Here is a 59,664-nt window from a genome sequence, read left to right as displayed (position 1 = left end):
GTCCCATCCGTTGTGCACCTCTGCAACATTACACTCACATGCAACATAACACTCAGAGGCAATGCCCCCAGTAATGTGCTGCAACACCTCTGCTGCAACATCTCTGCACTTGGCCAGCACCTCCCTTTCCCCCGTGGGACTGGAGGACAGGATTCCCCCAGCAGGGACGGTAGGATGGTCAGTTCCCCCAGCCCAGGCAGGGCTTTTCCTAGTAAGATGCTCCCAGGTGAATAAGATCTCCACTCTTCTCCATCACTGTGGTCACTAACACTGACCTGGGGTGCTGCACTTTTCACCCCAGTGGTCCCCAGCCTGCACAGAGAGTAAGACACTGCGAGGGCCCACTGCACAGGGACATGATATTCCCACTGGAGTTGTACAGCTGGGGAAAATCGAGGCACCAAGCAAGGCACTGACTTGCCCCAGATCAGCTGCAGCATAGCGAACCCAGGAGTCTGAAGAGCAGGCCAAGCATTGCACCCACTGCCTCCCTGATCAAAGGGGAGAAGCTCCCTCCCAGGGAAACATAAACCCTGACACAGCTGCAGCAAAGCTTTGGCTCCTGCTTCCTTCGTCTGAGCTCTTCCCACTCCCCAAACCACCACCGGCATGGGGATGGTGGCAGCACACGGCAGAGCAGTGCGCCTGCTCCAGGGCCTTCTGACCATGGCAGACCAGGAGCATGGGAGCCTCTGGGAGGCCAGTCCCAAGGGGCTGACGTCAGCCCTGGTCCTTGAAGCTCTGGGGCTGTTTCAGCAGCACATGGTGTCCCTGTGAGGCACAGCCAGCCTGCTTTCCTCATCCATGGCTGGCTCCCTGAGAGCAATCTGTGGGGCTGGGAAAGGTCACCCTGGCTGAACCAACCACCCTCGGATGGGACGCACTGGGCACAGGACAGCTTACAGCAGGCAGGCAGGGAAACGGAGCAGTAGCTTTCAGTCAGTCCCTTGTGTCTGTTCATTCTCCTAAATTCTTCTTGAGCGAGGGCCAAGGGTAGGGACTTGGCAGGGTTTTTGAAGGGAACAACAAGGGAAGGAAATGAAGACAGACAGCCACCAGGAACAAAACAAAGGTTAGGAGCAGAAGGGAAGTGGAAGGGCACAGACGTGACCATGGACCTTCCTGTCTGTACCCTCACCCTGGCTGCTTGCCGCAAGCTAACTCAGCTTGGGAACACAGCTGGAAAGCATGGGACACTGCTTACCATCCTGCTCTGGAGCCCCACATGGAGCCAGATCAATGCTCTTTCTCAGGAGAGTACCCATCTGCTCCTCAGGATGTTGTGCCTTAGGCCATCCCTTGCCCACTCTCTTGTTGGCCCACCTAGCCTGCATTCCTGGCCCACATTCCCGGCCCTTGTGGCAGCAGGGTGGCAATTGCTTGCACTGTCAGGGAATGACAGGCAAGAATATTTTGGACTCAGCTGCCTGCCCAAGGGCTTCAGCAAAGACCTGTAGTGAAATAGAATTCCATCCTGCCAGCCCACATTTCTGTGGTGGGCAGATGTTGATCCTCCTTCGCCCCCCTTCTTTCCCCAGCGCTGCCACCGCGACAAATGGGGTCTTGGCTGCTAAGCAGTATCACTTACAGGGAGCATGTGTCTAGCAGGGGAGGAGGGGGCATTTAAATGAACAGCTGGGTTTTTTTTGTTGTTGCCCCTTGCTCTGGAGCTGTTCTGGCCATTTGGGCTGGTGGCAGGTTCACGTTGAGGTAGCTGAGCAGTCCAGGCTCCTCTGGGACAAACGTCTGAGCGGTGGAAGCAGGAAGGATCTCAAGGAGGGTAAGAGTCACCAGGGCAAGAGGTGGGCAGCAGTTCCCTCCAGCGCTTCACCCTCGAGCCTGCCTCAAGCAGCGCCCCACTCTCAGGAGGGTGCAGACCCCCCAGGATCCCGCTCGGCTCAGAAGTTCCAAAACGTGAGGAGCTGCCGGGCACCCCCCGCTCCGCCAGGTTAGCTCAGGGGTCTGACGGTGCGCCCGCAGGCCCGGGGGGCAGCATGCCCGCCCCGCCGCTGGCCGCCCCGCTGCTGCGTGCCCTGCTCGCCCGCCTGCTGCCACTGGCCCGCCGGCGCCTGCTGCCGCCTCTCCGCCGCCTGGGGCGCCGGCTGCGCTCCCGGGAGAGCCGCCAGGCCCTGCTCACCTGCCTGCTCTGCCTCCTCAACCTGCGCAGGAAGGCGGACGACTGAAACCTGCCGGGCACGAGCAGGGACGGGACGGGAAGGAACGGCATCCCCCGGGCAGGGCAGGACAGGGCGCGGCGCCTCCCCCCGCCTCCCCGGCCCGCCGCGGGAGGAGGGACCGGGCAGGGGAGGGGACGCGCCCCGGTGGGGGCGGAGGGTCCGCCCCAGGCAGCCGAGGCGGGACGGCCGCCCGAGCCTCGCCGCTCCGGCCATGGGAGCTGGGCCGCCCCCCGCGCCGCTGCCCCCCACCACGGGGCTGCCCCGCTGCTAAGAGCCGCCGCAGCCGCCCGCCCCGGCGAAGGAGCCGGCGCCGCCCGGGCGATCTCCATCACCCGCTCTCCCGGGCGGAGGGGGCCCCGCACTGCCGCTTAGCCCCACAGTGCCCGGGCCGGGGCTCCCACTGCCCGCAGGCGGCAGCGGGGAGGGCGAGGATGTCGGGCAGCACGGCGAGGAAGGTGCAACCCTTCACCATCAGCACCAGGCTCTCGCTGCCCAAGTGTGCCGCCGACTTTCCTGGGGCCGCCTGCCCCGGCATCGCCCTCGCCTCCGCCCTGGACAGCCACCGCGGCCTCCGCCGCAGCATCAACGAGCGCATCTCTCTCTACCTGGCCCACGCCCGGGCCGGCCCCGCCGCTCCCGCGGAGCAGCCCCGCAGCCCCGGCCCTGGCGAGGACGGGGGCACCGACGAGGACCGGCTGAACCGCAACTCCCTAGCTCGCTCCATTAAGAAGATCACGCTGTCCAACCGTTACGGGGAGGCTGGTGCGGGGAACGCGGGGAGACCCGGGGACCCTGCCCGGGTCGGCAGCGAGAGGAACCACAACAACAACAACAGCAGGACAGGGAAAGCTCAGTTCAAGGTAAGCGATCCCAGTACCTGTGCCCTGCTCTCTCCCCGTCTTCCCTTGCAGTTCCCCATTCCTGGCTGCCAAGGGATGGGTACGTCCTGGAGAGTCTGCGGCCATTCGTGCTTCCTTGCCCCCATGTCGTCAAGGCAGCACTCGTTGCAGGGCTCCTGGGGTAGTTGTTTTTTCCTCCCATGTGCCCCCCATACACTTTTCTGTACCATCAGGCTGGAGGTCTTTGCGGGTGAGTGGAGATGAGCTTTCCCCAGGGCTAAGATGAGCCGGAAAAGCCCTGCCCCAGAGCCTGGCTACGGAAGGCTCAGCTCTTGGAATGCCTGTGATGATGCAGTTGTGTGTGGGGAGCTGGGAACTAGTTCTCCCGTTTACCAGAGGGGAAACGGAGGCTAGGAGAGGGGAAGTGACTCATGAAGGGCCACACAGCCAGGCAAATCTGGGACAAGGCAAGGAACAGGACACAGGGCTCCCGGCACCCACTCCAGGTCTGAATGCTAGCAGGCACAGAGGTACAAATCCATCAGTGCCAGAGCCCGGCAGACCCCCTGTGTGGCTGGGATGGAGCGGAAGACAGCTTGGAGACCTCAGCGTTGCTGGCAAGAGCAAGCAGGAACTCCTTGGGCTTTAACCCTGACCTGCAACAGCTGGTTTCCCGGCAGGATAGCACTAGGGAGAGCTACACAGCCCACTGCCAAAGCCCTCGTCTTCATTGCCAATAAAGGCCAGGCACAGCCTCGCAAGAGCTGCCGCTTCCTCCAGCACGCAAGCAGCTCCTCGCTGGGCGGCCGGAGTCTGCGCAACCCAGGGGGCATCGGCATGAGGGCTCCCCTCTTTCATATAAGGTAGGGACATGTGCTGGGTGCTGTGGGACTCCCAGGAGGCTGCCAGGATCAGCGCCTCCTCCCTGTCCAGCATGGGCGTGTGGAGCTGGAAGAGGGGGGCAGGCTACAAGATGGAGCTTTGGGAGGGAGAGAGGGAGCCAGAGCTCAGGGGAAAACATGTGAGATGACAGCCAGAGGAGAGAAGGATGCTGTCTCCCACACAGGGCACAGTAGTGCTTTCCCAAGTGTGCCCCCCAACCTGTGGCTCTGCCCTTCACTCCTGCCCTGTAGGAATAAGGGGCTCCTCCAGGATAAGCACAGTGCAACCCAGGAGGGTCTGGCCCCACTCTTCTTGCATGTGGGACGTCACTGGCACCTTCTCACAGCAAGCATATGTGCTGTGTTAATTTTACTTTTAGAAAGGAAAAGAAGCATTTGCAGAGGAGGCAGCTGAGGCTGCTGCACTCGTTTTACATGTGGCTTTGCTCATATTGTGAAGCCAGGAGTCCTGCTGGGGAGCATTTAGCACAGCACCTCATGGATGCTGAGGCAGGCACAGCTCCTTCTCCCAGCCTTCAGTTGCTGAGAGAGTTTGTTGTTTTGCTGGATCGAGGACCCAGCTCCAGCCAGAGGGACCAAGGAGGGGGGGCGGTCCCGGTGGAGCAGCTCTGCAGGAAGGATGAAGTCATCCTTTTGCTGGCAGCCCTGTTTTCCTGCGGCTGACGGATCGTGAGACAGGGACTTTAAATAAAGCTCCTGTGTCACCTGCAGGGTTGTCTCCCACGGCTGAGCCATAGTGGCTGGTGTGGGACGCTACTGCCTAGAAGAGGGGCTTCCTAGGGTCTTATGCTACACAAGCACTTCACTTTTAGCTCCCTGTCGTTCCCTAAATGTGCATCCAAACCTCTCAGCCCCGTGGTCAAGCAGGGGTGTGCCTTCCCCTTCTGGTACCCTCCTTCTGAGTTCTCACTGTGCCTGCTGAGCCATGATTCAGCCTCATGCCCTGCCTGCTCTTCCTGCCTGGGATGGGATGATGTGGCGTGGTGCAATGGTCTGTCCTCTGCAGCCACCAGCTAGGCTTTGCAGGCCCCTGGAAAGGTCCAGTGGTGCTGTTCTTCGAGGGGTTATAGGGCTGTTGGGATGTTTGTGGGGCTCTAAGCCTTTCTGGTGGCAGCAGCTCTAATGTTGGGGGCTGCCATCCATGCTGGGACTCTTCTGCAGTCCTGCAGAGATGGTAGGAGGCCACATTCTGTGCAAGCAGGAGTTCTGATTTGCCTGGGTTGGTTCCCCTTCGGACAGTGTCCCCAGTTTGCAGTGGCCTGAGCGATGGTAGGCTGGCTCTGGCTCTGGCTGATGCAGCACCCTATTTGCTGCCATCTCAGAGGAGGGGGTGTTGGAGCAGCACACATTGCCCACCACCCTGTTCGTGTTGCCCTGTGCGTGCTTGGTAGGCTGTTAAGACAGACACAGCAAGATGGCCCCAGGGAGAGAGTGGAAGGAGATTCCTAAGCTGGCCTGCTATATCCAACAGCCCAAGAAAAGATCCATCCGTAGAGGATGAGACTTAATGCCCTTGGGCATGATCCAAACAATCCCACACACCTCTCCTGCTGGGGCTGGGCTCCATTAAGGATAAGGTAATGTGGAGTTCATCCTGGACCTCCTATCTTTGTCTGGCTGCAGTTCCTGGACTTCCTTCCTCCTGCCTCTCCTGCTTCCATCCTCACTCCTGTCCTGTGGGAGCCCTTCTCTGCAAGCCAGCTGCCCCCTTAACTCTTGTCTCCCAGCTAGGCTGAGGTCAGGGATTGGCAGCTGAGAGGATTCAGGTTCATGATGACGGAGTTAATGTCCTCCTGTGCCCTTGTGCCTCTGCCCTCCTGTCCTGGAGGAGGCCAGGGGAGTCTCACTCTGACCATCCTTAGATGACCAGGGACCAGTGATGCTGACTAAATGGGTTTCTGCTGGCTTTGGAGTCAATTCAAGGGGGACAGTGGGAGCTAAAACGGAGAAGATGCTGGATGAAGCAAGCTTAGGAGTCCTTGCCACTTGCTGAACCTGTAGCAGGAGCTGTGGATGCCATTTGGAGGAGCCTGGCCTAGATGCCTAAGGAGGGGTGGGCAAGAGCCCAGCCAAGTAGTGTCTGGGTACTGCCAGCAGCCTCCTCTGGCCCAGGACAGGGGGAGGTGGGTGCGTGGTCCTCTGTCCCCTGCAGCTGCTGGGATGGTTGAGCACTGCCAGGCTCACAGCTGTGCCTTCCTGCCTCTAGGTCTTTCTCAGGAAGGACGTGGATGCAGAGGATGAGCAGCAGGAGCCTGGGAATCTTCAGGCCAGTGTTTTCCGCTCTCCAGTGGACAGATGTTCTCCCTATTATGCGGTATGTCCCTCTGCCCTCACTATTTAGGGGGGCCTGATGTACAACTTGGAGCTGAGCAATGATGCTGGTTGCTGGTGGTGTGCCCAGGTGTGGATGGAGCCTCACCTCTTTGAGTGAGTGAGGGGACAACCTGGGCATTATGGGGCAAGGGGTCAGCATTCACAGGTTTTATTGCTTCCAAGGGAGCCAGATTATGGGCTCCTCCAGCCCTGGACAAGTCAAGAGACTAAAAATCCCAGAGTTGCAGGAGGGCCTGAGAATCTGTGTTGCTATTTAAAAAAAAAAAAAAAAAAGACAGAGGATTTCTGTAGTTCTTGTGGTTAGGCAGAGCAGGCTTTGAAAAGTGACTCTCATGCTGTCAGCAGGGCAGCACATGCCAGAGTGCTTAGAGAGCCTGAAACAGTTGCCTGAACCCCACTGCTCCGCAGGCTCCTGGGAAATTGCACCCTGATGGGCTTGGAGGCAGGTGGGACACTGTGGGGCAGCTCACACCCAGTCCTCTCAGAGTGGGAGGGCTGTTCCAGACTGACCCCAGGGGCAATTTCTGCCTGGTGAGAGGAGGCAGCAAGCCCTGCGGCTTTTGGTTCCTCCTGAAGATGCTCAGTTTCCTGTTTGCCACCAGTTAGTGTGCAGTTAGATCCCCATCCCTGGGCAGAAGGGTGGGAAGTGAGTGCACGGGTGATGGTGCTGCCCCCTGGGCTGTGTGCAGCTGGGGCTGAGCTTGGATGAGGGCCAGCACTTTCACTGGCTGACCTTTGATGTCACCCCTGGCAGAGCTGGAACCCTGACAGAGGGTTTCATCGGTGTCAACTGCCCACAAGGCCAAGTCCCATGGGAGACACTGTGCTCTCTGCCCCCTCCAACCACTCACTGGGGATGGGGATCTTGGATGCCCCCAAAGGAGTGGTGAGTCTTACCAGGGACCTGCCCCATGGCCTCCCCATCCCGTCCTGGGGAGCATCCCCCAGGGTGACACCAAATGGAAGCTGCAGACATGAATGCTCCTTGCAGAGAGGTGCAGCCTCAGGCCGGAGAGGCAGCAAGCACTACATCCACCTCCAGTGTTGGTGTGGGGACCAGCCTAAGTGCTGGATTGACCCAGGGCTGAGGAACAGCCCAGCAACTCCTGCTTGGGTTCCAAAAGCTACCAGTGTGGCCTTGGTAGAGGGGAACAGTGCCTTGCTTTGCTGGGGGAGAACCCCAAATATGTTGTTAAAGGAGTGGGATCAAGGACAAGGCATGCTTAAGTACTTTATTTCCAAAATGCTCCTGGGACGTGATGGGGAGGGCTTCCTGGGGCATCACACTGATACCCCCCATGCCCCACCGCCTCTGCTCTCCCCAGCTGGCAGGATCCCCAGTGTCGTCACCCCAGAAAGAGAGTCCTAAGGGCAAGGAATCCACTGCAGCACCAAGATGCAGTGGGCGAAGCACAGTGGGAGCAGCCCTCCTCCTCGACCCAAGTCCTCTGGTAGCCCAGTTCAACCGGGAGATGCTGCAGGTGAGGCCAGCCTGGGCCCTCGCCCAAGGGACTGCATGGGAAGTGGGATGGGGGGGCCACCGGCAGCCTTTCATGTGAGCTGTGGGGTGGGGTGCTCAGCAGGGAGGGTTGAACTCCTGGCCCCGAGCGAAGCCATGGTTGTGGCATGAGATCATGTTTGGCTGCCTCTCCCTGGCTGTCAGCCCCAGGGAGAGGGGGTCAGCCCACACCAGGGCCCTGCTTCCTCTCCATGTGCACATGCTCCTCCCAACCCCCATCCTCCTCCTCCTCTCAGATCATGTCCCTCCCCAGCAGCGTGGGAACCAAGATAGTGGGGCGGGCTGCTTCCACGCCATGGTGGGAAGAGTGCATGGAGGTTTGCAGTCGGGAGCAAGGTGCAGGGAAAAGAGATGCTTTGTGCAGGGATATTCTGCACAGACTGGCCTGCTCGAAGGGGGCCCAGCTTCTCCTGCTGGGCTGATGCAGATGCTGGAAAGAAGTGAGATGCTGCTTACCTTCAGACCCCCATTGCTGTGGATGCTGTCCTTAGCACCTTTGCTGGCCTGTTGGTTCTCAGAGCAAACGGGTTGTTAGCTGAAAGGGTGCACTCCTGTCCCTGTCACAGTTAGGGAGGGTTTGGGCTTGGGTACCTAAAGCCATGTCCTTGAGGCTCTGGTGCCATGTGGCTCTTCCTACATTGCAGGCGGAGGGCTGGGTGCGAGGCAAGTTGCGGGACCTAAAGGACGGCTGCGATCTCCAGGACTGGGAGGAGGTGGCTCAGACCTTGCAGCGGGACATGAAGGATTTTGAGAACACTCTGATAAAGCTCAACCAGGTGAGGCCAGGCTGTGGCATGGCTCCCATTCCCCACAGCACCTGTGTCCCTGTTGCATCCTCCGGAGTGGAGGGTCCCTGGGAACCCCTGATGCTGAGTGGGTCCGTTGGCCCCACAGATGGGTGAGCAGCTGATGTGGCAGGCAAGCCCCAGTGCTGAGGCAGTGCGGAGGCAGCTGCTGGCCCTGCAGGGTCAGTGGCAGCTCCTGAAGCAGACAGCTGCCAGCCAGAGCAAAGCCCTGGGTGGGCTACGGAGTCTGCAGGACTTCAACAGGAAAGCTGAGCGGCTGGAGGCGTGGATCAAGCACAAGGTGGGGCGGGTGGGAAGCATGGTCTGGGGAAGGGGACAGTTTGGCTGTCCCCCCACCTTCTCACACCTTCCCCTGGCCCAGGAGGAGAAGCCATCTCTGGCAGCCCTTCTACAGGAAAGCCCAGACAAGATCCAGCTCACCCGCCGCATCCTTGACTTGAAGCAGGTGAGAGGCTGCTGGAGAGCTGCCAGCATGTGAGGGACCCTGAAGCTCATAAGGCTGGGGCATAGCACAGATCCCTGAGGAGGGATGCTGATGTCTTTCTCTCTCCTTGGGCCAGGAGGAGCAGCAGTTCCAGAGTCTGCACAAGGAGGTGAACAGCCTGGCCCAGAAGCTGGAGAAGCAAGGCAAAAGTGAGAGCAGAAACATCTCAGCCCGGCGCAAGCACCTCAACAAAACGTGAGCAGAGGACACATAGGCTTAGCGGGACCAAGCCAAGCACCAGGAGCTGACAGGCTGGGAAGCAGGATTCCCCAAACCTGCTGGCCCAGCTCTGCACAGCTCCCCAGATAGGCACGGACTGCCCTTCACCTTTCCTCTTCCACCTGCGCAGGTGGCTGCGGCTGCAGGGGACTCTGAAGGAGCACCACGAGACTCTGCAGCTGGCCCTGGAGGTGTCCGCCTTCTTCCAGCAAGCGGATATCCTGCTCGGGGCCATTCATGCGAAGGTACCCACACTGGAGCCAGGTGCACCCTGCTGTGCAGGGCTGTTGCGTGGCCTGAAGGAAACTTGATGGGCAGCACCTTGCCCTTGTCCCCTGAGTGGGGGCTGCTGCGGTCCCAGCACTCTCAGCCTGAGGCTTGGAAAGGGAGCTGGGGGATGGGGCCTGATATAAGAAGGGGAGCCAGAGTGGCAAGTGCGGCTTTGCACTGTTCCTTTCTGCTGGAGCTGAAAGCAGGGCCCCATCCTCCTCCCACTACTGACTGCAGCCTATTCTTACAGCAGAGCAGCATCTGCGGCACAGGGAAGTCAGTGGAGGGTGTGCCATGCCAGGATCGGGATGTCAGGGACATAGCCAGCCAGGTGATGGTAAGTGCAAGGCTCTGCTTCATCCTATGAGCCCTGGGGAGCATCCCAACGGAGGGGGGATGTGTGCCTTCCCAGGTCAGCTCTGCCACCAGCAGAGCTGGGGACGCTGTGGACACCCCACAGCTGTGTGGGTGGCTGAGGTTGTGTGACAAATGGGGGAGCCTCCACAGGGACAGCAGAGGACTGGGCTTGGCACTCACTGCCTCTCCTGCATCCACAGGACCGGCGGTAGTTCATCCCTAATGAGCCCTGCCTCCATCACTTCCCAGCTGCTCTCTCTTCTCCAGATGCTGGATGTGACCGTGTCCCAGCTCCTAAACCTGCAGCCCAGCCTGGCAGCCCAGGTCACCTCAAAGCACCAAGATGTCAAGGAGAGCTGGGCACAGCTCCAGCAGGCACTGAGGTAGAGCACAGCCAGGCAGGAGCCCCGTGACTGCAACCCCAACCCCCCAGCCCTGGAGCCAGAGGCTTGGGAAAGACCTGGATTAGCTCCTGGCAGGCTGTCTCTGGGGCACCAGCTCTACTTAAGGTGTCTATTCATCCTCTGCTCCACTGGTCCTCCCTTGCCTCCCTTTCCCAGGTCAGAGAAGGCTCCAGCGTTGGCAAACATTTCCCCAGGGAGCAAAGCTGTGGCTCTGAATGTTGAGCCCCGAGGAGATAATAGCAGCCATGGGACTGTGGGAAAGGAAGCAGGAGCCAAATGGACAAGAGGACTCGGGAGCATGGTAAGCATTGTCTTCCTCCAGACATCTCCTGCGCCTCCACTTCAAGAAGACAAGGAAGCCTATGGGAAAGGGGTTCAGGTGTTGGGAAAAAGCTGAACATGCCTGGATCTGGTGCCACTGCTTAGGGAGGTGATAAGTGCTAGGCCCAGGGCAAAGCGGTGCATGCTTTGGGCTGGACAAGAAGAAATGTGAGCCTTTGTGTCACAGGTGGCAACAGATGTGCTGGGGAAGATGGCAGAGCACAAGAGAGGGGAGGAGAGCAGCCCTTGCTCCCCAGTGGGACAGCCCCCTCATGGAGGGGACAACAAAAGGTACCAGCTTGTGAAAGTGGCATGGAGTCAGAGGGAACAGGGATGGGGGTCCCCTGTGCAAGGGGGGACCTTGCAGTCCTGACTGTCCCTCTCCTCTCTCTGCAGGAGGAGAGAGGCAGAGACTGAGTGGGGAATGCAGCAGCTGGAGGTCCAAGTGCAGGATGTCTGCCAGGCAGTGAACACAGTAATGTCTCCCCAAGAATTCCCTTTGCTCCCTCTGCATCTCCCTCCCCTATCAGGGGAAACAGTGTTGGGGGAGGACTCACTTCCCTGACGCTTTCCTATCCCTGGTCTGGGTACTAACCCAGCATGTCTCCCTGCTCCTCAGCAGACTCTGTCCCTGTACAATGAGAGTGTGGGTCCTGGAGTCTCCCCATGTCCTGTGGAGAGCCTGAAGGCAGCACAGATACAGCAGAAGCCCCTGGACCACAGCTCCAGTGTCAGGGCTGTGCTCCTGGTGAGCCCACCCTGGGTGTAAGGTGGGGTGGTGACATCAGGTGGGGCCCATCCTAACTGCCCTCCCTGCCTCCCAGGAGGGGCCAATGCCAGGGAGGCCCCCGGGGAGCCCAAAGGTGAAGGCCATGCTGCGAGAACTGGGGGAGTTGTGGGAGGACCTGCAGAGGAAGCACCAGGAGAACGGCGTTGTACTGCGAGAAATCGATAAGGTACATGGAGGCAGGGCTGGAGTGGGCATGGGGTGTGCTCCAATTGCAGCAGCTTGCTTGGGATCAGCAAGTGAGGCCGGTGCCCGTGGGGACCAGAGCTGCAGCTCCGGCGGGCCTTGCAGCCTGCACGCTGCTCCAGTTGTGCTGCCCAAGCTGCCAGTGCCCCAGGTACCCGCAACAGGGTGCCAGCATGGCTCCTGCCTCCCCTGGGTGGCTCAGAGCCAGGCTGATGGGCTCCCTGCTCTCCCTGAAGGCACTGAGGCTGGTGGGGGAGCTGGACCAGGCTGAGCGGTGGCTGCAAGCTGTGTCAGGGTCGCTCTCGGAACCAGCCGCCATGAGAAGCCCGGCGGAGCTGCGCCAGGACCTGGAAGAGATGGGCCAGCTGGAGAAGCAGCTCTTGACGTGTGGCCTCAAGCTGCAGGCACTGCGGGAGGAAGCAGCAGGCGAGTCGCCCACTGAGCACGAGGGGGCGAGGAAGATGCAGAGGAAAGTGGAGATGGTGGAGGAGAAGTGAGTCATGGGGGAAGGTGCCACTTCCCCGGTCCCTAGGTTGGGTGGGGAGGAGGCTGCTCACCTCGAGGAGGTGCAAAGGCCAGCAGCACCTCTGATGGGCACCTTTCCCCACAGGTTGGCACATGTGCAGGCAGCCCTGCGGCGCCGGGCAGCAGATCTGCGGGACTCCCTGGTGCTGTCTGAGTTTCTGCAGGACCTACAAGAAGAGGAGGCACTGAACCAGCAGGGATCTGCAGCGGTGAGCAGCACAGCCAGGCATCCCTTGGGATCACACAGCACCTGGGACTGGACCAAGGGTTGGTCTGTGGCTGGCAAGGGGACCCTATTGGGTGCTCCCCTCCAGCCCAGCTGCCTGGGGTGTCACTCCCCATCTCTCTTATGCCTGGTGTTTCTGCTGGCTTCAGCCAGGGAGCAGGTGTTGCAGCTTGCAGGGGTCTTTTCCCCTACTGTCAGCCCAGGCTGAGCAGCCTCTGAGCAGTGAGGACATGAGCAGCCCCTTGGGAGAGTTGCAGGAGGCTGTGGAGATGCTGAATGATGCAGCGAAGGAGCGGGAGCGAGTCATGGAGGTGGCAGCGGAGATGGAGAGCCTGGAGCATCTGGTAGAGAGTGGAGGCGGGGCGTCTGGGGATGCAACTGGGGGGTCCACCTGGAGCTGGACATGCCAGCTAGTTGGGACAGGGCATGCACCTCAGCTGTTCCAAATGGGATGCATGGGAACTGCTCCGTGTGAGGCTGGTATCCCTGTCTCTCCCATGGCTGGCACCTTTTGCAGGTGCATGGCAGGGTGCCCCCAGGCTGGGGTGGACCAGGGCTGTGGGGCAACTAGTGACACAGTGGGTCCCACAGCATGGCTAATCTCCCTCTATGTCCCCTCCTGCTCATCCAGGTGGCAGAGGTATCCCCTCAGCTGGACGCCCTTCAATGCAGAGCCAAGGTGTTGGCTCAAGACATTGCTCGAGCAGAGAGCAGCTTCACCACGGTGAAGAGCGAGAAGGACCTCCAAGGGCTGCAGGGCTTGCTGAGCCGCCAGCAGGAGATGGAGGTGAGTCAGGGGAGCGCTGTGGCAGGGTGGTGTCCTGGCTGACGGGCCGTCCCAGTGAGGCACTGGCCCCTGGGGGGCCAGGTGTCGTAAGCCTTGGCACACTGTGGCAGGCCAGGCTGGAATTTTCCAGTGGAGCCAAGCCCTGCCCTGCTCCATTCCCCTCTGCTAGCGAGGGCCTGGCAAGGGGAGAGAGCTTGCATCAGCTGCCATGTACCAGCCCCCAGCTGCCAGCACCTTGCTCATCTTTCCACTGGTGGGGAAGCAACTCTTGAAAGCAGGGCAGGGAAGCCAGGCAGTTCTGTGCTCTGCCTGTTCTCCCCACTGAGGGTAGCTCTTCCCACTCTCTGCAGCCTGTGCACCAGCATCCTCCCCTCTGTCCCTACATCCTCCCCTCTGTCCCTACATCCTCCCCTCTGTCCCTGCATCCCATAATGCAGGGGAGTCCAGCCTGGGTGCAGAGGAGTTGGGTGCATCCTGAACCTTTTCTGCCTTGTGATCCTCAGCATGCAGTGTCAGAGACCCTGCAGGGACAGTTGGAGGAGCTGGAGAGGGCAGCTGCCCACTTGCAAGAGTTGTGCCCCACTCAGCAGTGCCCCACCAGCCGGCAGGTGCAGGAGACGCTGTGGGCGTGGGCAGGGCTGCGAGAGCTGCTGTGGGAGACTCGGACCCGAGTGCAACAGGCCAGCCGGCTGTGGCACTTCTTCAAGGATTATTTAGCCATGATGTAAGTGGCAGTGAGCCATCGGGGTTGCTTCTGTGGTGGTTGAGGGGGAGCTGGTGAGAGCATGGCATTGCTGGAGCATGGGCTGCTGGCAGTGCTGGAGCTGTGGCCAGGCATGACTGTGGGGAGCACAGAATGAAGGTCTGCACTGGGCCTACCTGCTGTGGGGCAGCCTTACAGCATCTTGCCCTGCCCCAACAGCCTTGCCACTACCCCAGCAAGCTTCTTCCACCCATTTCTGAGCATGGGAATGGCTTCTCCGGGGCCTGTAGGGCTGAGGAGGGGCTTGGGTTGTTCCTCAATCTGTCTTTCATGTGCCCACAGCTCCTGGACAGAGGACACACGGGCTCAGATCTTCTCTGAAAGCCCAAGCAGCCCCAGCCTCCCAAAAACTCCATGTGAAGAATTGGAGAGGAGGATCGAAGAGAAGCTCAAGGAGTTTGAGGCACTGGCAGCATCAGGGCAGCAGCTGGTGTCTGAGGAGCACTACCTGAGTGCAACAGTAAGGACAGGGGAAATAGGGTCAGGGCAAACTCTCAGCGTACCCTCCAAATCCTCTGGAGACAGTCCCTGAAGGAAAGAACAAGGTACGGGTGCAAAGCCCCAGCAAGTGGGATAGGGCCAGCTAAGCATCCCTGGGCCTGCTCAGGGCAGGAAGGAGTTTCATCCAGCAGTGGATGCTGAAACCTGAGCTGATGTAACCGTGACTGTATCCCACTTCTCAAACCCTCTTAAACTGCTCTATAGTGAAGTGTCCTGGTAGGGCCAGTGTCCCTGCACCAGGGGTCCTTGCAGGCTGCCCAGCATCTCTTCTCCCCTCAGATAAAGGAGCGCTTGGAGGAGCTGCAGAGCATGCTGGGCTGGGTGCTGGTGCGCTGGCGAGCACAGAGGCACCAGCAGGACCTGGAGAGCAAGCAGGAGGACAGGAGAGACCCAGAGAGCCCCTCAAGCACATCCCTTACCAGCCAAGTGAGTACCCAGACATGTCGAGACTGTCAGGGAGCATGACCAGTCTCGAGGCTGAGGGTAGCAGAGGCACGGGATGGAATGGGTGGTGCAGAAGTAGAGGAGGGATGTGTGCCAATATCTCTGAGAGTCTCTGAGGTTCAGGCAGGGCAAAGGCTGTCGTGAGAAAGTGCCTTCCTTCACATTCCTTCTCTTGCCTTGCTCCTCAGGAGCAGCACATCTCATGTGCACTGTCCCATCTGGAAAGCGTCCACAGCCCAGTGGAGTTCATGCCCTGCTCCCTCCTTGAGCCTGTGCAAAGTTCAGAGCCATGGCTGCCGGGGGAAACAGCCATCTCCGCACAGGCATCAGCCCTCTCAGAAGCCCCATCAGGAGTGGAGCAGAGCTGGGGGACACCCAGCAGCAAAACACCTCGTGGTGCAGGACCCCCCAAGGAGCCTGTCACCTGGGATCCTGCTGAGACCTCCACGCTGCTGCTGCCACCGCGGGGCCCCAGTGGTCTCGGGGGGACGGTCAACCTCATCCTCAGCGTTGGCAAGAAGGGTGAGAAGAAGAAGGCACATCCGCTGGCCGGCGGCGAGCGGCCAGAGGAGGAGGCACTGCGGACGGTATGTGCAGGATGGTAGGCGGCTTTGGCAGAACCATGGGTGAGCACCCAGCTCTGCCACACAGCCAGGGCAGCTCTCCAGGGCTGTGCCCCCATGCAGACTGGGAGGCTGTGAGGGCTGTGGTGTAGCCCCCATGCTTCAGGCTATTTCTAAGTGAGCTATTGGGGCTGCGTCAGTCTCAGGAGAAGGGCCTTTGACCATGCCAATGCTGAGCGATGCCTGAGGGCTGAGGACCAGCTTGTGCCACCCACTTTGCCTGTGCTCTCCTGCTGCAGCTCCTTGCCCTCACTGCCCTCAACTCTCTCTGTCTCTCTCTCTCCCCCTGCTCAGCTCCCCGCCACTAAACTCTCAGGCTGTAAAACCTTTTGGAAGCGTTGCCAGGGGCTTTTAGGAAACACTTGGGGTAGTTTAAAGCGAAAGAGAAAGCCACCTCACCAGCCAATGGAAGAGGTAATGTTCAAAGGCTGCATGCTGGGGAGAGTGGCTGCATGGCATGAACCTGTCTGCTACCAACCCTCCTGGCCATGCCACTGTGCCCTGTTGGCAGTGGTCCCTCAGGAGAGGGAAAACTCTCACAGTGCTGTGGGCTCCAGAGTGTGGGTGCTGAGGCATGTGAGAAGGGGGTTCAGACAGGGCTGGCTGCAGTTTGGCCCCTGTGTAAGTGGTTTTGGTGGCTGTGGAAGGCACAGCATGCTGGTGGCCAGTGGGAGAGCCTCCCAGCTCCATTGCTATGGGGCAGCAGCAGTTCCTTGTGCAGACGACTGAAGAGGGGGCAAGGGTGGATGGGGCCGTGTGACATGCACCTTTTGCTGAGGGCGGGTTTCACTCCTCAGCTTGCATGGCTTGCAATGCTGGAGCTGGGAGCCTGGTGATTTGTTCAGGCTTGCATTGGTTTGTTGCTCCAGAGCCTGTGCAAAGGTCTGTGTGTGAGGAACCCCAAGGGCAGCCAGGCTGGGTAGCCTGAGAAAGAGGGCAGGAGGACAGAGGGCATTGAGGCAGGGCAATGGGCTGCCAGGAGGGTTTTGGTAATGGGCACCTTCTAGCCTAAGCGGTATGAGGAGATGCTGCTCCAGCTCCTGCAGACTCTTGCAGCTGTAGAAACACAGGAGAGGGGCTGTGGGGAAGGGAGGAAAGAGTCTGTACTCAGCCCTTGCCCTTGCATTTGCTGCTCTGCTGCCTGGGGCATGTAAGGGTGGCAGGGATGGGCAGCAGTGACTACTGTCTCAGTAGCCACCCAAAAGTGATGGCTTGGAGGTCAGCAGTGCCAGGGAAAAGCCGTATGGCACAGTCAGCTCCAACTGTACCATATCTGAGGGACTCCATAACAGGCAGAGCTTCCCCTGCCTGCCTCTAACGTGCCAGCACCAAGGTGGGAGCAGCCCTCAGGGGGTTGAGGTGAAGCTGCTCCCAGCTCTGCATGTGCTGCTGGTGAGCATTTTCATTTGCCTGCCCCCCCAGCTCCTTGCTTTTCCAGGTCCAGCATGGAAAGGGAGCAGTTGGCACAGGGTGGTAGAGGCTCCAGCAGTGGGGATCACCTCTCTCTTCTCTGTTTCCCCAGGTGCAGGTGGAGGCCAGGAAAACCTCCACCGCAAAGCAGCCACCCGCTGTCGTCCACCGCCCTCCAGCATCCGGCAGTGGGATGCCAGCTGTCTCCCACACCATGCCTAAGGCTGGGGCTGGCTCCCTCTTCAACAGCCTGCAGCGGCGGGAGCAGGCAAGGGCAGAGCAGGCCCAGCTGCTGACGCTCCAGGGCATCATGGGCGAAAGCTCCCTGCGGCCCACACCCGAGGAGCACCATGGCCCCAGCAACACGTGGCCTCAGAAGTGTGGTCGGAGGAAGGGGGGGCTGGGGGCAGCTGCTGCTGGATCCCAGCTTGGAGAGCTGCTGCTCTATGTCAGGAACCCACTGGTGCAGGACATTGATGCCGAATGTGGGGCAGCCCCCCAGGACCCCTGCCTCTCTGACCCGAAAACCACATGTCCCCGCCTTTCCCTGGGCTCAGTTCTCAGCCTGGAGCTGCCCCGGGATGCAATGGTCCTGGGGTGCCACCGAAGGGCTACAGCATGGCAGCAGAAGGCAGAGGGGCAAGAGCAGAGGCAGAGTGGGGGGATGAGGCCAAGGGAGCCCACAGGCACACATGGGGTTGGATGGCAGGAGGAGGTAGATATGGATGGGTGCAGTCCCCAGGGACCCAGCAAGAGTTTGGGGACATCCCCCAAGAGTGAGCGAGGAACATGGTTTGAGGAGGTGAGCTTCAACCCCAGCTACAGCCAGCACAGGACATACCGTGCTGGGGAGGAGCACCAGATCCTGCAGCACTCCAGCAGCATTGGTAAAGACCTCCTGGACTTGAGGCCAAGCCAGCCGTCCCACGTCGGCATGCAGCATGAGTGGGTCAGTCGAGAGGGGGATGAGCTGGCCACCCAGCTTGGCCAGGATGGCAGCCCCAGTGCCACTGGCAGGGCCAGGCATCGCAAAGCCACTCGGCTGGAGCTTGGATCATCCCCTGTGAGAACCCCAGGCAGGGCAGGAGCCATCCCTGGCCCTGCCTCCACACCACGGCCAGCCAGCAGCAGCCAGCCCAGAAGGTCCCCGGCTTCCCCCACCGCCCCTACCCAGCTCTCTGTTTTTGAGTGGGCACTGGCCTCTCCACAGCCTCACAGCCCTGTTCTGGGCACTGAGGAAGTTTGCCATCCTGCCCATGGCCAGTTTGAGGAAGAGGAGGAGGAGCTGCAGGCCATCTGGGATGGGGCAGATGAGCAACGGACACAGAGCCCACCAGGAGGCAGCTGTGCCAGCCAGCAGACAGGGAGCAGGACAGGCAGCTTGCCCAGCCCCAACACCACTGTTGGTGGGCCCCTCATCCTCTCATCAGCCAACAACGTGCTAGTGGCCCAATTCACCCTTCCCACCACTGCCCGGCTGCTCTGCAGCCCGTCAGGAGAGAAGAGCCCCAAAGTGGTGCACAGTGGCAGAGGCAGTCCCAGTGGGCTCAAGGTTTCCCCCCACTTGGAGGAGCTGGTGTCTGCAGTCCCCTTGGATGGCTCCAGTGCCTGGGATCGGCGGAAGCATGGGCAAGAAGAAAGAGAGAGCAGCAATGTAAGAGCCACAAGCTGGGGACTCTCCCTCAGGGTCTGGTAGGGGGTTGGGGAACACCCCAGGCAGCAGTTGGGTTACCCACTCCAGCAAATGTGACCTGTGTTTGGGGACTCCCTGACTCCAGTGGCCCCTTTGCTCCAGCTGGTGGGGAAGAGCTAGGTGCCGAATTTGGGGTCTCTGCAACACACACCCCACTGCCAGCCCTTAGCCTTAGCAAGGCAGCACTTCACCCAAAAAGCTGACAAACAACCCAGCCTCTGCCCATGCCAGGAAATTGTTCCTGTCATCCCACTCCCACCTTGGCATTGCCCATCAGGAATGGGTCAGATAGACCCCATGTGCCTGGAGGCTGAGCTGGCACCATTGTCCTCAATGTAGCTTCGCTCACCCTCTGTCCCATTCCAGGTTCTTCCGGGTAAAATGGAGTTTCAGATGATGGAGGGGACACTGGAAAGGAAGCACGTATTGCAGACAGGAGGGAGAAAGGTACAGGCATGGCTGTGGGGCTTCTTTGGGACAGGGGTGCTGGGACATGGCAGGAAATGTCCAGGTTTTGGGGCAGGAGTGAAGCCAGGGATGCTCCTGGAACTACCACAGCAGTGCTCCTGGCCATGCTGGGAGGGCAGAGCCCCAGAGGGGCTGGGTTGCATTTTGAGTGGCAGAAGACCACCTGTCTCCTCCCAAGCCTGTTGGTATCACAGCTGTCCCCTGTTTGTGTCCCACAGGCCAGCTGCCGAGCCTGGGGCCTCTTCCATGCTGTGCTGATGAGGCAGACACTGTGCTTCTACCAGGACCGCAGGGACAGCCTCAAGGTGCACTGGGGGAGATTTGGGCAACACGGGAGGGAGCTGGCAGCAGCATGCCATTGCCCCCATGGCCAGGGAAGGCAGAGCCATCCAACCCCACTGTTGCTCTTTCTTTCCTTTATGCTGCAGAGCTCCGTGGTGGCCCTTCCCCTGAATCTCTCTGGAGCAATCTGCACCCCAGATGCTGAGTACACCAAGAAGACCAACTGCTTCAGGCTTCAGTGAGTTACTGACCCACGGCAGTGGGGTCTTATAGCCACAACCCTCCTCAGTGTGTTCCTGCTGGGGCAGACACTTACCAATATCCCCAGCCAGGGCCAGCTCAGTCTAGTGCTTAGATGAGCATCTCCTTCATTCTTTCACACCTACTTCTCTCCCAGTCTGGTGGGGGCTGTGGTATCTGCACTCCACATCTGTCTCATTGCTGACTTGTTGTCCCCTGTCTCTGAAGGCTGCAGGATGGCTCTGAGTACCTCCTGAGGGCCCCCTCCCAGCCCCTCATGAACGAATGGGTCTCAAAGCTGCAGCAAAACTCAGGTGAGCAACCCTTGCTGGCAGAACAGAGGCCCAGCTCTATGTGGTTACCATGTTGGTGCAGCCCCTGCAGAGGGGGTTAGAAGAGAAGCAACAAAACGTTGTCTCTGATTTATGCATCCTCCTAACCTGCCTCAGGAACAGCAGTTCTCTGCTAGGCAGGATTTGGAGGCTCTGTTTTCATACCACATACACAGTTATAAATCAGGAATAGCTCGACTGACGTCAGTGGTGCCTCAGCAGCAAAAAATCTGTGTCAGTAAAATTATAATTGCGCCTTGGTCTTCCTCCATCTACTCTGTGGGGCCTGGAAATGCCTTGTTTGCCCTTCAGGCAAGGAGACCTGTAATACTGAAGTTTTCCTGCTGCTGTACCCACACCTCAGAAGGTTCAAGCCCTGCCATGAAATCCAAGGCTCATTGGCAGGACCTACAGGAGGAGGTTGGAGAAGCCAGCCATGAAGCATGGGCACCTGGAGCAGGGACTGGCTCTATGGGACAGTCCTGTGCACTGCCAGCACCCAGCAGGATGTTTGCTGTGCCCCCAGGTTTCCCTGAAGTGGATTACTTCCAGGCGGTGGCACAGTGTGTCGAGGGCACTGGTGGGACTGGGGGGTGAGTAGCCAGGAGCTGGTTAGCCAGCTCTCACTACAACTCCCACATTTGCTGGCGTGTGCTGCTCCAGCAGGACATTGGTGAGCCAGACTGGTTTAGCTAAATCTCTGCTACTTTCAGTTTCAGCAAGGTCCCCAGCCCTGGGAGCTCCCACCTCCAGGGACATAATCAGGTCATGACCACCAGGAGCCAGGAGATCGTGATGTTACCCTGCTCAAACACCCGGCTGCAGAGGTCTCTGGGCAGCCAGGATGGCCCAGCCAAGGGGACTGTGGCAGCAGCAGGTGACTTTCCTGTCTGGCTGGGTTGCCACTGTCCCCCAACTCCTCTCCCCAGCCCAGGGGAGGAGGTAGCCAACTGGTGGAGGCTGAAGGCTGTCGGTCAGTCTTGAACTTAGTGGTATCTGGGCTAGCAGTCTCAGGGTGTAGGGCTTGGGGAAAGGATCAGTTACTTCCCTTCGCTTCCTGGGATAATGAGATAATAATACATTTCCCTGTCCTCTTTGGGGCTGACACAGTGGTGTCCTGTGGAGGCCTTGCCTTGTGACATGTCTCCATTCTGCTTCAGAGGATGCTCAGGGGGCTGGGCACAAGGAGCAGCAGTGGTCACCCGGGGGGTCACCCAGGCTGTGGGACAACATCTGCCAAGAAGATGACTATGGGCTGGTGACCAACAAGAGGAGGTCCTATTCCTTCACCTCAGGTATGGCTCTGGTTTCACTGTCACTGCCAGGAGATGGCACCACTGCCTCTGTCCTCACAGACAGCCAAGGACAGATGCGATGCTGCTCAGCACCCACCCAGTCCTACATACCTGTGCCCTGGGCTGCAGCCCCTCACCTGGGGAGGGCTCTGAGGGGCTGACAGGGCCTGCTGGCACCCTGCCCTCCCCCCTGACTGCTCCTTCTTGCAGCGACCTACCAGAAGATCACCCCAGTGGTCATGCCCAAGGAGCCAGTGGAGGCCGGGAGCAGCTACTCAGTCACCCTGTACATAGGGGAGCAAGTGCCAGCCATGCCCCGGGCACGCTGTCACTCTTTTGTGGCCCAAACGGGGAGCCCCCGGGACACGCTAGGGGAGAAGACCACCAGCCCCCTTCGCCCCAAGAACAAATCTGTTTTCAAGAAGTTCTTTGGGAAGAAAGAGTGAGCCCCAGCCACAGAGGAAAAAGGTCCTAGCCTGCGTTTTATCCTCCTCTGGGTACCATCCTGGCATGGTCTCTGCTCCCAGCACCAGTTCACAGCTCACTGCCTCCCCACAGGAGAGAGGCTGTGTCAAGCAGCTCCACTTCAGCCAGCCCCAGGGCTGCACTGTGCCCCAGCCACCACAACCCCTGGCCTCAGCCTGGCGCTGAGCACCTCTCCTGCCCAGTGCTCTCTCTGAGTGCCACTGGCTCCCCAGGCATCCTGACGACACACAGCACAAGTGGAGGGATGATTGTTTTTATTAAAAAATAAACAGCCGCTTAGTCTGGGAGCTCGTTCATCCAGCAGCACCCCTCTGCACAGGAGGAAAGGGGCTCTGCAAGGTGGTCCTTGCTAAGGAAGGGGGGGAACTTCACATCAGAAGGGCCCTGCAGTGGGCTTTAGTTTTGCTTGGGAAGAAGCCTGAGCTGTCTGGTGCCTCTCACAAAGATGCTTTGTCCTGTGATTCCTCTGTGCCTGCACCCAGCCCAGCTAATCGTATAGGGCACCTAGGCCCCTTTTCCCTGTCATGGGAGCTCGGCAGGGAAATCACTACCTACAGAGTAAATCCTGCTGCCTGCACAGCCCTGCCAGGCCTGTCCAGCCTTCCTCTCTCGCAGAATGGCTGCCAGCCCAGGTCACAGCAGGTGAATGCTCTGTGCCATGGAGGGAACCAGGGGAGTGTGACTGGACCTTCAGGGCTTCCTGCAGCTCAGATATTTTTGAAGTAACTGCACCAGGCCATGCTGGTTTCGGCTGCCCCAGTTCCTGCCTGTACTAGGAAGGGGAAAGAGCAGCTGGTACAACCTGCCTTGAGCATGTACCAGCCCTGAGGGGAGAAGAGGAAGTTTCCAGGGACGTGGGTAGCAGGGCCTCTCCCTGGCAGGCTGCAAAGTTCGGCCATGCACACCGCTCGCCTCCTCAAACACATTGTGGGGCTTAAAATAGAAGTGCTGGCTGCAGCCCAGCTCTGCAGTAAGGGCTGAGAGAGGAGAAATGCTCCCGCCACTCCATCTCCCTCATGCAGTGTTCCTGGGCCTGGGGACAGGCAGCAAGGTAGAGGTGGGCACACCAGTATCACCAGCAGAGGGGCTGTCTCCATGTTCCCAGTGAGGTGTGGGAAGAAATGCTGGTGAGAGTGCTGCTGTGTGGGCAGGAGTATGCTTTCTGTGCTTCCCCTGTGCCTTCCCACCCTCCACTTGGCTCCATCACTCTTGGCTCTGACACCTGTTTTCCTCCAACACCAAAGCTCAGCTGCCTGCACTTCCTTAATGGGAAGAGATGAGTGGGATGGGAGGTCTGGGCAGGGGCCAGGCCTGGCCAGGCCAGGGAGGAGGCCAAGACACAGCATTCCGGCTCCGGCCGCACATACCAGGAGAGCAGCTGGTGGGCTGATGCCAGTTCATTCCTGAGCAGCTGAGGGGCCCAGCAGAGGGGGCAGTGGGTACAGGGTGCTCTACTGAAGGCCCCCCTGCTGGCCCCAGGGGGTCGATGCTGACCAGTAATGGGGTGGGAGCTCAGCAAGTGTCCTGCCATGGCCTGAGTCCACACAGCAGCATGGAGTGACATGGGCCACCAAAGAGATGACCCCATCCCAGGGATGATGTTGGCATCTGCAGCACTGCTCTCAGTGCTCCCCTTGTACAGCCTGCATTGTCCCCCCAAGGTGGCTGTCCACCCACAGGCGTCCCTCTCTCCTTCCCTTTGCTGGCACTTGGCCCCACTGCAACGCTCTGACGAATCCCGCTTGAAGTTCTATGGCAGAAGCCAATTCCCCCCCCTCCCACTAATCTGCCCGTGCATGCAGCCTCCACCTGCTAAGCCAGCGGAAGCTGTGCTCAGCCAGCCCCAGCCAGCACCAGGGCTCTGAAACCCACTCCAGCTGCAGAGCCTGTGGGGTGGCAAAGCCTCCGCACCCTGGTTCTGCTGCTGTTCTGGGAAACCCCAACCCTGCTTGGCACCAGGCAGCAAGGAGATTGCAGGCTGCATCATCTGGCACCAGGAGAGCTGAGCCATCGAGGTAAGGGCAGGGTGCAGGCAGGGAGGTGAGCAGAGTATGCACTCTCCCTACTGTGCCTCATTTCCCTGGGTACCAGGAAGGGGGTCTGGCTCCAGTCCCCTCCACTGAGCTAAGGTCTTGTCCTGCATTTTGGCTGCTCAGCAGTCCTGCTGCAAGGTCACCCTGCAGCTGGGGGCCTGTGCTGAGCTCTGTAGCCATCTCATACTGCCTCCAGTCTGAGATCGGTGCTTTCCAGTCCCATAGCTGCAAGGAGGGTTCGGAGCCTGGCGCCGGTGCAGGGGGTAGCGAAAGGGGGAGCAGCATTGGCGGGACTGGCTGCCAGCACTTGCCCTCCTTGCCTGGGCAAACTGGCAGCACGGCGATGCCCCCCTCCCAGGGCAGGGACCCCCCGGGCAGGAGGGCCAGCTGCCTGCTCCAGCAGGTGGGAAAGCACTGGGAAAAGCCGTAGCACGGGCCATCCCTGTGCCGGGGCTGCGGCAGCGTGGCGACCGCTGCAGCATCCCTCTCGCTGGTGCGGACGCTGCAGCTGCGGGCAGAGGGGCAGAGCGGGGTGTGAGGGGTAAGAACACCGGGCTGCAGTGCCGGCGGCCCCGAAGCTGCAGGCTGTCCCAGCCCGCCCACGAGGTGCCCTTGGCGCGGCGGGCAGCGCTAGGACCCGGCGTGCCGCGGCCGGCGCTGCTGGCACCGGGCATTGCGGGACGGGACCGTGCCGGCGGTGGCGCCGCGGGAAGGAGCCGGCAACGCTCGGAAGAACATGTAAGCGACGCGGCGGAGTCCAGGCTGCCACGGGAGCGGGTGGGTGCTGGGGCGGACCGGGGAGCCCGGCAGCGGCGGCGGCAGCGCTCGGGGAAGCCCTGGCAGCCGTCCCGCGGCCGTGCGGGGCAGCCGGGGCTGAGGGGGTGGCAGGCTATCCCACCGGGTCTCCGACCCCGGCACGCTCGGCCCCGCTCCTGCTGGTGCTGGGTGCTGCTGCTTTCCCTTCCCCTCCCTCTGCGGGACGCCCGCGGGGCTGGGCAGGGGGCTCGTCCCAAGAGCACAATGCCAGGAGGCAGTAAAGGCCTCCCCCCATCCATCCCCCAGCACAGGCAGCTGGGAGTGGTGTTTGGTTACTCTGCCTGTGGGGATGTCACTCCAGGGCTGACACAGCCACTGTTTATGGCCCCATCGCCTTCCTGTGTCAGTCCCAGCCTTCCGTGAGCGCTGGCTTCCTCCCTGCCCCGACAGTCACGTATGTTCCTGTATGGCCCCGGGGGTGCCTGGAACCACAGGGAACACCGCCAGCGAGCCTTCCACGTTCCTGGAGGCCCTGGGGCTGTGCCACCGCTTGCCTCCCTGCCAGAGCTTCTTCTGCAGCCCCATTCGCCTCTCACAGGCCCTTTGTCCCAGTAGCTGGGCACTCTCCCATGACCCTTTCTATTTGTAGGCTGACCGCTGGGAGCTTGCCCTCTGCCCTTGCACCTTTCCCCATGCAGCTCCTTTCTCCCCAGGCACCATTCCTGGCTGCCCTCAGCATGATTTGGCCCAGTGCAGAGGTCCTGGCTGCCCTCAGAGTCCGAGGCATGGCCTCAGGCTTGTTTGTAGGACCCTGACCTCGTGTGCAGGGGAGAGAGAGATGAAGGCAGGCAGAGTAGGATTCGTGGCATGGCCCTTGACCCCACATCCGTGGTGCCTCTCCAGGTCAGGGCGCTGCTCTGCTGTCCAGGTAAAGGTCTTAATGCAAGAGGTGAGAAAACAGTGTCCCCATTGCTGCTTGTTGTCCTTATCCCTTCACTGCCCTGGTGCTGTCTTGGAGGGGAACTGGGTGCTGTAGGGGCTGCAACGGATGGGGAAATGCAGAAAGTGAGGTAAACTGGCATAGGTGCTGATAGGAGATAGTGAAACTCATCTGTCATGGTCCTCAGGCTTGTGCAGGAAGATGATGGAGGATGTGGTGGAGGAGCACAGCCACGTGCTGCTGATGGCCTGCTTGCGCTGCAGCAGCTATCTCACGTACAGACATACAAGAAGCCCCCCACTCCCTGCCAGGAGTGGCTGGAGCATCCCTGAAGGCAAGCTGGATGGCACTGGGAGCAGCAGGATGGCAGATGCAGGCAGCAGTGGCAGAGCAGCCTATCCTGCATCAGAGCGGGCAGCCCCTGAGCTACCATCAGCAACAAGCCACTCCAGGGCTCTCTGGGAAGCTAGGCTTTTGTGGAGCTCTTTTTCTTCTTGAGAAGCCTGGCTTTTTGCAGGGAGCCCAGCACCATCATGACTGCAGATACAAAGCAGGACCAGCAGCAGTACTGCTGGGCACTGCATAGCAGCTCAGCTCTGCTGTGAAGCTTCCCAGCTCTTCAATCCCGGGACACAGCACTAGCAAAAACCAGGTGAGACTTTTCCACCTGCTTGCACCCTCTGGAGGTGGCAGATTCTGCGGGGAGAGTGCAGAAGACAGGGAGTAGGTTGTCTGCAGCTTCTCCTCAGAGGGGGGTCTTTTTAGGAAGCCAGCCACCACTGTAGTCAGGGCTGACTTTTGTCTTCTGGCTTGCCAGAAAGAAGATTTACTGTGTCTAGGCAGCAGCATTAGAAGAGCAAGCTGTTTCCCCAGAGACTGAGTCCTTATCAGCTGAGTATGGAGTCAGCCTGAGGCCATGAGCCCCTGGAAAGGTAGTGACAGGAACCCCTCTTGTCCCTGAAGCACTTGGCCAGTGGTACAAAGGTGCTCTTGGATGCCTTATAGTCCAGGACCAAGGGAAGAAGCTGGCAAGCTGCCTTTTGAGAACTAAGCTATGCTGAGGAGGTGCACCTCATGCCTTTCCCCATTCCATCCCTATGAGATTCAGAGTTCTCAGAGGACTAGCCAGGACCCCTTTCTCTGTGGCCCACAGCTGAGCAGCAAGCACAGCCCTACAGGACAGGTATTGTGTTCAGGGTGACTGTCACTGTGTTGTATCTTCATGTGATCCACCCTGACCCTGAAATCTGCTTCTTAACATTATCCACGCCCTTCTGCACAGTGTGTTACCTACAAGCAAACTCTGTCCTGCTCCTTTAAACCGCCTTCAAACAAACAGCTTGAGCTTCTGCCCTCAGACTTCCCTGCTTACTCCCAGATTTCCTGGCTCCCGCTCATCCCCACTCCCCCCATGAGTTAGCACAGCACACACAACAAGCTCACACTTTGGGTTGCCTGTCCCACTTTGCTCACTTGGCTCCCAGTGCTGGTGATGCCCCCATCCCCCTGCTGCAGCTCACTGCCTCCTCATCCTCACAGTGAACCCAGCGCTCGGGCCTGTGCCCGTCCTTCCCTAGCCCGAGGGGTCGCGTGGGATACCTCCCTACCCAGAATGCCGGACCCTCTCCCAGCAGCCATCCGCTCCCCACAGCTGGGAGAACACCACTGCTGCCCTTCCCCCCGCCCCCCTCCGCTTTCCCACACTCCCTCCCGCATTCCGCGGAGCCGCTTAAGCCCGCGGGCCGGCTAATTCCTTCCCCGTGGGCTCCCCGTGCTGGCCGGTCACGGGAGGGGAGGGGGCCCACGGCTGCCCCGCGCCGCCGGCAGGGGGCAGCACGGGCACGGTGGGTGCGGGGTCCCCGCAGAGCCCTCGGGGGTCCCCACAGAGCCCTCGGGGGTCGGGCAGCTCTGCGGCGAGAACGGGAAGGGGCCAGGAGCCAGAACCTCCCCCCCTCAGGGGACAGCCGAACTCTGACGGGCTCCCCCTGCAGCGTGAGCACGGGGCACTGCAGGCTCCCGGCAGTGTTTCCCAGCCTCACGCCTGAGGAGTGCAGGACCCCCCGGGGGTTCCCTCCTTCCTGGTCCGTGTTAGAGCATCCTCTGCCCACGGGTGGACACTCAGCTTTGCAGAGGGGCTGAGGAAGGGAGAGAGGGCGGTCCCAGTGGTACTTGGATGATCCGCTACAGATGGGCCGCTTGTCATGGGTTCGGCCCGCTCTTTTGATGTCCCATGGCTGTGTTCTGCTGGGTGGCCTGGGGGCCATGTCTCGGCTTGGGAATCCATGGAAGTATGACTAGCAAGGAGAGGAAATGATGAACGGCTGGTACTGTTGGAAGCTGTGGGAAAGGGCCTTCCTGGAGACCTCTCTGTAGGATGTTTGGGAGCATTCAGCCACAGCTCTGCCGCTGATTTGCCCAAGGGGGAAAGCATGACAGGATGGGCTTAGTCTCCAGACAGGATTTAGTCAGCCCTGCCAGACGTTTGCACAGAGCGGAATTCCTCCACTCCAGCCAGCAACTGTCGGGCCAGGGACAGACACGGGGCTGGCATGGCTGTGAGAGTTCCTGGGCCTGTGTTTGGAGCCCTTGTCTCTGCAGGTGGCCATGTGCCATAGTCCCCGTGGTGCCAGTGGCCACAGAGCCTGCCCAGGGAGCAGGCTGGATGGGAGAACAGGCAGGTGCCTTGGCCCTGCACTGCCACGCGGGATGGGCAGCCACCAGCTGCAGCAGCACTCTCTGACAGCCGGAGCATGGCTCTGCCTGCTGCCACCAAGGTGCCTTGGGAAGGCTGATGGGGAGCCATGGCTTCAGGCTATCCTTTGAGCCTGGGATTCACCCATCCTCCAGAAAGTAATCTTCTGCCTTTTAGATGAGATCCAGGGAGCTGCTGGGCACCGTGCTCCACTGGGGTGTGGATGGGCTTTGCAGACTGGGGTAACAGGACCACACAGTGGCTGCTATCCCTCTTCCTCTGGCCAGGTTCCCTCATTCCCAGCAGCCCACAGCTCCCCTGTGGTGTTTTACGAGCGTGGCTGAGTGCCAGCCAGCTCCTTCCTTAATGGCTGTGCTCTGTCGTGGGAGACTGGTGCTGCCAGCTAAGGAGCAGGATGTGCCCCCGGCACTGCTTCAATGGGCCAGATGACCTTGACTATAATGTGGGTCCCTCTGCCCACGCCAGTTCCATCCTCTGCCAAGGAGACCTGGTGTGACACCATGACAGAGTGACACTGGTGCTTGGAGTGGCCTGTGCCCCAGGACTACCATTTCTGAATGCCACAGAGTGTTCCTGCCTGTCTCCTCTGGTACGACTGGGAGCCTGGCCTGTGTGTTTTGAGTTTACTCAGGCCTCAGCTCGGGCCCTGGCAGGTAGAAACTGTGTGCTGTGGGGTAACGTTTGACCTTTGGCTGGTGGCTACACAGCTGTCACTCAATAACTAGCCACAAAGCAACTTCGCGGCTAATTGGTGTCATTAGGCAGTATTTACTGCTTTAACGCTTGTAGGAGTCAGCAAATGGGTAGCTGGGGCTCAGGAGAGGGCAGCAGCAGTACAGGGAGGGAGACAGAGGGGTGGGGAGGATTGCACCCAGGAGGTGGTGGGAGTGGGAGACCCTCAGCAGTGGCTTGGGCAGGGTGGCTTGTGTCTCCCTAGCCTGCCAGCTGGGAGATGCCCCATGTCCCAAAGATGATGCTGCTCCATTGGGCACCAGGAACTCCCACCACCTCCTTCAGCAGCCTGAGAGGGGGCTGGAATTTAACTGGACCCCATTGTCCATGCCAGGCCCCAGGAGCCCTCTGGGCACCCCGGCCCCTTGCTGAGCTGTGTCGAATCAGGGGACAATGGGTTTTGTTTCTGCCTGCCCAGCTGGAAAACACCCGTGGCCCTGCCACCGCCACTGGGCTGGAGGCGCGCTCAGTGGAGGCCCTTCCTTATCATGTCTCCAGGCTGTTTGCTCACTGGAGCTGTGAGTGCTTCAGGAGTAGCAGTGTCACCCCATTGCATCTCAGTGCTACCAGCATGGGGAGGATGCTTAGCATGGGGAGGTGGGGGGGCTGATTGGCAACAGGTGCCTCCCTCTCCCCTGCCTCTTCTTACAGGTTTTCACCCGGGGCTGCTCCTCTTCTGGCAGCAAGCTCCTGCTGCCCTCAGCCCAGTAATAAAGAAATCACAGGCAGCTGCCTAACTTTATCCCGGCAGGTCGGGTTGCGTGAGGAAGCAGAGGGACGACGGGGTGCTGAAGGTCTGCGTGGCTCCCTGCAAGCGGTGAGGTGCCAGCTGGATATCTGTGCCACAGGCAGAGCTCAGGAGGGTGTATTGCAGCCCACTCCTTCCCCAGCCAAGCTCAGACCATCAGGTGAGAATCACCTCTGCCCTGCCACCTCATCCTGAAACTCAGGGCAGGGCACTGAAATCCTGGGGGGTTACTATCAGGAGTCCTGCAAGCAGCAACCAGAGAACACCCACCCTCAAAAAGGGTCTGCCAGCAGCTCTTCAGCCAGGACCAGCAAGGAAACAGCCAAACTAAAATGGTCCCTGAGCCATTCGCTGATCTTGGCAACAGGCTGAGATGCTTTTTTTGACTATCAAAGAATCCAGGATCATTGTAGTCTCATTATAACTGGATTCACAGGAGCCTGTAGTGGTTTTTTCCCCCACTGGCTAATAGGTTAATAACCTGCTGGCACTTGACAGAGGTCCAGCATCTTCTGTGTTTCCCTCCATGTGACCGATTAAAATGCCCCCTTCTCCCCCTTTCCCAATATGGCTGTGCCCTGCTGCCTTGTCACACGTGCAGAGAATCAGACACAGCTGCTAATCTGCTTGCCACTCCACTCCTGCCTGCCTGCCCTGCCTTTTAAACACACTGGCTCTCTGTTTCTCTGCTCCGTGGCGCAGAGGCTCTCTGAGCTGAGTTGTCCATGCCTTCCTCTGAAATGGTGTGGGCAGCACCCGATGTAGGGAAATGCTGCTTCTGTGGGTCATGCATGCAAAGGGAAGGATGTTTTGCAATGCAAAGGAGAACTGGACAGCATGTAGCCCCTGACCTCAGCCCTGCTGCAGGTCGATGGCCTAGCCATGCCTCAGTTTCCCTTGCCTCTGGCACAGGCACATTAGAGGGAAAAGGAAATTTCACTGCAGAGGAGGGATGGTGGGTTAATTAATGTATGGTTGCAAAGTGCTTGCAAATCTCCAAGGAAAACGGTCGACGTGGGTGCCAAGTGTAAAGGATTCTGGAAACACTAAGTGCCTGCAAATGCTGGCTAGCTCCTCAGGGTCTAAAACTCAAATATTGCCCAAGAGGCACCGAAAATATTCCTTTAGCTCATGTGATGCATTATCCACTGCCTGGAATAAATCTCCCTTTTTGCTCTTGCTTTCCAAACCAGCTGTTTGTTTGTTTTCCCCTTTTGGATTTCATAGCTTAGTTAAAGCAAGCAATTGCTACAAGAGGAGGGGGGGGGAAGCAGCTTTTGTGAAAGGTTTGGCAGCAAGTGTCTTTGAAGGGAGAGCACTTTGGCACTTGGCCTGTTTGTTCTGCCAGTTACAAACTAGCTGTGGGCTCCAGGTGACAGCAACGCAGTTCATGCAGCGCACGTTTGAGGTCTCCGAAGAAAACTCAAAGGGCTGGGCAGCTTGAGCCCCATCAACATGTCCTGGGAAGCATGTCTGTGGGACTCCCAGTCTTATATAAGGGAAAGGCTTTGCTGGCTGCCGTCCTCCCGGAAAGCAGGGCTTTGCCTTCTCCCTTTACTCTTGGGAGCACAGCAATCTGCCAACAGCAGCAGCGTTTTGGCACCATGCTGCTGTTTTGGAGATGGAGAGGGTGGGAATGCAGCAAGTCCCCGGGCCCCACTCAAGGCTGCCTTTTCTCCTTGCCCAAATTACACAGGGGAGAAACATCTAGCTGTGTGTCCTGTACAGTGGTGGGCCCAGTACCAGTGCTGGGCAAAGCACAGCTGTTTCCAGTTTTGGAGCAGAAACTGGTTTTGTAGCTGTTTGTTTCTTCTAGGAGGTTTGTTTTTGTACACACAGAGGTGAAGATAATAACATGAGAGTCACTTGGGAGCAGAGGGCTTTGCAAAGGCAACACACTTCATCAAGATGAAGCAAGGCAGCTTGGCCCTGCAGCAAGGGCTTGTGTTTGTGGGGCAATAAATGAGTTGTCACTGGCTGTGCGATTTGTTACCTTCCCTTGCAGAGGAGGTGTCACCCCCCTGCGACTGCATGCTGCCATTGGCATTACACAGCCCAAGGACCTGCATTGCTCTTGAGAGCAGACATGCTCCCCGAGGGGCTGAAGTGCCTCTCCTGAGAAGAGAACCTTGAGCGAGATGTCTACTGTCCTGCACCAGCCAGGGTTGGATTTCAAAGGACACTCACGCTCTTCCAGCCTTAGCCTTCCTCACCCCACAGTGTCTTGCTCACTCCTGGTCTCCTGCTTGCCTGAAAGAAGACATCATTAAACCCTGTCCTGCAAGTCAGTGGTGGGTGGGCACGCAGGTCTGTGCAGAGAAGCAGCCGGCAGCCCGTGCTGTACTTAAGAGCTGGAAGCTGCCTTTCTCCACGCCTCCCCTCGGGTCCATCTGCTGGCCTCCTGTCTGCCTGCGGTCACCGGTGGTTGAGACTCTGTTCAGTGCTAATGGATTTCAAACCCCCTGTCTCCAGTGAGAGACATCTCTATTGAGGGATGTTGATTCCAGTGCTTGGGGGAGCGGCTGGGCTGTGCAGACAGGACCAGAGCTGTGAATTAGAGAACATTTAATCCCGTACTTTGGTGATGGTAAGTGCTATGCACCCTGCTGCTGAAAGCCTGGGGTGAGGCAGTGGCTACACCCACCCTGTCCTGAAGTGGAGACTTCCTGGAATATCTACTCAAAGGTAAATTTTGTGGTGTTTCTCCTCCCAAGGATAGGATCTAAGGCTATAATGATGCAGAGAGCCTTGTCCTGGCTTCTGAAAGCACAGTGGCACTTTGACTGGGCACCACCACTCTGGACCCTGTGCTCAAGTTCCTGGGGTAATTTGTTCTCACAGCTTTTAGCCTGTCCTAAAGTTGGAGCTTATGTAGAAAAATAAAATTATAGAGATGCTCAAATTTTAGCTCATGCTGCTAAGCAGCAAGTGTGGACATCCCGAGGAGAAACATGGGGCCCAAGGTGCCATGGCATCCATGTCCCAGGGACTGCCAAGGGGGCTTGAGGGCCTCTGTGGGTGACAGTGTGATACATGTCAAAGCTAGAGAAGAGGTGATGTGAGACATGCTGAAGCAGGCAACCTTGCTTTTCTATTTGGTTTTTGCAGAGGAGAGAGGAGATAGGAGGTGGGAGAGTAGAGACAAGGTGAGGCGAGTGGACAGAGGAGAGGTTTTGTCTCTGTTGCAGCTTAACTAGAAGACCTTCCAGATCAGAATGGCTTAGGAAAAATGGGCTGAGGAAAGGCAGGCCCAGGGCTTGCATCCATCATTGCCTGGGGGACTCAGAAGGAGCTTTAATTGGAGATGAGAGCTTTTAAATTTAATTTTATCTGATATGAATCTTACATTTAAGAAAAGAGCCTCCTGTCTTACTGTCTGACAACATTTCTGGTGCTCACTTCATGTTTTTAATGCACCCTGCTGATTCCAGAAGCCCACGACAAATATCTACCAGAAGCACAGTGGGAGAGATCCAGCTGCAGTCTGTTACCAAGCAGATCAGTGAAGAGGTCTCTTCCTGACGGTGACACTCTGCAGTGTCATGGTTGCAGCTCAGAAAGCATTGGTAGCTGTCTCAGCCCTGTTCCCATTGCCTTTTTCTTGGACTTTAAGGACTTTTTGCTTACATGGCAATGTTTTGTAGGTCTGTCTTAAAATACAAGCTTGGTGCTTGGATTCTGCAGGGAGACGTGTGTTAGAGATCATTACGCTGAAAGATCGTGAGGATGGGAATCTGTCAGAGCTTTCGGGAGTGTTTTAACTTCTGGTTTTAATTTCTAACCCAAACTGATCACCATCTGCAGAGAATTTTCCGAGATTGTTTATTAATGGAACAAGTGTTTTCATGGTCAAAGCTGCTGCAGGGACTTCCTGGTGTTGCTGCCTGTGGCCGCACAGCAGAGGTGAATGGAGAGAGCCAGGAGGGCCCTGTGTTCCTGGTGGAGGAACCTTTAAACATCCAGCTTTATAAAAAAATGTTTCTGTGGCTGTTTTAACTGCACAGATATGAACTTGAATTCAGGTGCACTCCGTGCACTTCCCTTTGCTGGGGGACAAAGTACCCTGGACAAAGGACTCCTGCACGTCCGAACAACAGGCTTTTATCAAAGCGGAGAGTAGATATCTATTCCAGACTGATAGGAGCCTGGAGACGGCAGCTTGAAAAAGCATATCTTAGAATTTGTGCCTGCCCTTTGGATATTGCATACACATGGTATTTATATCCTCTGAATATAGGGGAATTGCTAAATATCAGAGGGCTCTACACATTGCCTGGCATCCTGGTAGTGCCGCCCTGAGTACACATCGCAAAGGGCTGTCTGTAATCCTACTCACAGAATCACAGAATGGTTTGGGTTGGAAGGGACCTTAAAGATCATCTAGTTCCAATCCGCCTGCCATGGGCAAGGATGTCACCCACTAGATCGCTAACTCAAGACAGTTTTACATATATACATATGTATATACACACATGTACGTATGTGTGTATAGGTGTGAGTACACATATATATTTATATACGTGTGTGTATGCATATGTGTGTATATATACACACATCCATACACATATACGTATACATATATATATGTATACATACTACACCCTTAAGTGGTGATTGCCAGCAGAGGGGTTTTGTCTGGATTAGAACGCAGCATGGGGGACAAGCGAGGGACCTGGCAAATAGGGCCAGTTCACACTCCAGTTAGAGCCATGATTTAATGCATAGCTCCTTTAGAGCTTTAATATTTACTAATGCCTAGATATTAGCGCAAATCCGTCCCTGGGTGCAGCTCCGGAGTTAAGGGGGGGGAGGGTTCGGTAGCTGCCGGGGGGTTTCCCGCCAGCTGCGGGGCGTGGAGACACGGTAGGCGCGGAAAGGGGGGGAGCCAGGGGCGGGCAAGGCCGGGAGAAGGGACGGCAGCAGAACGCGGGGCGGTGCAGAGAGCGCGGCGCAGGTGGGTCCAGCCTGAGGCGCGCACGGCTGCCCGTGCAGGGGTCGCGGTTCCTCTTACCCTTTCTCTCCCAGGGGCGAGGGGGAACGGGGAGGGGGCGGGAGTCGGAAAATCCGCCGCCTCTCCCACGCGGGGACCGCGTGGCACTGAAGGCGGCAAAAAAGCGGAGGAGGAGTTTACAGAGCGGGAGGGAGGCGGTGGTTTTCCATCCGCACCGGGGACAGAAGGCGCCGGAGCCGGCAGGCAGCGGGGGGCAGCGGTAGGCGCCCGCGTTCAAGGTATTGGCTCAAAGTCGCCGAGCTTTTGGCCATCCCGACTCCCTCCGAGGCTCCTCGCGGATTTTCGAAGCTGCCGGGTGCGTGGGTTCCTCGCCGGGACGCCTCGGAGGGAGCGGGCGGGTGTTCCAGTCTCAGGACCCGGCTCCAGAGCGTGGGGAGAGGCGGCGCGCAAGTCGCGGCTCGGAGTGGGGGTGTGCGGGTATGATGCTTAGATGCTGCTTTTTGGGACGGAGGATTTTCTTCCTTGCTACCTTGAACGGCAACTCCAAATCCCCTTTCATAGTTACTGCTGCAGGGAGAGCATGTGGTTTTGGGGATGTGAAGTGAAGCGTCCAGCATGGGGCTCTGGGGATGAGAAGTGCAGTGATGCTTTGATACCTGGGATGCTGGACTTTTCCAAGGGGTGTGTGCGGCGGTCCTCCGGCTGCAGAAATGCACATCCCTGCCGAGCTCTCGCCCATGTGCACGACGGTGTCTGCCAGCATGCCGCAGTCGGCGGATATTGTGAGGACCCGCTGGCAGGTGCGGGGGCAGGGTACCATGTGCTATTGGTGCGAGAAGCGGGGCAGAGCCTCCTTGTCTGGCAGAAAAACTGCTGGCCCGGGGTTGCTCCAGGTCCTGCTCAAGAAAATGCTCCCGTTAGCTCTGGGATGCTATGGAAGATTTCAGTGAATGAGTTTCTTTCCATTTCTGAGCAAACCATCAACGCTGATGGAAAGCCTGGTCCAGGCACGAGTGCCAAAAACTCCTGTAGAGCCCTTTTGTGCTGCCCTCCCCACCCCATAGTTAAATCTGAGCCTCACACCCGTGCTAGGTGCTAATACTGGCAAACTAATGCCATCCGTGCCTATACTCACTGCATTCCCATCTGCCTCTTGGGAATGGGCTGTGGAACTGTGGGCTGTGTGGGAAGGCAACAGCGGCCAAGCCCTAGAGCTGTGGGATGGCAGACAAGTTAGACTGTATCCTTGATCCCCAAGGCTAGGGGCTGCAGGAGGAATTTGTGCAGCTGTTGGCCACAGCTGGATGTGCTTCCCGGCTGCTCCAAAGCAGGAAGCAGCCAACCGGCCCCTCAGTTGCCTGTTGTGAGCAGACACAATTGAGGGACTTCTATGAATGCCGACACGGGAAATCCCACTCCCCTTCTGCACCTCATCCCAGCTTGGTGGCATTGTTTCCTTTCGCCAGCCCCGGCTGGGCAGCCTCAGGCTCCTTCAAGCCTACCTTCACTACAAAGCTATCTCAGGATGTGACTATGCAGGGATGATTTTCTCTTGGGTACACTGGTTGTCTGAGTGCAGCTCATGGGTCATTGATAGTGTCAGTCCAGTGTGCCCTCCAAAGCACTCCTGCTCCAGCCATTGCCTTTTGCTGGAAAAGACAGATAGGCTTGCTCTTGGCTCACCAAAAAGGTCTCCACAGAGCAAAGGCACTTTCTGTTCAGCACTGAGGGCTGTAGCTTTGGCCTCAGAGGATGGTTTGCTGCGTGGCTGTTCCTTCTGCAGCTAGTGCAGACAAGAGGTGGGAGCCTACACTATGCCACGTACCCGGAGTGAAGAGGCTGAAGAAATTCACTTCAGCTTGAATCAGCAAATGTAGTACCAGCACATAGGGCAGTATGGCACCTCCATCCTGCAGTTCCTTTTCTCCATTCCTCACCAAGCTGTTTAATTAACTACTGCCATCAATTCTCCAGCATGGCATCCCTCCTCTCATTATCTCGGGCTGGGAGGTATTATTGAGCCTCTTCCTCTTTGAAGATGAGCCATGGGCTTTGTTCTTGCCCTGGCATGACCTGTCTCATTCCTTGCTGTGGTCTGGGGGTAAGCCAGGGTGCGGAGGACAAGGCACCCGTTCACCCACTCCCGTGCTACACCTCCCTCACTCTGCCTGGCTTAATTCCCAGCTCCCCTTGCAGAGACAGGGCTTGGGGACCAGCTCACTGGGACAGAGGAAGCCCAGGACCACCTGCGTGCCCTGTCCAGATGGGAAGGCACCAGCTTTAGGAAGCCAGCAAACAGCTTCTGGTGCTTTCTCTGGAACACAGGCAGATCTTAGTTGGTTTTGTTCAATGTAACATCCAGACCTTTGGCAAGTGTTAAAGAAGTTGCAACCCTTGCTCTCATCAGCAGAGTGCTATTTGCCTGTGGTCCTTGCCAGCTCCATACTGACTCCATGGTGTAAACCTTGCTTACTTGCCTGCACCTTCCTGAGCCTCCCCAGCACCAACCTATGTCCTGAGGCATCTGCCAGCCCAGCACTGCACTGTTGGGGCTGCAGGACTGCCAGCTCTTGGAGTCACATCTCCCTGCTAACTCGTACTCAGCTGCCAGCAAGCTGAGGCACAAAGCACTGTGCAGAGTGAGCGACACACATTTGCAGGTGGGCAGGAGTCAGACTTTTACCAGCCACACAGCTATTAGGATTTGATTAAGCAGTGTGATACAGACTAATTGTTTCTTAGGTTAGCAGTATGCAAGATATGGGATGGGGAAAGAAGTGTGCAGAGGGGCAGGCCCTGGGTGGGTTTGGTTACATCAGGATGTGTGGTCTGGAGGGACTACAGTGCCCCAGCTGAGGCTGCAGCACAGTACTGCACCCCATGTTCCACTCTAGATTCTGCAGACGTGGTTTGGAGGCTGTAGATGGGCTCTGGGGTCCCCATATGGGAGCGGAGCTGTGATGCTGCATGAGGAATATGTTGAAGGGTTGTTGCTCCCATGAGACAAGGGAAGCTGTTGTGTAGGAATAAAACCAATAGTCCTTTATAACTTCATTGGTGATGGTGGTGGTGTGAAGAACATCACTGTTTTAACCTTTTGGTCCTGCTCTGGCTTGGAGCAGGCTTTCCCGGGTCTCACTGATCCCCAAGAAAAGGGAGGCTCAGATCTCTGGGTATATGTAGCTGTCATGCGCCGACTGTGACACAAATTGGTGAGCCTGGCATTCTGGGTGCAGTGCTCAAGGTTCTTTTTCAGTCTCTTGGTTAAGACGTGGGTAAGCATGGTGAGGCTTCATCTCCAGGAGACTGGCTTTCCTTGAGGCCAAAGGGGAGCAGAGACCTTTTGCCTGCCTGCTGGCTCATGCAGAAGAAGTCAACAGGAAATCAGGCAGATTTCCGCAGAGCCTTCTTGCCTTCTTCCCACCACATGACTGCCAGTGAGATTTGCTTTAGTTCAGTTCATTTAGGACTTGTCTGATAGGAAGGCACCTCACTGTGAAATTTCCAGCTGGAAATTCATGGAGTGAGCAGACCAGGAAGCTGCAGAGGGAGGAGGCAGGCAGGGGCTGGAGGTGAAGAGCAGGGAGGGATGTGGCTGGGTGGAGTGGAGCGGCAGGACCAGAGGGACGCGCAATCAGCCTCCTGCCCAGTGAGCAGCCTGCTCCTGCCACATACTGAGGCTCAGTCACGGCAGCAGGGCTGTGTCATCAGCCTTGCTGTGATGAGGGCGAGCCATCAACCTGAATGTGTACCTGCACCCCCAGACTGACACTGAAATGGCACCAGTCTCTTGCAAGGCTGCTGGGAGGAGAGGCATCCTGCCTGGGCCACCCTGCTTGGCTTCTCCCGCTGCTGCCCAAGCTGCAGCTCCCAACATGGTTCTCACTCCTGCCTGGTTCATCATGCCTAGCACAGCCACCCACTGATACCATGCAGGGACAGGGAGACAATTTATACCTGCAGCTGAGGCCTAGCTCACCTGTCTCAAGACAGTGAGGGCTTTGGAGTTTTGCTACAGGTTTGCTCATGGTCTTGGGAAACCCTCATGAGAGGAGCTCTCCTGTTCTAGGCTTGGGGATAACCCCTGGAGAACAGTTCAGGGAGGTAGGAGGGACTGGTGGCATGTCTCACTTCTGAGTCCTGGCCAAGGCTCAGGGTTGAAGGAGATGCCAGCCTTATCTGCCTTGCCTGCTCTGCCTGCAGTAGGCCTTGTCTTTGCCTGGTCGCAGGACCAAACTGGAGGCAATTCCATTTTTTATCCTCCCTCAGTGCTGTACCCTCAGCTCCCTGATGGACTGGATCTCTGCCCTACAGGGAGCCCACTGCTGCAGGATGCACACAGGACATGTGGTGCTTTCAGCCCATCAGAGTTTGTAGGTGTCGGGCTGTGGCTCAGGATGGCAGGGTTGGGTGGGTCTCCGTGGCGGTCTGAAGAGAGTGGGAACGTTATCCATTAACCACAGGAGGAGGCAGACCAACGGCAGCACAATGAAGCTATTATGAAGTGATCCACCCTATCCTTCAGCTTCTCCTTCCCGTCTTCACACCCACTACTCATGGCAACACAAGGCTGGTGTGTCTGCGTGGTGAACCACATCAGGACATTGATCTGCCAGTGCATTCCTGGAGGCAGCGGGTGTGGGGTGCTCAGGTGATGCAAGGCAGAATCCATGCCTTGCGGGGAGGGTGGTGAGAGAGCGGCTGAAGAGCACCACACTCCCCCTGCCTGGCTTCTGCAGCTGGGCTTGCTTCAAAAGTGGAGCCTTCAACCTGAGACAAAACCCAACATCAGTAAATAGCCTGGCCATCAATACAAACGCAGATTTTCTGCTACCAGCTGTCCCTCCCTTTCTTCCTTGTGGCTGTTAGGGGGATGCAATGTGTCAGAAGAGATTGCTTCAGCAGGGCTCAGCCTCTGGGCTCCCTGTTGCCCAGCATCACTGTGGGAGTGCATCAGCATCCCAGTGTGGTAAGACACACAGGTAAGCCCTGACAGGACATCTTGCTGGATGGCCAGCCCATCTCAACAGGGGTACGGTAACCTTAAGTCTCCCAGCAGGGCATCTAGAGCTGCCCTCATCTCCTCTGCTCCCCTCACTACCCTGGGGAGAGGCTGGGAGGCTGGTGGAGTCTGCTAGCCAATGTCAGTGGCTGCAAAGCGCTATTTCCACATGAGCAGAGCACTCGGTGGCTCTCATTCAGAGTTCTCTGTGCTTCCCTGAGGCATCCCTGAGGAGGGTCACAGTCCCAGGCAGGCTGGGATATCATAGCTGGGGCACACTGGGTGGTCGCTGGTTGCGCAGATGTAGCAGCACAGGCTGGGATTTGGGGGGGATGTGACTTGCTCTTTCCTGACTTGTGGTTGAGCCCATAATTGTTGGTTGTGTGGGAGACTCTGTTTTGACGGGATTTGGGCAGACACAGCGGTGAGCTCCCCACCTCCTGTTTGCTCTCTCTGCCTGATCCTACTCACATAAAGACTTTCCTGTTTGCCACGGTTTAGCCAAGGCCAATGCCAAGGGTGGGAGGTTTAGGTTCTGACTTATTTGCTCCAAAGGAAGTGTCCGCCTCGAGTCTTGCTTTGACTCCACATGTGAGACTTTAGTTCTGCCAGGCTGTTTGGGAAAGCTGAGTTATTCAGGGAGGAGGGAAGAGGGTGCCAGAGATGGTGCTTACGCCCTGGGTGTTTACTCCAAGTCCTTTGCTTGATCTGTGCCACTGACGGCATGCTGCCTCCTTGGCTTTCCATTCCTTGGACCACAGACAGTGTGCTGCCCACACAGCTCTTCTGTGTCTGCATAGAGCAGGGATATGGCAAACCCAGCTCTCAGCAGGCAGCATCTTCCCCTTAGCCCAATTTAAAATCAGCTGGGAAACGTACAAGTGTGTGTGGCTCCTCAAGTCCCTCCGACTCCTGGGACTTCTAGGGACAGCTTTATCCCACTGTTAGGAGATGGCTGTAGCTTTGGAAGTGACTGGAATTGGGCATGTGGCACAAGCAAACCCAGATAGGGCATCCATCCCTTCTGCCTCCATTTGTTTCTGGGGATTGTGGGGTGCCCCCTGGCTGGGATAAAGAGGGTTTTTGAGGTGTGGGGGTGACAGACACTCCTGTTTCCTGGAGCAGAGCCATTGTATCCATTGTGAAATAGCTGCATTTAGCAGCTGAAGTCTGTTTGGAGTTTGCGAGATGCTGTGGCTGTCCAGGCAGTGAGCAGGATCTTGGCAGGACAGGCGGCTGGCAGAGAGACCACATCGGATGGTGATGGGTCCCAAAACCTGCTTCTGTGCTCACCATCCCCTTTCTCAGTAGGGCTGCAGACATTTCATGGCAAAAGCAGTGGTCAGCCAGGGCCCCTGTTCTGAGCTGGCCTACAGGCAAAAGGCCACTTTGGTTTCCGGAGACCCAAAATAGCCCATGTATTTCTGTCCTGGCCACCAGGCACAGCTGATGTGCAGAGGATGGAGACAACCTTGACTTGCCGCAGGCTGGTGGTGGTTGGTCCCAGTGTGCCTGTCCCACCTTCTGCCCAGGGGCTGCTGCTCAGCTGGGAGGAATTGCCCCTCCAAATTGTGGGAGCTGGGGAGGTGGTGACACCAGGGGAAGATTGTGTTGTTCTGGCTCTGTTTTCACTCTTCTGTCGTCCACTAAATTGGAAGCAGCTGTGCAGCCTGGACCAGTCTCTGAAAAACAGCTGGGGGGGGTAAAATGACCTCTGCCCTTGAGCCAGTCTCCCAGCAGGGCTGGCAGCCTGCTGTAAACTTTCTCTGCTGGGTTGTCTGGGTGCAGGGACAAGGCTCGCTCCATCCAGCCCTGGGGATGCTCTCTCACCCCCTCAGGGGTCAGCAGTTCAGCAGCTCCCACTGGGTTTGGGTAGCTCTTGTCTGCCGAGGGTGCTGGCAGCTGGCAGCTCCGTGCCTTTGCATCTGGCTCCATATAGGAAGGAGCTGGAGCTGGAAGGATGGCCTCTCTCCTGGGAGGTGAAGATGCTGTGAGATGCAGGAGGTGGCTGGGTGGCAGCAGGCAGGGGGATGCTACAAGCAGGTACTCTTACTGCTGGTTGGCAGCCAGCTTTTCCTGCCCTTCCAGAAAGCATCACTGTTTGGGGATGAGTGAGTGAGTCCTGGGCTCAGACTCTCCTGAGGAAAAGAGTGGCATTTGGGGGTGGAGAGTGGTTAAGCTGAGCCCTCTAAGCCTCCTCTGTCAAGGGCTCTGCATGGAGGGCCTCCATGCATAGTTTGGGGAAGAATTTACAGGGACTTTTGAACTTGCCAATAATTTCACAGCCCCTCCTGTCTTGCCTTTCACTGCAGGACTGTTTTGAGGACCTCCTGGCTGGAATGTAAGCTGTCCCCATCCTTCTCCTTCAGACCCTCAACTGCAGGTTTCTTCATGCTCAGCTCCCTTATGTCGTTCCTGGCGTGACTCCTTCCTGGGTCTGCCAGCTCTGAGGTCAGTCCTGGGGCCGAGAATACAAAGCAGTGATGGAGGAATCATCTTCACTCTACATCCCAGCACCCTAGTGGCCACCAGTGGCAGGTGTCCTCCTGCAGTCCTGCTCTCCCCCTCCAGTACTGCTCCCCAAGCAGTGACCTTGGGGTAGTCATGTGTTGCTGATAGATAAAGCCCTTCCCTCCCAAGCCCAGGAGAAGGCAGGGTATGAAGAAACATATATTACTCCTCTTTCATTCCCTGGCCATGGGACTCTATCTGCTGGGGTTTTTTCACATGCATTCACGGAGTCCTTATCTTCAGACTTGTCTGGCTATGAGCTGTTTTGCTCTCATGCTGTTTTGTTGTGTGCTTTCTCTTTAGGTGTCTCACCTTCACTCCTCTCAGCTGCAGACATGAGGGGGAAATGGGGACATGGTCCTGCGTGCTTTAGCTGCTGCCCAAGGTGTGGCTGACTGAGATACCATCTGTACAGATATAGGCGGGGATTCCTCTTGAGCAAGCCTGAATTGACTGGGGGAAAGTACTAAAGCAAAAGAGGTGCATCAGATAGCCATGCCCCTGGGGGTCTTACCTGAACTCTGCCCCAGCCCATCAGAGAGCATCCCTCTTCCCACCTGACTGGGTGAAAATAAGGAGTGTCACCTGCCTGTTGGAGAGGCAGGCTGCAGGCAGGCAGGCAGGAGCCAGAACTGCGCCTTCTGCTGTGGCGTGATTGGGATTGCTTTTATCTTCTGTGCATGGCTGTCCTGGCATTTGGTGGGCCTGTGCCACCACTGCATCAAGCCCCAGGTTCCTCCATGCAAGGAGGACCCGCTCCCAGCTTGGGGCTGCCTCTGGCTGCTCCTTGTGCTCCCAGCTGATTTTTACATTAAAGCTGTCCAGTTGTTCTCCACAGGGGTCCTGTAAGGTTTTCTCCATTTGGAAGCGGAAACATAGCTTCCTGCCATTGTCCTTCCCACTGCAGCCCCCAGGTCAATCCCAGGGGAGCACCCCTTTCTGCAGCACTGCCCTCCCTGTGGCCCCTGGGCAGCACCTCCACTGGCCACTGGACCCCTGGGGGGCTTGGACCAGTCTTGTGGACATGGGCTGTGAGGCTCTGCCTGCTGCAGAGGATGCCGGGAGAGCATGAAGGTCTGGAGTGAGGGATCCCTGGGCTCTCCCCAAGTCCATGGTGGTCCCACGGGAAGCCGTGGCCAGGTGTTGAGAGCTTGGTGTGAGCTTCTGTGCATGCCCGTAGTGCATCACCCTCTGCCCCTCCCCATCTCCCTGCAGCTCCTGGAGGTGCTGAAACCTGTCTGGAAGCACTGTCCAGGTCCTGGAGGTAGTTCGTGTCTGGGTTTGGAGGTTTTGCAGCTGCACTGGCCTGAGCAAATCCCTCCCTCTGCCCTTGGGAGAAAGGGTTTTCGTTTTTCTAAATTTCCAACAAACTGAGTCTGAACCTAGCCCTAGAAAAATATGCCTCCCAAGAAGCAGCTCAGGGTTGTGGCTTGGAGGGGACAGTCTTCTTCCCTGGGAAGAGTGGCCTGAGTGGGTGCCATCAAGGAAAACAGCTTCTCAGAAGAGCCCCTGTGAATCCTGTCTCTGCAAACAGTCTCCTGAGATCAACTTATCTCTCCTCCTCTGACGCCTGCTCAGAAATGATGTCCCTCCCTTAGCTCCTGCCCCCCTGCTTCCTGCCCCAGGCACTGTATCTCCTCCTGTACCTCCAAACCACCGGCCTTGGAACAGGCAGCTTGCAGGGCTTTTCCTGCCTCTCCCAAGGATGCATCATCCCTGTAGTCCTGTGGCCTGAAGTGACCAGGAGCAAGGGGTTGGGATCACCCTGCCCTTCTGGTAAGCTTCTTGCTGTTACATTACAATGTCCCCCTGCAAGCGTTTGATGGGACACTGGGCAGGAGAACCCATCTCTGCTCCAGGGAGATTGTGTGGGTGCCTGGAGGGGTTTTCCCTGGCCAAGTACGAAGTTGTGCCTGGGCTTGGGCACTCGCCATGTGGTGAGGAGAGAGGTGTGTGGGTTCATTGTGGGCCTAGCATTGCTAAGGACCTCTCAATGGTGTTTCGCCAGTGATATGTCAAGGCTGGAAACCCACTCAGCAGCCCCGCTGGGGATGTGGATACCCAGGGCTTCATGGGGCTCAGTAGTGGTTGGAAGAGTCCCAGCTGCGTCACCTGGGGTAGTTTTAGGACTGGCTCTGCCCCACCACTGCCCTTTCCCTGGTGGGATGCCCTTCGGGACAGTACTGGAGTCTCAGCAGGCCCTAGGGAATTTGCTGCCCAGCCAGATCGCTTTACCTGCTGGGGGCAAGGGCCCCCAGGGAGCCTCTCAGGGCTCCTTGAACTCTCTAGATAAGGGACTTTGCAGCCGGCTGGTGTGTGCAGTTCAAAACACACCGCAGGGCTCAATGCTCCCCCCCTGCCAGCCGGCAGCCGAGATAACAGCGGGTGCTGGGAGTGGGGTCAGTATCCGCAGCTTCTGCTCTGTGAGGTGTTTGCGTGGTGGCTGCTAGTGCTGCAAGCCTGAAGGCAGAGGGGGTCTAGAACTGCCTCTCCTTTTGCCTGTGGAGAACTGAAGAGAACCAGGTGAAGCAGGTCAGAAATGTTGTCCAGGGACCCTCACTGTGTGGGGTGAGGGTGCGGCACAGGGTGCCTTGCGGGAGGTTTGTTTTTCATTGGCCAAGCTCTGGCAATGCAGAGGAGTTTGTCTGTAAACAGCAAGGCAAGGGAGAAGGCAGAAATACCCCCTTCCTGCTCCCCTGCTAAGCCCCCTCAGGATGCAGGCATGGGGCAGTGCTGGGGGAGCAGATGGCACCGCAAGGCTGTTTCCTGAGAGGCAGAAAGGAGTAGAATAATAGGAAGTGCTATCAGCTCACTGATATAAACTGCTCACAAAGCACTCCAAGAGTAGGAAACCTGCTGCAGGCCATTTGAGGGATGGGGGATTGGAGGAAGAGACTCCATAGCAGAAAAGCCAGTTGAAGCTTTTGCCTCTCTGTTCGCTCCACAAGAGCCTGAGCAGTTTCTTCCACCTTCTTTTGAGGGGCTTCTCAGAGCATCTGCAGAGGAAAAGTTAGAAAGCAAAGGGAAACAGCAACAAGTGGCTCGGGCCAAGCAATGTTCCCCTGAAGGAAAGGGAGGGTGAAGCAGCTGTCCATCACGTGTGGCCTCTGGTCATTCACAACTGCTCCAGCCCCCAGGGACTGGGAGGGGGGAACGATGTGACGTTTGTTTCTAAGAAGGGCTAGAGGGGAACTTCAGAGAAAAGCTGACTGCTGGATCTGCTGTGTGTCCTGAGTGTCTGTGCAGGGCAGGGTCTGTGGGCAAGGGAAGCTCCTGCCAAAGGGCCCCCAAGACTGGAGCAACACTTCATAGGGACTCTGGGCTCATAGTGCCCATGCTGCTTCCCAAAAAGAATGCCAGCCAGCTTTCAGCCCTGTTTTTAAGGGAACTTGCTGGTCAAGAGAGGAGGTCCTTACATGGCTCTGTAATTAGTATGAAAACAGGAAGGACGGTGTAGGAGTCAGCAGTCAATTTTTGCAGTAAAAGGAGATCTCTGCATTGGTCCCATGTTTTTTCAACACGCTCGTGACCTGAAAAAGGGAATGAGCAATGAGATGTCAGGGCTTTGATGAGGTGATTGGATTACTCAGGTTCATGGGGACAAGTGCCAGCTAGGAAAGAGTACTGACAACAATTACAACACCAGGAAGTAGGCAGATGAAATTCAGTATAGATAAATATCAAGTGATAGATGAGGGAGGGAGAGAAAAGGCCCCAAATCCACAAACAAGACTGTGCTCTCAGCTGGCCACTCGCAGCAAGGCCTGGAGCTATTTCAGATGGCTTGGTGTGCGTAAAAACACAAATCGAATCATCTTTGTGAATGATAGAGCAGAAAGAAAGCAGGAAAGCCTTGTGCCACTCTTCAAATTGGTGTCTCACCCCTGCACAGTCCCTGTGTGCCCTGGCACCAGCATCTCTGGAAGAGTTGAGGGGAGCTGGGGAAAGTTTAGAGAAAAGCAACAAGGAGGACTGAAGGCGTGGAGCCATGCCTGAGTGACTAAGTGAGCTAGAATTTCTGTTTGGAAAATGTGCTGTTGGGTGGATACAATCCAGGTCTGTAAAGCCGCCACTCCAATGTTCATCCACCCTTTGATGTCGAGGGTGAGGGAGCCTTGGCTGAGGCCCTGCGTCCAAGGGGAGCTGCTGCCCCCTCTCAGAAGCTCCCGAGTTAAAGGGGGAAGTCGTATTTCACAGAAGCGAAACCCGCCATGGGCTGCAATGCATGTGAACAGCATGTCCCTTGCAGCTTGGAGGCTGGGGAACAGTTGGGGAGTAGGGATATGCGTGTGCCACTTTTACCTTTTCCTGGCATCTGCTTTTTCCTTTGATGGAGACCAGCCTTTGAGCCAGATCGGCCTCTGCTTTGACCCCCGGTACCTGCCTGCCCTTATTTTGGGAGGGTTTGCCTTTATCTCAGCACCGCGGTAATGGTGCACAACTGCACACACTCATACTTCTTGTGAAATACAAGCATGTACCTCACAGCTGGTGGCTGAAGGTGGAGGCGGGCAGGACGCTGCCCAGAAGGCTGGTTCCCTGGACCCCTGGCACAAGGTAGGAGGATCCGTGGGCAGCGTGGTCAGAGTTCAGGCACGCACTTGAAATCTCATGAAATGGGCAGTCTTGGAGTGTTTCCCATCCTCCAGCAGCATAATGGGCATCAGAGCTTCATGTGATTTACATCCCTGTGCAGGGTTGTTCTGTCCCTTCAGGTAAACCTTGATGGGCCTCCAGATCACTCTTCCTGCCAGGAGGACTCCGGTGTGCCCAGTGGACAGGCAGATGTAGGGGATGGGGTGTAGGTTGGTGAGGCAACTGGCCCTGTCCCATCTTGGATGTACTTGGAGGAAGTACTGACCTTATGCCTGCAAAGTGATCCCCATACAAGTGGTGTCAGGAGGACATGAGGTGCTTGCCACTGAGTCTGCTGGCAACCTCTTGGCTAGGGACAACAAGGACACTGCTACACTTGGTGTTGTGTAAAGGGCTTTTCTTGAAAGAGCTGGTGTTTCTGGATATAAACCCATAGCATGCCTACATGGCACCATGGAATTGCTCTGGAGTGGGAAGCCAAGCATGCACTGTGCTTGCCTTCAGTGAAGGCATCAGGAGCATGGGAAAAGGCACTGCATGGAAAGGGAGAGATGGGGAAGTGTCTGAAGCTGACAAATGCCTCCCTGCAGGTGTGGCTGTCCTGCAGTGCGGGTTTTTCCACAGAGGTTAGGCAATTTTGGTGACAGCTGGCCCTGATGTCAGCTCCCAGGGCTTGGCTGGCAGTGGGACTGTGTGTGGCCCAATACCACAGGTGTCACTTAGCATCTGTCATGGCCTTTGCATGGCATGAATTGGCAATTAAAATTGTGCCATCTCTTTTTTGTACCTGCTCAAAGGTGCAAGCCTGTGATTTGTTAAAGCCACTCCTTGTGATCTTCCGCTTACACATCACTTTTGTGGGGATAAGACAGACTGCTCTGTGCCCAGGATCAAAAGAGATGTCCTTATGCCAAGGCCCCACATCGCTCCTCCTTTTTCCTGTCCCTTAGGATGTGCAGCCACCAAGCTGGTGGCTCAGCTAAACACCAACAGACTCCTCTGGGAGGTGGTTAGAGCTGTGCTGCGCCGGCTGGAGAGTTGGCTTCTATTCCCATGTCCCATAGGGTAGGGCTGCTCCCCCCCCCCCGTGGGAGCAGGGCTGCCACCTGTTGCTGGTGTTGGTTCATGTGACCTTTTCTGTTTTGGGGTTGTTTGTAACAGCCAGCGGCTGGAAGTGTTTCCTGCTGTAATGACTGCTGACCCGTGAACCCTTTGGCAGGCACTGTCTCTTTGTGGAAAAAATTAGGAGGCACTTAGCAAAGTGAGATAGAAAACAAACATAGCAGGCAGGAGAGTGCGGCTGGGCAGTGCCTGCCAAGGAGGCTGGGCTCCTGACATGGGGATGTGGGCACTCTCCAGGCGGAAGCAGGAGGCGGTGGGAAAGCAGCATGCAGGAATGCTCTGCCCCAGCACCCTCCAGAGTCCTACTCCGGTCCCCCCCGCCCCCTTCCTTCTCAACGCCCCCAGCTCCTGCCATCTCCTCCATGGCACTCTTCCCTTCCTCCCTTCCCTGGACGCCTGGGCAGTGTGTGGTACCACACACTTGGGCTGTGTGCCAGCTGTGGTACCTGATACCTCTTCTCCTCTTCCACGGATGCCACTAGACCCATAGGGCTCCAGCCCGTGTGACTTGAGCCAGGACCTGACATTCTAAGAACAGGGGAGTGTGGAAGCAGGGGAACACGCTGCCTTCAAATACTCCGAACACGGGGCTTGTGCTGTCTCTGTCCTCTCTCCCCAGGTATGTCTGTGGGGTCAGTCCCTGTCCCTGTTTCCTGGGACACTGATGTGACATGGTGGGGGCTGGAAGAGGGGCAAGGGGCTTGTACAGGCAAGGAGCAGCATGTTGAGGGCTTGCTGGGAACCAGCTGGGGGAGCTGGGGTTCTCCTGCCTCTTTTGGGTTGAGATCTGTTTGCTTGGAGACAAGCAGTGGCCCTGGTAGGGTTTCCATGTGCGATGTGGTGGCAGTTTTGCTTGCAGATTCCTCTGCTAATCCCGGGCTAGGGCTTGGGGTGTCTCTTCCCCAGAGGCACTGGCAGGCTGCCGCGAGGGGATTTTGGGATGTTTTCTCTGGAAGCCCGGATGGCTCACAAGGGCAAGGCAGGAGCTGTCATGCTCCCAAGCTGTCTGCATGAGAAGGGAGGGGAGTGGTGCTGCAGATGGCTCTGACATCAACAGGGTGGCACCTGTCGGGTTGGCAGGGCTCTCAATCCTGTGCAGGCGTACTGTCGTCCTGCTCTGGCTTTCCCAAGCAGCCAAGGGGCTTCCCAAATGCCTCTCCACATCCTGCCGGCTGTGTTTTGGCTCCATCATAGCTCAGGCTCCCCAGCCTGCAGGACCGCACCGCGGGAGGAGGCGATCTGTGTCCGGTACCACACGGGCACCTGTGCCAGGGGACGGGCTGCGCTGCCTTCAGCGCATGCAGGGGCTGGCACGAACTACAGATCCCAGCATGCTGCTGGCTGCCTGCCTCCTCCTCCGCCCCAGCTGGCAGGGCGCAGGCAGGGATGCTGCAGGCGGCGGCAGAGCAGGCGGCCGGCGGGCATGTCCCGGGAGGGCCGGGGACACAGCACCGGCAGCCCCACTGCAGGTGAAGCCCTGGGAGAAGTGCTGGAGCACCCCATGCGGCGCCGCCCGGACTGGAAAAGAACAAGGCAGGGCTGCGGCTTCTCCAGGGCGGTTAATCCTGCTTTGCCCTGGGAAAGGCGGGTCTAGGGAGGGAAGGTCCCTTCTCTGGGCTCCGGAGACTGCATCTCTGGGGTTGTTTGCCGGGAGAGTGATGCCTGAGCAGTGCAGGGGCTCGGCAGGTGGTGATGGTGATGGGAAAAAGGAGTGGTGGGTGCCAGGGAGGGGACAGCAGTGCCAGGAACGCCCTTGGCTTTTCAAGGTGACCCAGGAAAGGGCTGTGAGAGCCCCAGGGAAGTGGAATTGAATGGAAATGGGGGATTTGCGTGGTTCTGGACGGAGAGGCTGCTGATTTAAATGTGTCTTTTGTGCTGCCAAGCCCTAGGCGTTGGAGGGAGGTGAGGAGGGCAGGGCAGGGGGGGCAGACACAGCCCACTGCGCACATGTTTCACTCACAGCTCCAGGATTGGGGACACAGAGCTGCAGGCTCACAAATCCTTTAAGAGCCTGCTGTGAGCAGCCGGCATGAGCAGCCTGGGCACCTCAGGAAAGCAGTTTCCTTTTGGAGGGAAGGCTTGATGTGCCAGCCAGCAGACTAAGGCTATGTATCACAGCCCCTTGGCTGAAGGACTCTGAGCCACAGGTTTCCAAAACTCCTGTGCTGTGCTCTCATCATTTGCTAGGTTGGTGTTTGGCTCCCAGTACTGTGGAGCACTTAGCTGGCAAGATGGATTGGGGTTAAAACCAGTACTGCCCCTACCTGGCTCGTGTCCCTCACTCTCCCATAAAATCTTCTCTTTGCTTTCCAGACGGAGAGCAGCAACAAGACTTGCTGGGACCTGTGCTGACTCTTGCCACACAAGATGACAGCAAGGGACGGGCCCCAAGATAGGTAATGCCGGGTTCTGATGTAAGGTGTGGGGGCACATCCAGGATACTAGGAGGCGAGGGAGGACAAGGAGACCCAGCATCTGGGGGGACGACCACTCCTTCATGCTCACTGGGCTACCAAGCTGTCCCTTCTCTCTCAGCTTTTCCATAGCAAATAGCCTGTAAACAGTCCCTTGTGCCGGGACATGCCTGGGGAGCCTGACTCCCTCCCGCATCTGGTGATGTCTGCTGTGTATCTGGGTGCCACATGCTAAGGAGCATCCAGCCTCCCTCTGCCTTTGTACCATGTTGGGAAGGGCCTCCCACAGCCCCTCTGCAGTGCTACATCTCCTCCAGCAGCCCAGGCTAGCAGGAGCTGTGGGGCAGGGGAATAAATATCATCCTCCCTCCTCCTCCTGATGACTCCCGCTGTGGGGCTAGAGACAGTCAGAAGCGATGCCTGTCCACTACCCTGCCCAGCATTTCCCTCCAAACTGCTCTGTCCCCTCCACAGGTACAAGGCTGTCTGGCTGATCTTCTTCATCCTCGGCCTGGGAACACTGCTGCCATGGAATTTCTTTATGACCGCCAGGGAGGTGAGGGCTTCCCTCTGTTGTCCATGATACTAATTGTCCCCTGTCATGTTGAAGGACCATGGTATAGGTGTGTCAACAAGGCACAGCGTAGAGCTTCTGTGTTGGCATGCAGGGGATACAAGCATGTGTGACCTGGGTGGGACAAGTGGCACTGAGGCGGCAGAAGGGATGAGCGTGGGTCCAGAGGAAGGATAAGGGTGGTCTGCGTGTGCTAGGGGGAGGCCTCGCAGAACCTCAGCCTCACCAGGCTCCTTCCCTTGCAGTACTTCATCAGCCGCCTTAAGGACCAGGAGGAGATGAGCCATGTCAGGAACCAGACCTCCCAACCCTCCTACCTGGAGTCCATGTTTGACAACTTCATGACTCTCTGCGCCATGGTGCCCCTCCTCATCTTCACCTGCCTCAACTCCTTCATCCACCAGCGGTGAGCCTTGCCCTGTCCTTGCCCCTGCCAGCCCCCATAGGGCTTCCCAGCCCTGGCCTGTCCTCCTGCCCCAGCACTGAGCCAAGCCGCAGCCTGATCAGTCAGGTCAAAGGCAAAACACCCATCTCCTGTCGTAAGGTTTGGCTGCAATTCCTACAGGAGAGCTCGGTTTCAGCCTCACAGGCTTTTGCAGGGGTGGGTTTTCCTGACTGATACCCTCTTTTGCAGGATTCCCCAGCAGATTCGCATCTCGGGCAGCCTGGTGGCCATTGGGCTGGTGTTTTTAGTCACAGCAATCATGGTGAAGGTCCCCATGGACCCTCTTCCCTTCTTTGTCTTTACCATGATCAGCATCGTCTTCATCAACTGTGAGTGGAGCAGGGGGGAAGGAAGGGGGCACAGCCCCATGGCTAGGGTTGATCCCTCTGGGAGGAAAGCATGAACCTCAGTGTGGGAGAGCCAAGGAGAAGGGGGGCTTGCCTTGCCTCACAGGGCAGGGGCCTTGGCTCCCCACAGAGATGTGGTCCATCCTTGCCATTGGTTTCTCATTTCTGCTTATCGTTTCCCTTCACAGCCTTTGGCGCTATTCTCCAGGGCAGCCTCTTTGGACTGGCAGGGCTCCTGCCTGCCAGCTACACAGCCCCCATCATGAGTGGGCAGGGCTTGGCGGGCACCTTTGCTGCTTTGGCGATGATCTTCAGTATTGCCAGTGAGTAATCCCTGCCCTGCAGGTGACGGGGCCTTCCCAGAGGACTGCTGTCACAGGATTTGCTGAGGTCATGCTGCAGGATTTTGTGGGAGATGACAGCAGGGCTCCTCTCAGGGCTCCTCTCAACCCTCATCATCTTTTTCCTTTTTCTCCCATCCCTCTCTTCCTGTGCCTTCAGTTGGTGCCCAGCAACCCGAGAGCTTCATCGGTTACTTCACCACGGCCTGTGTGGCGATCGTGCTGGCAATCTTCTCCTACATCATTCTGCCTCGCATGGTGAGACTGTTGTCCTGGTGGGGAAGGATGTGGGGACATGGGACCTTTGCACATCCCAGCACAAGAACTGTGGCCCGCTAGTACCCCACTCGTGGCTCCTACCAGCCTCTACCTCCTGTAGAGGCTGGCAGCCCCTGGCAGCCTTGTTTCCACATGCATGAATGAGTCCTCCATGCTGTCTCTCTCCAGGATTTCTTCCGATACTACTCCATGAAGGACAAGACAGAGTACCGTGTGTACAATGCAGAGCTGGAGACCAAGAGAGACCTGATTAAGAAAGGTGAGGGGCTGAGAGGAGGAAGAGAAATGAAAAAGAGGAAGAGCTGAAAGAAAGAATGAGACAGAAGGACTGAATTAGATCTCAGTCTGCTAAGCGCTATTTGTGTCTCTCCCTGCAGATGAGAATGGGATGGAGCAGAGTAACTCAAAGGTCATCCCTATCCACAACCCTGATGAGAAGCCCTCCGTTGTTGCTATTTTTAAGAAGGTCTGTGTGTTGCCAGCAAGCCTTGCCCTGCCCTTCTTTTCAGAATGGGCAAAGGTGTAGGAGAGCATGGGGATAGGAGACCAGCCCAGCACTGGTCCCTTGCCCTGTGTTTGGTACCAGCATCTTTCTTTTATCTGCCCAGCTCTGGGTCATGGCTCTGTCTGTCTGCTTCGTCTTCACTGTCACCATCGGCGTCTTTCCTGCCATCACAGCTAAGGTGTCCACTGTCCTCGGAAAGGGAAACACATGGGGTAAGTGTGCCAGGGATGGGGTGAGATAGGAGAAAGCTGGAAACAAGCTAAATGGTAGAAAAGAAAGTGGGGCTTGAAGTAGCAGGTATGTGTGGTGGGGTGACCCTGGCTGGATGCCAGGTGCCCACCGAAGCCACTCCAACACTCCCCTTCACAGCTGGACAGGTAGAGAAAATATGACGAAAGGCTCCTGGGTCAAGATAAGGACACTGAGAGATCACTCACCGATTACTGTCACAGGAAAAACAGATTCACCTTGGGGAAAATTAATTTATTTTATTACCAATCAAATCAGAGCAGGATAATGAAAAATAAAACCTAAATCTTAAAATGCCTTCTACCCATCCCTCCCTTCTTCCCAGGCTTAACTATATGCACAATTTCTTTGCCTTTTGCCCCTGCAACAGTGCAGGGAAACAGGGAATGAGGATTGTGGTCAGTTCACCACACATTTTTTCTGCTGCTGCTTCCTCCTCAGGGGAAGGACACCTCCCACTCTTTCCCTGCTCCACTGTGGGGACCCTCCCATGGGAGACAGTCCTTCATAAACTCCAATGTGAGTCTTTCCCGTGGGCCACAGTTCTTCATGAACTGCTCCAGCTTGAGTCCTTTCCATGGGGTGCAGTCCTTCAGGAACAGGCCGCTCCAGTGTGGGTCCCCTGTAGGGCCACAAGTCCTGCCAGCAAATCTGCTTCAGCATGGGGTCTTCCACAGGCTGTAGGTGGATATCTGCTCCACTATGGACCTCCGTGGACTGCAGGGGGACAGCCTGCCTCACCGTGGTCTTCACTAAGGGCTGCACGGAAATTTCTGCTCTGATGTCTGGCTTCTCCCCCTCCTTTTCCACGGGCCTTGGTGTCTGCAGAGCTGTTTCGCTCACATATTCTCACTTCTCTCTCAAGCTGCAATTGCACATGTTGAGGTTTTTTTCCCCTTCTTAAGTATGTTACCCCACAGGCACTACTACTGTTACTGATGGGCTTGGCCTTGGCCAGCAGTGGGTCCATTTTGGAGCCAGCTGGCATTGGCTCTGTGAGACATGGGGGAAGTTTCTGGCAGCTTCTCACAGAAGTTGCCCTTGTAGCTCCACTGCTACCAAAACCTTGCCACACAAACCCAATACAGTATGCCTGAGGGGAAGAGGAAACCACTGTGCATGATGGTTTGGATGTGGACACCAGCCTAGCTGCGAGAGCATTGCAGACTTTAGTGGGAAACTGGGAGAACCTAGACCTGAAAGACAGTCTCTGTGCAACTGGCATGAGGGGCTGGGGCATGCTGAGCTCATCACTGCCCTCTTCTCCCCTTTCTGCAGGTCTCTACTTCATTCCTGTCTCCTGCTTCCTTCTCTTTAATGTCTTTGACTGGACGGGACGGAGTCTCACTGCCCTCTTCACGTGGGTAAGTGTGGGGCAGGGAGCAAATGCCCAGGCAGTCTTCATCCCCAAGTCCCTCAGCCAGGGCCCTCACTGGGGCTGCCACCTGTGCCTTGGAGCAGGAAGGAGGTGCAGAGCTGACTCCCGCTTTAAGTCCTAAGCAGAGATTTATGGGTCAGAGCTGACAACCACAGTGTTGTTCTGTCCTCCCACCTCTCTTTCAGCATGGCTTGGATGAAGCTGCCTTCTCTATTTCAGCCTCTTTGTAAACAAACCTTCACTCCAGCTATGCAAACAGCGAGACAGGACGGCGACGGGGAAGAGGGTGAAAGACAGGGCAGCCCAAAATAAAACCTCTGGCCTCAGCATAGGACACAGCTGCTTCAAAGACCCTTGTCCTGGGAGCAGGGCAGAGCCATGCCATACGGGTCACAGAGCTGTCCCCTGCCACATCCCCTTGCTTTCATCTCCCCAGGCTGGGTGAGGAAGGGGGCTGTCCTGTCTGGGTCTTTTCCTGCCCCTTCACCCACTCTCCAAGCACTGTTTCCCCCGTATTGTTCAGGCTGTTTGTTTAGAGAAGGTCTTCAGGACCATGTGCCATAGGGTCTGCCCAGGCCTGACTTCCCTGCAGCCTGGAGCTGCTTCTCCCCTGGCCATCACTGCTGGCTGCCCTTGGCCTTGGCCATGAGCCGCCTTGCCTGGTGTCCAGGCCGCAGCCTCTGTGGTGGGATGATCCAGCAGGAGATGTTTCCAAAACAAGTGTGTGGAAAGTCTGACTGCATGTGGTTCGGGCCTCATTTCCCTGGTTGGGGCCCCGCTCGCTCCTTTTCTCCTCCTCAAACAGGAGAGGCAGCTGTTGTCACCATTTTGCCCCATAGGCATGGCAGCTGGCCTAACCTCAGCTTCCTCCTGTGCTCATGAAGTGTCCTGTGGCCACGCCAGCCCAGCAGCTTCCAAAGCAGCTAGAGGGTCTCTCCTGACCTCAGACCAGTGAGCCCTGCGACCAGTGAGCCTGTCTCGTGTCAGGGGCTGCCTTGGTCCCAGCTGCAGGGACAACACAGCGGGATGGTGTCTCCTTATTTGTCCCAGTCTCAGTTGTCCAGGAACTCTGGTAGGATCCAAGGAGACTAACTTGGTCCATGAGTTTCCCACCACATTCCAAAACATCCCCAGCATAATCCCTTTCCCAGATTGCTGGATCTTGCCCTGCTTGGCTGGGGGATGGTGTAGGAGGCTGAAGAGCTGGTTAAAGCCCAGTTTGCAGGCACTAAGGTGCCAGAAGGGACTTACCTCAGCCAGCCTTGTCCTGCACGGTGGTTCACTGCATGAGCGTGCACAAGGCTCTCCTGCCTGCGTGCCCATTGCCAGCAAGGGCTTAGCAGTCACCCACAGACCCAGCTCAGTATTTTAGCCCTAGTGCTGCTGCTCTCCAAGTTGTCTGGGACAGGGCTTTCAGACCAGGCAGGACCTCCTTACCACAGCAGGTGGTGATGCTCAGACTTCTTGTAGCAGAGAAAGTCTCTCAGCAACTTTTCCATCTCAGTGGCTCCTTTGCAGCCCTGGCACAGTAGGGACAGCCTCTGTATAGCTCCTGCCGGCATGCCACGGCATGAGGAATGCCCACTCCTCAGCTGCTCAGCTACCTGTGTTTTTCTCCCAGCCCGGCAAGGACAGCTGCCTCCTGCCAGTGATGGTGGTCCTCCGTGTCATCTTTGTCCCTCTTTTCATGCTGTGCAATGTGCAACCCCGTTACTACCTGCCTGTGGTGTTCTCTCATGACGCCTGGTACATCATCTTCATGATCATCTTCTCCATCTCCAATGGCTACCTGGCCAGCCTCTGCATGTGCTTCGGGCCCAAGTGAGTAGGCGCTGGGGATGAGGGAAGGGTTGGTTACACCCCCAGATGACAGTCCGGCATGACTCCTGGAGTCTAGCTCTGCCCAGCTCTGGCATCTGGAGAAGGGGCCACAGGCACAGAAGGGAATTGGCACTACCCCCAGTTTCCCATCTCCCAGGCTTGTGCCTCTGTATTCTAGGGATGAGGAAGCTATTAGGGCTCTCCGTTTTTCCCACTTGCCATGCAGGGGAAGGGACTGGATGCAGCAGGGATCTGGAGGGGAGCAAAGTGTGGCACAGCACCCACAGCAGGGTGAGCAGCCTTGCCCAGCACAGGTGGCATGAGGAGCCCAGCTGGGGCTCAGCCAGGCAGGATGCAGTGCACAGTGGCAGGAGTTGGAGAGGGTTATCCCTGGTGCTGGGAGCTTCGGGGTTGCCTGCCTGATGCACTTTTTCTGTATGAGTCTGCAGTGTGGAGACAGGCTCTTGGAGCCAAGGTGGATTTGCTTTTGGTGTTCCTCTACTGCAGAGGAGCCTCCCATCTCCACTGAACAGCAGGGCATGGGGCACGCATCCTGAGGATGGATCTGACACCTGTTTCTCCCCTAGGAAAGTGCTTGTGCATGAAGCAGAGACAGCTGGAGCTGTCATGGCCTTTTTCCTGTCGCTGGGCTTGGCCCTAGGAGCCGCAGTCTCCTTTCTGTTTCGAATTCTCATCTAGCAGAGGCACACAGAGGGTGCAGGGACACCAAGAGATGGCTCCGCATCCTCCTCCGAGGCCCTGGACACCTCAGCACTGTGGGAAAATAACACCTCATGCCTGTCCCTGCCAAATCACACTGCCACAGCAGACGTTACACCAGGGATGGTTCCACTCCTGCAGGGTTGGCCTGGCTCCTGCCACGCTCGGCTGTGTGACGCCTTCAGGCCTACGTGCCTTCTCCTTCCCCATGCTGTGTGTGTCGTAAGACCCCCAGGATCTCACAGAGGTCCAGCTGCCTCCCACACTGCATAACTTCCCCAGCTCAAGGCCAGAAGCCATTTTCAGCCTCTTCCTCTCTGACAGAATGGAAGGCTGGTATCCAGTGTTATTCCTTCTCTTGCCCCTGTCCCCAGTGCAGCTAGAGACTTGCTCTCCTCTCCTCTCTTCCAGGGGGCCTGCAAATATCCCACACCCCTTCTCCTGCTGGTAAGACTTGCGAATAGGGAGGAGACCCCCAGCCAGCCTCACTATCCCTGCTCTCTGCTAGACGCACATCCCTCTGTGAAGTGGTATCCCAGGGGCATAGACATCTGTGTCCTGCCCACATAAAGACCCAATACCGTGGCCAGGCTGAGGGAGGAGGAGGTCTCCACACCCCACCTTCTCCCACTCTCCTTGCCTCTATTCCCTTTTGTGGTTTGTTTTTTTTTTTTGTGATTCTGCCATTGTTTTTCAGCCTCCTGGTTGTATGACAGGAGGTCCCACTGTGGGCTGCAAGAAGAGGCAGCAATTCCCTTCCCACCAAGGCTGCAGGGGGGGGGCCTCACCTCTCCCTTGGCTTTCCTGTCCCTTGTCTGTGTAAATGTGTCTGTACAGTTGCCGTTTTCTATAAAAAGACCAAAACGTTCCTTTTGGGGTGTGTGTGTCTCCATTGCCACAGGGGAGAGGGGCTGTGGAGGTGCAAGGGCTGAAGGGAGCGGGCACCAGCATTTCCTGGGCATCCTAGGGTGCTGTGTAGCCAGAATCAGATGTGGAAGTGTTGTGTGCATCCCTTGCACAGTCAGGACCAGCTGCAAGGACACAGACAGTGTGGGGGATCATTGAACCATGGAATCATAGAACAGTTTGGGTTGGAAGGGACCTTAAAAAGAGCATGAAGTTCCAACCCCCTGCCTTGGGCAGGGACACCTTTCACTAGGCCAGGTTGCTCAGAGCTCCATCCAGCCTGGCCTTCAACACCTCAAGGAATGAGGCATGCACAACTTCCCTGAGCAACCTGTTCCAGCGCCTCGCCACACTCAGTAAAGAATTTTTTTCTCAATATTTAATATAAACCTACTCTCTTTTAGTTTTAATCCATTCCCCCTTGTCCTGTCACTTCATGTCCTTATAAAAAGTCCTTCTCCATCTTTCTTGTAGGTTTCCTTCAAGTATTGGAAGGCCACAATTAGGTCACCCTGAAGCCACCTCTTCTCCAGGCTTCCAGGCTGAGAATTCCAATTCTCTCAGCCTTTCCTTGTAGGAGAGGTGCTCCATCCCTCTAATCATATTGGTGGCCCTCCTCTGGACTCACTCCAACAGGTCCATGTCCTTACTGTGCAGGGACCCCAGAGATGAATGCAGCACTCTAGGTAGGGTCTCATGAGAGAGCAGAGGGGCAGCATCACCTTCCTCAACCTGCTGGCCACACTGCTTTTGATGTAGCCCAGGACACAACTGGGTTTCTGGGCTTCAAGTGCACATTGCTAGCTTATGTCCAGCCTCTTATCCCCAGGGATGCTGCCCTCAGGGTACACCGAGGGACCACCAGCACCTCTGATAAGGAGGAGATTCACCTGCACATTTTGGGGTGCTATGATCTGCAGCACACCCACCTGGGAGCTTTCCTTGTGCCTGGGAACAGCCAGAGTGCCACCTCCTGATCCTGGCGGGGAACTACAAGAGCCTGCCAGCGGGACTCCCCCCTCCCTCTGGCCCACATCATTCACAGCCATCACCTCCTCGGCATCCCCAGGCATCAGAAACTGGGGCTCGGGCACCCTGATCCCACTTCCAGCTTCCTTTGCTAATCAGGCCTGTGTGCCCATAGCCTCAACATAGAATCACAGGATTGGAAGGGAACAGGTTGGGTCAGGTTGGAAGGGAACACAGTGGGTCACCTGGTCCAACCTCCCTGCTCAAGCAGGGTCATCCTAGAGCACATGGCACAGGATTGCGTTGAGATGGTTCTTGAATATTTCCAGTGAGGGAGAGCCCACAACCCTCTGGGTAATCTGTGCCCTTGCTCAGTCACCTGCACAGTAAAGAAGTTCCTCCTCATGTTCAGTGCAACTTCCTGTGCATCAGTTTCTGCCCATTGCCCCTCGTCCTATTGCTCAGCACCACCGAGCAGAGCCTGGATCCCTCCTCTTGGCACCCTCCTTTCAGATATTTATACACACATTGATGAGGTCCCCTGTCACTCATTTCTTCTCGAACTGAGCAGGCCCATCTCGCTCAGCCTTTCCTCACAAGAGATGTTCCAGTCCCCTCATCGTCTTTGTTGCCCTCCACTGGACCTGCTCCAGCAACTCCACGTCTCTCTTTTACCAAGAAGCCCGGAACTGAATACAGCACTCCAGATACAGGGATGATAAGACTTATCTTACTGCTTCCCTTAGACCCTGGAAATACAGCCTATCCAAACTGGTTTGCAATGGGGACGCGGACCTGCCAGGTGATCCATCCCTGACACTTCCCGTCCCGTCCCTTCTCATCCTCTGGGCTCCAGTGCATCCCGCCTCAGGACAGCCTACACGGCCCACGACCTCATGGGGGGCTGCAGGAAGCAGCTGGGGCGCTGCAGC

The 59,664-nt window shown here is 57.3% G+C and overlaps 2 protein-coding genes across 20 annotated transcripts; both read left to right on the top strand.

Moving 5' to 3' along the window:
* The first annotated feature begins 2,206 nt into the window (after positions 1-2,206).
* LOC135412348 (spectrin beta chain, non-erythrocytic 2-like) lies at positions 2,207-21,954 on the top strand. 9 transcript variants are annotated; one of them, XM_064651036.1, is made up of 33 exons: positions 2,207-3,037; positions 6,125-6,232; positions 7,578-7,733; positions 8,416-8,547; positions 8,666-8,857; positions 8,939-9,022; positions 9,138-9,256; positions 9,411-9,525; positions 9,804-9,887; positions 10,175-10,290; positions 10,468-10,612; positions 10,820-10,924; positions 11,027-11,107; positions 11,252-11,380; positions 11,457-11,588; positions 11,842-12,098; positions 12,216-12,339; positions 12,506-12,700; positions 12,988-13,143; positions 13,647-13,867; positions 14,189-14,366; positions 14,687-14,833; positions 15,040-15,438; positions 15,769-15,888; positions 16,997-18,538; positions 18,944-19,024; positions 19,264-19,350; positions 19,474-19,565; positions 19,796-19,881; positions 20,426-20,492; positions 20,613-20,776; positions 21,060-21,194; positions 21,405-21,954. In XM_064651036.1, the coding sequence occupies exons 1-33, from the start codon at positions 2,609-2,611 to the stop codon at positions 21,638-21,640; spliced, it is 6,414 nt and encodes a 2,137-aa protein (XP_064507106.1). In that variant the 5' UTR covers positions 2,207-2,608; the 3' UTR covers positions 21,641-21,954. The 9 variants fall into 9 exon arrangements, with proteins under 9 accessions (XP_064507106.1, XP_064507104.1, XP_064507103.1 ...); XM_064651034.1 differs by having other exon boundaries at positions 9,801-9,887; positions 10,820-10,923; positions 11,029-11,107; XM_064651033.1 differs by having other exon boundaries at positions 9,801-9,887; positions 11,255-11,380.
* Positions 21,955-23,573: 1,619 nt separating this feature from the next.
* SLC29A1 (solute carrier family 29 member 1 (Augustine blood group)) lies at positions 23,574-57,726 on the top strand. Of its 11 annotated transcripts, none has more exons than XM_064651074.1 (14): positions 23,574-23,695; positions 29,606-29,762; positions 50,098-50,180; positions 50,673-50,754; positions 51,018-51,178; positions 51,407-51,546; positions 51,753-51,887; positions 52,066-52,163; positions 52,353-52,443; positions 52,562-52,650; positions 52,793-52,901; positions 54,217-54,302; positions 55,938-56,137; positions 56,725-57,726. In XM_064651074.1, the coding sequence occupies exons 3-14, from the start codon at positions 50,152-50,154 to the stop codon at positions 56,834-56,836; spliced, it is 1,332 nt and encodes a 443-aa protein (XP_064507144.1). In that variant the 5' UTR covers positions 23,574-23,695; positions 29,606-29,762; positions 50,098-50,151; the 3' UTR covers positions 56,837-57,726. The 11 variants fall into 11 exon arrangements, with proteins under 11 accessions (XP_064507144.1, XP_064507151.1, XP_064507143.1 ...); XM_064651073.1 differs by lacking the exon at positions 23,574-23,695 and adding an exon at positions 24,344-24,451; XM_064651075.1 differs by lacking the exon at positions 23,574-23,695 and adding an exon at positions 26,041-26,061.
* Positions 57,727-59,664: the final 1,938 nt, after the last annotated feature.

The sequence above is a fragment of the Pseudopipra pipra genome, chromosome 3 (genome assembly GCF_036250125.1).
Source record: "Pseudopipra pipra isolate bDixPip1 chromosome 3, bDixPip1.hap1, whole genome shotgun sequence".
NCBI classification, from domain to species: Eukaryota; Metazoa; Chordata; class Aves; order Passeriformes; family Pipridae; genus Pseudopipra; species Pseudopipra pipra.
Note: the sequence above shows the minus strand (reverse complement) of the source record. Positions and strands in the feature narration are given on the sequence as shown.

Bases quoted from the DNA above. Each gene is read 5' to 3' on its own strand.
- SLC29A1 (XM_064651074.1), top strand. From the start codon at position 50,152: ATGACAGCAAGGGACGGGCCCCAAGATAG. The intron at 51,179-51,406 runs GTGAGCCTTGCC...CCTCTTTTGCAG, and splicing joins AACTCCTTCATCCACCAGCG to GATTCCCCAGCAGATTCGCA. The intron at 52,164-52,352 runs GTGAGACTGTTG...GTCTCTCTCCAG, and splicing joins ACATCATTCTGCCTCGCATG to GATTTCTTCCGATACTACTC.
- LOC135412348 (XM_064651036.1), top strand. From the start codon at position 2,609: ATGTCGGGCAGCACGGCGAGGAAGGTGCAACCCTTCACCATCAGCACC. The intron at 8,858-8,938 runs GTGGGGCGGGTG...CCCCTGGCCCAG, and splicing joins AGGCGTGGATCAAGCACAAG to GAGGAGAAGCCATCTCTGGC. The intron at 20,493-20,612 runs GTGAGTAGCCAG...TGCTACTTTCAG, and splicing joins GGCACTGGTGGGACTGGGGG to TTTCAGCAAGGTCCCCAGCC.